This window comes from Rhopalosiphum padi, chromosome 3, assembly GCF_020882245.1.
Source record: "Rhopalosiphum padi isolate XX-2018 chromosome 3, ASM2088224v1, whole genome shotgun sequence".
NCBI lineage: Eukaryota > Metazoa > Arthropoda > Insecta > Hemiptera > Aphididae > Rhopalosiphum > Rhopalosiphum padi.
Window position 1 is genome coordinate 45,211,176 of NC_083599.1, and position 72,089 is coordinate 45,283,264.

Here is a 72,089-nt window from a genome sequence, read left to right on the forward strand (position 1 = left end):
TACCAGATGGATACAATTTTCTGACTTCCTTAATCAGTTTGCCACGGTACACATTTTTATGACTAGACAAATAATAGCGATGAGGACACCTCCCTGGGGGCCGCAGATTTCAGGTTAAGAACCGCTGGTCTATAGGCTAAGAGACATTAATGTTATATCTAATAGGCGTTTTAACAATCCTGACTAAGTACTCTGATTATATGTATTTCATTTTAACATATGTAGTATATGTATACATTATAAAAATACGAAAATACTTGGAGAAGTAAGATTTCAGTCACAGTTGGTATTGTTTCACTCATAGTAAATATTCCGTGAAAACATTGAAGTTTGTACGTTAGAAAAAATTTACCACTAAACTGTTGAATACTAATTAAACAAACGTTGATCAATAGCGGTCGACGAAATCTTTTTTTGGTAAAAAACAAAAACAAATATTGGTTGTCGTCGCTTTCAAAAATCTGTGAAAAATAAATTGAAATTTAATAATATAACAGTATGACATTAAGTACCTTACATACTTTGTAATAATTATTATTTAATAATTTAGAATTGCAATTATCTTGAATCTGTAGATTATAATCAAGATTATACACACTAGTCCACTTTTCATAAAACTTCATTCGATAGTAAGGAGGATCGTTGATAGCTAACAATGCTAAAAGATTCACAACAACCATAGCTACAATTCCCATATTCACATTTGAATAATTGTAGAACTCGTTTATGACGTGTGAAAAAATCATACCAATTAGCATGTGTATATAATGGAAACCGATTAACAGACCTAAACAATATTAAAATAAAAACGAAGACTATTAGAATGGTATTTAGTTATAGGATTGATTTTTTGTTTAATTTTGTATTTTGAGTAAAATTGATCCTAATATACACAATTAGAATCGTTAAACATCAAATTATAATTAGTTTAACTTGTATACCAGGCATTAAAATTTTTTGAATATATATTTATTCCTCAAGTGTCGGGTGTAAAAATGTTATTTTGCACTTTTGCGGCCTTTCCTAGATCCCACCAAAATGCGTGGAAGGAGGATAAAAGAGCCATTCTATGCTTTTTTATGCTACAATGATTTCATTTTCTTTTAAATCGCTAAACATCTATAAAATTGATTCCGTCATCGCTGTAAATCATTGAACATTTTCCTTTCTAGGAACATAAAACCGTGAAATATAGCTAGAAATAGGGTGACCATATTAAGAAAATAAAAAAAGGGACATTATTTGTAACTCCCCTGGCCCTCACATAAGTAAAACTTAATAAAAACTATATATTATATACATTCACACTTATGCACACAACTGTAGAGAGTAAAAATATAAATCTGAATCATATCACAAACAATTATTATCTTATTACTTTACCATTTTTGAGTAAATAACCTAAATAATAAGTGTTTAAATATTTAGGAATATTTTCTTTTTTATTAAACAACAGAATGTTAAATTTCATAACTATTATAATTCTTTAAACAATTAAAAAATGTACTTTTAAGTTTTAAATATTAAAATTAAAGTATTAAGCAATTAAACAATACATTGTACATACCAATACTGTTATATATTTTTTTAACAAGAATTTAGAAATTTACAACATCAGCTTATTTAATTATTCAGGAATTTGATAATTCTTCTTCCACACTTTCTACTATTTTTTCGTATTTTTCTGAAGAACTTATTGAATTTAACAATTTTGGGTGCTCCAAAAGAAATTCATACAATTGTGAACAAGTTATGTTTTTAAAGTGCTGTTTTGCAATAATTATTGATCTAATAGTTTCGACATTAAAACGATTTTTTTCATTGACAATGTAAAAACGATAACGAATAGAATACAATAGAATAATAATATTCATAAGACTGCAGGGTTGTCGATACTCGATATTCTTAATCGTAATAATTGAAAAAGAAAAATAGCGGACAACCGTCGACGGGTCCTTTCACGTACACATACTTTTACAATTGTGTAGTGTGTGCGTTCATAGATTAAATATACTTATTATATTTAATCTATGGTGCGTTGTTTGGTCGGTCGGTGCGATAAGACGACGACAACCGAAACAGTCGCGCAGCTGTACTATCTGTTATTTATAAATTTGGTCTCTAATTTTAAATATATATATACGAATAAAACTGTTTTATATTTGTATTTTGTTTCATAAGTCGATATTTTTTTCACTAACATAATATAATAATATTGAAATAACGGGATTAAAACAGGACTATCTTCTAAAAACGGGATAAAAAGTGTCCCGTACGAAGTTTGTCGGGACAATGGGACTTGATGACCAAAAAAGGGACAATCCTGTTTTAAACGGGACGTCTGGTCACCCTAGCTAGAAAGGTTCCACTAGTAAAGCTAGTTCAACTAGTTATATATGTATTGCCCGTGTTGACATATACACAAATACCGCGATCAATGCTTTAATACTAATAACACGCTGTATGCATCTTCTAATTGACAATGGTTCAGCGAAATCTACGTCTGTGGTAGTTAATGGTTTAAGTGGGAGGATCCATGCTTTTGGAAACGTTGCTATGTTTGGATTATTAAATTTTGGATTACTACAAACACACCGTAATGTGGTGGAACGAGCTCCTATCATTAAATTCGTAAAAAAATGTATAGTCTTACACTTGATGCTCCAAGAGTATGCTGTTAAAAAATCACTATTTTTTCTTACGATGTCATAATTAGCTTCTCTTATCGGAATCACTTTTAATTATCCAATGCAGAATCGGAGTATGGAGCATAAGTAAGAAAACTTTTGATCTAAAAGATAGGTGTCTTTATTCCAAGGTATCAGACCTTGAGTAATCAAAATAGGATTCCTATTCCTGAATGTCGCCATGAAATGTTGAGAGAGTAATAGGTCGCAGTCGAACGCCATTGTAATTGTGTATCATTTCTACACAATGGTCGCTTGCTAATGACGTTTTTGGGATTTTTCTGCGTTCATAATTTCTTGTATTTGGGATCTGCTACCGTAACAATCTGTCTCAAATATATGTCTTTTTTAATTCTCTTGAGATTGCTTATCCAAAAAATTTAATTTTGAGATTGAACATCATCATATTTTTAATAATTCGAGGTAGTTTGTTTTCACGAAATTCTAATGATATTTGGATTGCTCCTTTGAGTCAAAGTCATTGATACAATTTAAAAATCGTATAAGCGATCGTTTAATTACCCCTTTTCTCCATATAAAGTTGTGAGATATTTTGAAGATCCTTCAAAGAAATATTTATTTATTTGATTTTGAAACAAGGAATAAGGCCTTCAGTTCATGAATTTAACGTGATAAAAAATACAAAATTAAAATATCTATAAAATAATTTAGCGGTAAGTAATAATAATAATAACAAATGTGAAACATAAGCGTCAGCTATAATAATATATAATAATTAAACAATAAATAATAATATTTTGCTTAATTACTGAGTTCCTAAAGCATCTGCATGTAATCTTAACAATATTAAAATTACGTAAATAATATTTATAGTATTACGTCGAAGTCAAGTGGCTTGTTTGGGCCAGTTACGAAACATAATAGGCCGTGAGCCTGGTCACCAAAATACAGTCGTACGCATCACTACCTATCGACCAATCATTATGTATTGTCATTTGTCAAATTTGTGTATAATTTATTTGATGATAATATTAACAAAAATCAGACGAATGTAATTTACTATATTTAACTGTGTTTCATGAATATTAGAAAAGTCGTAAAAAATCAGTTACAATAAATATGATTCCAAGGACACATAGTGAGCTATGAAGAGGAATCGATTAATAAATAATAATGCGATTGATGATATAATGAATAAAAAAAATAACTATAATATTGCCTCAGATATAAAGATTGAACATTTTATACATTTTTAATTACAAAATAATTTAAACATTTTAACGAATTTGGTCAACATTTTAATCTCAAATACTTATAAAAATAATTGTGACTATGTTTATGTATCTTAAATCTTTTAAAACATAAATTACAAGAAACCTTGTATCAAATTTTCACATATTGACAAATTATAAAAAAAAAAACTTAATAAAAAATGTGTATAAATAACTTTATTGTTAAATTAAAAAACATTATTTTTTCGCAAAATGAAGTGTGTAAAATAGTTCCAATTTTAATAGCTTAGACTACATTGTACATTATACACAAATAGTTTTAAAAGTTGGCTATGCAAGATTAAAGAAAAACAAAACTGATTTTTGGATTATGATCTTTGGATATTATGTTTTTGTGCAATATGTAGGTTAATGATGACTAAACTTTAGATTTTAAAGTCTAAATTATAATATACTTATAATAAATTTTTATCGTTTACATTAATAAATTATGCTATGATCAATTAGGTTCATAACCAGATTTTTTCAAACTTTAGGATGGTTAAACTTAGTATGTTTAATGTTTATACTTGGGCATCAATAGATGTTTTCAAATCATTACTCCGTAAATATAAAGTACACTAGGTTACTTAGTTAGATTTAAGAAAAAGTTTTTAAATTTACGACGTTTAGGAACGTATTTCATAAATATCGTAATAAACGTATTTGATTCAATAAAATATTCACTTCTGATTTTCGGATCGGCAATTTCTGCAGCATAATTGGGTACGATAACGCACACAATCCCAGCGCCAAAACCTTGCAGGATTCGACCTATGTACAGTACCATTAAAATACCCATTGAATACACTATTATGACGGATCCACACAAAGTAAAAAGCATTCCGATCACAAGTACTGCTTTAAGACCAACCAATGATGCTACAATTGCCGCAGGTCCAGCGCTAGTAATTGCTCCGAGAAAAAGAAGATCTTTCAACCTTAACGTTTGATACATTTCTATGCTTGTTGTACACCATGTCCATTCCAAACACATACCGATCGTTAAAGAACACGAAGCTACTAAATAACAAAATATATAATATATATTATTAAACTAATAACATTTATACTAAGTAATGTTAAACATGTTAATGTTTAAGAATATCTAACTAATTTTTACCTCACAGGTATTTATACAAGGTGATTTTTTAAGCATACTCACGCCATTATGCTTAAATTATGCTTAATATATTAAAATTATGATTTTTACACAGTTTCGAGTTGTTAAAAAAACGTTTATATTAAAAAACTATATTTTTTTGAATGACAACATAGTTTTAATGCACGGAGTGAAGTGGTATGGGGTTACCCCGCAAAATGTTTGTCCACTACTCCATTTGTCTAAACTTTAAATACGTATAACTCATAAATTACTCGCCCTAAATTCGATTTTTATATATCAAAATACTCAGAAAAATATTCTGATTTGGAATATTAAATTAAAACTCTGTTGTCATTCAAAAAAGTAAAAAACTTAAAAAAATATTTAAAAATATAAGTTTTTAATAATAACGTTGTTTTTAACAACTTGCAATTGTGTAAAAATCATAATTTGAATATACGCATAATCTAAGCATACAAATGGGGTAAGCATGCTTAAAAAATCACCTTGTATAAATATAACAATTTTTTATTTAATTACTAGAACTTTAATGTTGTATGGATGTAAATAAAATATGAAACAGTTGTATGTTATTAAGAATTCATAAGTGATTTATTTGATGCCAATACTAAAGGTTAAAATATAAAGAATAATATTTATAAGTTTGAAAAATGACAAAATAATCTTTAATTTAACTCCAAAAATTCAATCGAAACATAAATACATCTTGTATTATATCGATTGCATTGCTCTATAAACTTAAAATTGGTATTGGTATTCTGTAACTACCTAACTAAGATGCTTAAGCAAATTATATCTTGTATTTTAATACTTTAGACACTAGGCACGTATATAATAAAATACAGTTAAAACTCTTTATAACGAAAAACTCTATATAACGTTAATATTATGTTATAATGGTTGGTTTGCTTTATTATTATTAAACCCTCTCTATTACGAAAACTTTTTATAACGAAAGAAATCTTTTGGTCCCTTCAAATTCGTTATAAAGAGTTTCAGGGGCGTAGCCAAGGGGGGGTTATCAGGTTACAACCCCCCCCCCCATGAGTTTTAGAAAACCCCTAAAAACATTCTTGTAAGAAAATGTCTGCCACATGGAGTAATGCTAAGCTTTTAGGGATTTATATAAATATAGGTAAGTTTACCAACAAATTTTGGCAACCCCCCCCCCATGAGAAAATCCTGGCTACGCCCCTGGAGAGTTTTCACTGCAATACAGAGGGGTCATAATGAATATGTTTTTAAATTATTTAAGATGATGAGTCATCTCCCACAAAACACTCACCATGTTTAAAACTTCGTGTCTCTGTCTATATATCTATATGTATTAAAAAAATCAATAACTTTATCTCACCAATCAATGTATAAATAAACTGTCTTGTTCTGCTCTCTAGTAACACGATAAAGGGTTTTCTTGATAAACATCTTGACATAACTGTGTTGTAACCGTACTTTTAATATATTTATTATATAAATTATAATCAAATAACATTTTTTACAAATCATTTTAATAAATAATAATTATTTAAACACACATGTAAACAATCTATTGATATTAGAATTAAAACATAGATTATCATTAACCAGATATATATTTTCTTTATACAATATACGTATATGATTGTAAATAAAACAAATACATTTATTTTTATATTTAAAAAAAAGTATAATATTATTTTTTTTATTTTGAGGTACATATATAGTACGTGCATTAGGTAATAAATAAAACTAAATAATTGATATATTGCGTAGTAGTGTTACGATTTCGATAAAGCATTTTTACTAGCCAACTCGTTAAAGACTATAATTTCTGATTCAACGTAAGTATGTACAATATAGTATTATTAAATAGATAGTACTGAAACTTATTTTCTTAGGACACCATCTAGGATTAGACAAAATACTCGAAACTATACACCAACTCACTATGAACAGCTTTAGAAAATTCAGAACTTGTGTCTCCAATTCATTCATAAGTTTATATAATATACAAACAATATTACAAAGTTATAGTTATATTTCGTATTAAAATTATAAATTTTATTGTTTTGATAAATTTTACAATTTTTTTCACAACCATGTTCAAGCTAAGTATCAATTATTACACATACATCATTAAATCTAAATTTAAATCCACCCTCATTACCAACTTCGACGGTTCAATACACTGAATAGTGAATATAAATCTTAACCAACCTCTATAAGTACCTAACCTACTAAACTGTTTCTATATTTGAAAGAGATATATTTAATTAAAATGTTTTATTTTTTAAATTATTATTAATATTATTATTATTAGTTTTGTACTTGCTCTTCCTCGATTGGGACTTTTATTCACATTCCTTATTTATCCAAAATCTGTATTATAAGCACTAACTAGAAATTTACTATTGGTATCTTCTTGTCATCACTAACAGTTTTATATGCCGCATAAGAATTTAGAAGACATAAATCTACTATATGCAAGAACATTTTTTTTATATCATTTCATTGTTTTTCGCACACATCAAACATAGTGTAGAAGCATATCACATTTCTTAATATTTCCCATGCATGCATTGTAATTTACAACACATTTAAGTTTTTTTATAAGATAACCACTTGCTTTATTTGTTTTATTTGTGCTGGGTAAACTAGAATCATATAATGATGATGAAATATAGACTTCTCTTCTAACCAACCATTTCAGTACCATTATTTTTTGTGTGTGGTTACTCTGAAAGTCTGAACTTCACCTAGTTCTGATTTTTTCTAAATCAGGCAGTCTATTTTTTTTTTTTGACAGTTCAAGATAGGTTTTTTATTTTATTTATATAGATGTTGACATAGAATAGACAAGATATACCAATTATCTGTGTACAAGTTCTATTCTTTTTTAGATAACATGGTGCAATTAATGTCATAACTACTGCTCCAAAAACGAGTATGCCTATGTTCTTATCAAATTGCAATAGACAAATTTCAGTACCATTATAAATTAAAATATCTAAAATATAATCAGTTTCAACATAACAAAGTGACACAATACGCAACGGTCACCAGTACAAAGTATATGTACCACTGCGGCCGGTCGACCGGTCTACACTGTCACAACTGCTACCACGGGTAAAGTGCGACCCCATCGACCCTTCCACCAACATCGCAAAGGCACAAGATGGGACGGAAAGATAAGTCGCGCCGGACGCGAAATTTTAAATCGTGTCACGGCAGCTCCTGGACATGCCGACTGCCTAACCTGCTGCCATTCAACCATAGAATTATAATGGTTAGACCGTGAATTAGTGAAATATATTAAAGCCAACATACGTTAAGAGAGATAGACTCTGGAGTTACGTTTTCAGGGATACTATAAGCAATTTTATAATATTCCTTGAACAATCAATAAAACCTGTATTAAGAAAGTTTGCTTAATGATAGCACATCAAGGGAATGGTATTCTACTATTAATGGTTTACCTGGATTCTCTTCAGTCAAGTAAAGCTATTGCTATGAAAGTTGAAGAAATGAGAAAATATGGAAAGCAATTATTTAGTTGTATGATAATTGATGAAATTAGTGTTAAACAACATACAAATTAGACAGATACCTGACATCAAGGGTATGTAGATTATGGTCTTGGTGATACGATAAGTCAAACTGATAATCTTCCATTTGCCAGAATGTCTTAGTCATAATTATGGTTGGCATGAACATTGAACATTTATTGGAAAATCCCATGATGGTGCTGCAAATAATCTTGCAATGTCAAATGTCTTGGGAGCAAAGTTACAGTACCCAGATCTGAAGTCATTCTTTAAACTACCATCATATAAAAAAACCATACATATCATTTTAGATCCTTGTCATATGGTAAAAATTAGGAGATTGAGATACTTTGATAGCTGATATTGATACTGTTTTTGTTATATCATAGTTGAAATTTTATTAAATTTAGTAACTATTGTTATGTAGAGATGTGAGTGTTCAAACGCGGCTGACTTCCCGCCGAATTGTCTACTTGACAACTTCGCCAAAGGCTTTACAAGTCTCAGGCGATAGGTGCGGAATGTCCGCGACAGTCATCTCCCCTCTACGTAAGCTCGGCCGTCCGAGGTCCACTGCAACTTTTGCACGGTCATCGCCTTTTTGTCTTTCGCCAACGGCCGAACCTGGCGTGTCCGAGTGCCGGTCCGTTCGTTCCGCTTAGTTTTTTCTTGTTCTTTTGACCACGTGGTCAACCGACTTGAGTTGGAGTCCGTTAAAATTTATTTACCGTTTACCTAGTGTGCGCAATTTTGTCGTAAGCTCTGAGACAGTCGGGGCTTGACGTGTGCGTCACACTTCGTCGCTTATATTATAATTCCGTGCGACATTATAATTATATTATTATACATATACCTCCGTGGCTACGTCTCATTTTTGTCGTAAGCTCTGAGACAGTCGGGGCTTGACGTGTGCGTCACACTTCGTCGCTTATATTATAATTCCGTGCGACATTATAATTATATTATTATACATATACCTCCGTGGCTACGTCTCATACTTCAAAAGGCTGTCGCCTTACCAGCCCGGATTTGTGGTCTTGCCGATTAGCAGCACAGGTGATCGTTTATTTCATTATTGTGTTATTATATTTATATTGTATGATTTGTATGTAAACAAAAATCTTTTTATTTATTACTAATTATTATTATTGTTAGGAATAATACGGGCCCGCATAGTTACTATTATTATTTGTATTATTATTATTAATGTTTTATACACGTTGCTTCTGTGATAAATATTATATTATATCTGGCGCCCAGCGTCCCTTTGTTCTGTTATAACATATTGTTCTGATATTTAATATCATAGGTGATCCTCCTCCCGCTCACAACATTACGCGAGTCGTTACCGCTAACCGCGATAGTTAAAGTAGGAGCGGTACGGCGCACATTTTTGGTAGCAGAGCGTGGTTTCTGGCCTGGGTTTGGGTCCGGTTAGCGTTTTGTGTGTGCCTGGGCATCAGCTTAATATTATTATAGGACAAATTGTATTATATACCTAATTAGTGTGGTTAGTGCGTGATCCCGAGCGTTATCGTAGGCGGTAGGCCGCTACAGTGCAATTGCCCCGATATCACGCCTTATCGGTATTGCCCTTATACATGCGCGTTATATTATTATACTAGCTGCGGGTGTGCCTCGCTCTGAGTGTGCCTCGCTGTGAGTGTGCCTCGCTCTGAGTGAAACTCGCTTTGAGTGAAACTCGCTGTAAGTGAATACCCTAGGACGGATGGAAGAGCTTGAAAGTGGAAAGTTTTCAAAAAAGGAAGACCTATCGCTGATTGGTAGTACTGCGAGTCTTCTATCGGGATGAATGATGATAAGGCGGTTGTTGTCGGGAATTGATAAGACGTTCGTGGCGTCGATAATAATATTGTTTATTAAATTATTATTATTTATTATATATATATGCCTCGATTCCCGGCTTGTGGAAGCCGCCTCCGGCGACTTCGAGGGGGTCGAGTGAAAATCGTTCCAAGGGAAATTCGGTTGGAAATGGTAGACGGGTGTCTAGAAATCGGTCACATATATAGTTCAACTCGAGGCTTGCCCGGTTCTTTTTTGAATGTATAAAAATATATAAGTACGAAAAATGGTAATAGAGTGTCTAGCTATCAGTCCTCAGTCGATGCAAATCGATACCTGTGCTGGGCAATCCGCCTACGGCGGATTGTTATACCTCCTGACGTCGAAAGTCTGATGTTGTATAGTAGGGGACAAAATTTATGTCGAACGTCATATCTTTTGGGAAAATTGATTTATACACAACTAAATAAGTTTGAAAAATGGTAACTAAGTGTCTAGCTATCAGTCGTTAACCGGTGTAATACCGTGTCTTGTCGCATGCCCGGTTCTTTTTTGAATATATATAAAGAATAAATAAGTACGAAAAATGGTAATAGAGTGTCTAGCTATCAGTCCTCATTCGATGCAAATCGATATCTGTGCTGGCAATCCGCCTACGGCGGATTGTTATACCTCCTGACGTCGAAAGTCTGATGTCGTATAGTAGGGGAAAAAGTTTAAGTCGAACGAAGTGTTATAACGTCCCATCTACGTCCTATTTACTGCGTCGAATGGCAGACTATGTGGGCGCAAATTATGAAATCTGAATTTTTTATTTGCTAAAAATTGAATATACTTTAAGTGTTACCAAACCCCTCAGGTAGGCAATCCGACCGCGTCGGATCGCGGACGATGTGAGCATTATGAGTTATTATAAGTGAAATAATCCACAATACATTTATCACATCAGGTTGTAATTAAATATTAGTGTGCATACCCGATCTATATGACTTTAATAAATATTCCATACGTACACACTACACATATTGTGTTTACATATAATATAATATATATACTATAAATAATATAATATAACATACTCGGTGGTAGTCGATAAGTACTATTACAAAAAACACGTATATTTAACACTCGTAATATTCAAAAAAAAAAAAAAATAGTACATAAATGTTGAAATACTGCTTTTTATTAGTCGAGTAATAAAAAAAATATACCGACGTCGCCGGCAAAATCATATAAAAATAAAAAAACATTGGAAAAAAAAATGCAAAAAATGACTCGCAGTGTTAATCAAAGCGCCGCCGGGAACGTCGCCGGGGCGGGATTCGATCTCGGTACACCTGCTTAATGTCTATCCTATCCTAACGCCTAATCCTATCGACTACAGTTTGAGTTGGAAACCGATGTCAAATCCCGAGCACTTAAACCGTTTCCGAACCGTCACCGAATTCGCGTCGTAATCGTTTAATTCGTATTTCATTACACACACACACACACACACAGACATTCTCGTTGATTTTCTTTAAAATATATTTGTAAATATCTGAAATATCCGTTCGATGTGTATTTTATTCATTATTTATATTTATTATATTATTATATATACGTATTAAACGACTTTTTTCTCACGCCCAATCGCTAATATATCGCCAATATAAAATATCGTAAATCACGCGAACACGGGAAAACTCGGAAAACGCTATAAAATCCGTATAAAAGTGAAATATATAATAATAATAATAATAGTAATAGTATAGTTGTCCAACACATTTTTGATAACCGACCGGACGCGATAACGGCGACCGGAGCGCATTCTTTTTTCCGTTTTAGGAACTGCGGCGAGTACAGCAAGCGCACTCAAGTGTTTTTCGGGCGAAACGTCACGCGTTTTATAATATAAGACTAGCTGCGGGTGTGCCTCGGTGTGAGTGTGCCTCGCTGTGAGTGTGCCTCGGTGTGAGTGTGCCTCGCTGTGAGTGAAACTCGCTTTGAGTGAAACTCGCTGTAAGTGAATACCCTAGGACGGATGGAAGAGCTTGAAAGTGGAAAGTTTTCAAAAAAGGAAGACCTGTCGCTGATTGGTAGTACTGCGAGTCTTCTATCGGGATGAATGATGATAAGGCGGTTGTTGTCGGGAATTGATAAGACGTTCGTGGCGTCGATAATAATATTGTTTATTAAATTATTATTATATATATATGCCTCGATTCCCGGCTTGTGGAAGCCGCCTCCGGCGCCTTCGAGGGGGTCGAGTGAAAATCGGTCCTAGGGAAATTCGGTTGGAAATGGTAGTCGGGTGTCTAGAAATCGGTCACATATATAGTTCAACTCGAGGCTTGCCCGGTTCTTTTTTGAAAGTATAAAAAATAAATAAGTACGAAAAATGGTAATAGAGTGTCTAGCTATCAGTCCTCACTCGATGCAAATCGATATCTGTGCTGGGCAATCCGCCTACGGCGGATTGTTATACCTCCTGACGTCGAAAGTCTGATGTTGTATAGTAGGGGACAAAATTTATGTCGAACGTCATATCTTTTGGGAAAATTGATTTATACACAACTAAATAAGTTTGAAAAATGGTAACTAAGTGTCTAGCTATCAGTCGTTAACCGGTGTAATACCGTGTCTTGTCGCATGCCCGGTTCTTTTTTGAATATATATAAAGAATAAATAAGTACGAAAAATGGTAATAGAGTGTCTAGCTATCAGTCCTCATTCGATGCAAATCGATATCTGTGCTGGGCAATCCGCCTACGGCGGATTGTTATACCTCCTGACGTCGAAAGTCTGATGTCGTATAGTAGGGGACAAAATTTATGTCGAACGTCATATCTTTTGGGAAAATTGATTTATACACAACTAAATAAGTTTGAAAAATGGTAACTAAGTGTCTAGCTATCAGTCGTTAACCGGTGTAATACCGTGTCTTGTCGCATGCCCGGTTCTTTTTTGAATATATATAAAAATTAAATAAGTACGAAAAATGGTAATCGAGTGTCTAGCTATCAGTCCTCATTCGATGCAAATCGATATCTGTGCTGGGCAATCCGCCTACGGCGGATTGTTATACCTCCTGACGTCGAAAGTCTGATGTCGTTTAGTAGGGGATAAAGTTTAAGTCGAACGAAGTGTTATAACGTCCTATCTACGTCCTATTTACTGCGTCGAATCGCAGACTATGTGGGCGCAAATTATGAAATCTTAATTTTTTATTTGCTAAAAATTGAATATACTTTAAGTGTTACCAAACCCCTCAGGTAGGCAATCAGACTGCGTCGGATCGCGGACGATGTGAGTATTGTGAGTTATTATAAGTGAAATAATCCACAATACATTTATCACATCAGGTTGTAATTAAATATTAGTGTGCATACCCGATCTATATGACTGTAATAAATATTCCATACGTACACATATTGTGTTTACATATTATATAATATATACTATAAATAATATAATATAACATACTCGGTGGTAGTCGATAAGTACTATTACAAAAAACATAACAACAAAGCTGATACCAAAACACGTATATTTAACACTCGCAATATTAAAAAAAAAAAAAAATAGTACATAAATGTTGAAATACTGCTTTTTATTAGTCGAGTAATAAAAAAAATATACCGACGTCGCCGGCAAAATCATATAAAAATAAAAAAACATTGGAAAAAAAATGCAAAAAATGACTCGCAGTGTTAGTCAAAGCGCCGCCGGGAACGTCGCCGGGGCGGGATTTGATCTCGGTACACCTGCCTAATTCCTATCCTATCCTAACGCCTAATCCTATCGACTACAGTTTGAGTTGAAAATCGACGTCAAATCTCGAGCACTTAAACCGTTTCCGAACCGTCACCGAATTCGCGTCGTGATCGTTGAATTCGTATTTCATTACACACACACACACACACACACACACAGACATTCTCGTTGATTTTCTTTAAAATATATTTGTAAATATCTGAAATATCCGTTCGATGTGTATTTTATTCATTATTTATATTTATTATATTATTATATATACGTATTAAACGACTTTTTTCTCACGCCCAATCGCTAATATATCGCCAATATAAAATATCGTAAATCACGCGAACACGGGAAAACTCGGAAAACGCTATAAAATCCGTATAAAAGTGAAATATATAATAATAATAATAATAGTAATAGTATAGTTGTCCAACACATTTTTGATAACCGACCGGACGCGATAACGGCGACCGGAGCGCATTCTTTTTTCCGTTTTAGGAACTGCGGCGAGTACAGCAAGCGCACTCAAGTGTTTTTCGGGCGAAACGTCACGCGTTTTATAATATAAGATTTAAAGTAGTCTTTTATTATTAATTTCGTTTATCATGGTGAACGAGGAACAGCAGCGGGTACACCGGTTGATGCGATCGAAATTATTCGCCGATGCAAAGCGAAAGACTGCGATATCAGCTATCCGTACAATACATACATTATCTTTACGGGCGTTAGAGGAGCCTGAGATTGTTTCTGAGTTTTTAATAGCAGCCACTGATTTAGAAGGCCATTGGGCTCAATTTAAATTAGAGGACGAGTCTTTCTTAGAACATCTTATTAATCTCGATAAAGCGGAGGATTATTCGGTGGACTTGCCTGCCGAAGTTCGAGCTCTAATTAATGCGTCGCGCTCGGTTGTAGAAAAGTTGACCCCGAAAGGCGTTGATACGATTGATTTATCGTACCTTAAAGGTCAGGTTGCACCGAATAACCAATCGGTTCCGACAAAACAATTTTCGCGACTTCCGGATATTCCGTTGCCCGAATTTGACGGGGATTATCGTTATTGGCCTACTTTCTATGATGCGTTTGAGTCTTTGGTTAATAGTCGACCCAATATATGTGATATCGATAAATTATATTATTTAAAAGGATGTCTAAAGGGCCGTGCGGCGGACGCGGTGAGAGATATACCATTGTCGGCAGAAAATTACGCATTGGTACGTTCTACGCTTTTGGAGCGATTTTATCGTCCACGTCTCGTGGCTACGTCTTTGGTCGACAAGTTGTTAGGTGCTTCGCCCGTTAGACAGGAGTCTCTTTCCGAACTTAATAGTTTCATGTGTTCATTCAGTGAAAGTATGTCTCTCCTCAATGCGTTAAAAATTCCAGACTTACGCTCCTTCATTTTATTTTCGATTGCCTTTCGGTGTTTGCCGGTATCGACGCGTAAATTGTTCGAAACGAGTACGAGATCTGACTATCCAACAATCGATGAGCTCATGAAATTTTTGCGAAACCGCGTAGCCGTGTTGGAGGTCGTAGGCGAACGTCGTGACCAAGTCGCTTTCGGCGCGCATACAAAATCGACGTCACAGCAGGGTCACCTCCAAAAGGAGACAAATCGATCAGGGAAGACGCGGTTTTCATCCCTCCCCACTACGTTAGTTGCGACTAAGCCGTCTAATTCGACGAGTAATAGGTGTCCGTGTTGCTCTGGTGCGCATGGTTTAGGGGTGTGCGCTAGATTTAAAAAGTGGACGGTTGAAGAACGTTCTCGTTGGACACGGGAGCATAAATTATGCTTTAATTGCTTTAGCGCGGATCATTGGGCTCCTAAGTGCACCGCCAGGTCGCGATGTCAAGACTGTTCGCGTAGGCATCATTATTTATTGCATGACGTACCTGTTGGAGAACGACGCGATGAACCGGAAACCCCGCAACCCGTATCCGCACCCGCGTCATGTTGTACAGCGGTACAACGGCCGTCACCGCCACAAGCGCTATCTGTGATGTTAGGCACCGCTCTTGTCCACGTTCGCGATCGGTCCGGCTCTTGGCAGACCATGCGCGCGCTTATCGATTGCGCGTCGCAAATTAGTGCTATCACGGCCGCCTGCGCGGACCGGTTAGGTCTCAAACGATCGCGTTGGACAGCTCCGATTAGCGGGTTGTCGGGAGTCGCGGTAATGAACGTGCAAGGCCGTGTTGAATGTACTGTACATCCGCGATTCGCCTCCGAGCCCGCCTTATCAATACACGCCTGGGTATTGCCTACAATAACCAGTGCGTTACCTACAAAAACGCTATCAGCCGACATAAAGGATAAATATTCTAACCTCGCGCTTGCGGACCCGTCGTTCCATGTGTCGTCTCCTATCGATTTGTTGTTAGGCAGCGACGTTTATGCGTCAATCATGGACGGTCGTAAAATTTCGGTTGACAGCGCGCTACCGTCCGCTTTTAGTTCTGTTTTCGGCTGGATTTTAATTGGTCAAGTGTCCGTTCCCGAAGCCGGCGCGTTACATTCCTTGCCAGTCTCATTGACCGTGTCTATTGAGGGCCTCATGGAGAAATTTTGGCACGTGGAAGAGCCGGACGTAGCTCCCGCCACCTTTACTGAAAACGGGCGGTGTGAACAAGTGTTTATCAATGAAACGGTGCGTTTGCCGACAGGTCGATTTTCCGTCCCACTACCGTTTCGTGTGCCAGTTTCGGACGAATTGTTTGTTGCGTCCCGCGATATTGCGGTACGGCGTTTCGAATCGCTCGAACGCAAATTGTCCGCAGACCCATTATTAAAATCGTTGTATAATCAATTTATGTCGGAATATATCTCGTTGAAACATATGTCAGTTGCCACGTCCCCGGGTTGCTACTTCATTCCGCATCATGCTGTGTACCGCCCGGAGGTCGACATTAATAAAATTCGAGTGGTTTTCGACGCGTCCGCGAAACGTAGCCGCGGGCCGTCATTAAACGACTGTTTGTTTTCCGGGCCTAAGCTGCAGCAAGACATTGTTGATATTTTGACGCGCTTCCGCGTACATAAATATGTTTTTACGACCGACATATGTAAAATGTATCGGCAAGTACTGATTTTGCCAAAATATCGTAAATTTCAACATATTCTGTGGCGAGCGTCGCCGCACGATAAATTGCTCGAATATGAATTAAACACGGTCACGTACGGCGTAAATTGCGCACCATATCTCGCGTTACGGGTGTTACAATCGATTGCTACCGACGATTGCACTGATTTCGATTGTGTGCGTAATGCGTTGACGCGCCAAACTTACGTTGACGACATATGTGACGGGGCCGATACTATTGTTGAGGTATTGAAACTCCAATCCGACTTGACAAGTGTGTTAAGCAATTGTGGTATGGAGCTTAAAAAATGGTCATCAAACACTAAGTCGGTCTTAGATGCTGTGCCGGCCGCGGATCGTGTACAGGCACCTACGCCGTTCGAAACGGTTGACGGTCAGGGTACCAAGGTGTTAGGTCTAGAGTGGCACCCCGACGGTGATTATTTGTGTTGTGCGTTAAGCCTCGAGAAATCGCCGGTATACACTAAACGCGGAATTTTGTCATTAGTAGCCCAAATTTTCGATCCGCTTGGTGTGTTCGGGCCCGTGGTGTTTCGAGCCAAATCCATCATGCAACGTACTTGGCTTATGGGTTTATCGTGGGATGAACCACTCCCTGCGGGCATCCAAGATGAATGGAGCGCATTCGTCTCTGATTTACCGTCATTACTATCGATTCGTGTCCCTCGGTATTTTAATTCGCGCCGGAACGCTCCGTGTTACTTACTAGGATTCTGCGACGCATCACAACAGGGCTATGCGGCTGTGGTGTACTTGCGGGTGGCCGACGGACCCATAGGGGACTCCGTATTTTTGGTAGGTACGAAAACTAAATTAGCGTCAACAAAATCAACAACTATTCCGCGTCTCGAATTAAATGCCGCGTTATTGTTAGCCCGGTGGCTAAATCGCATCCGCAATATTTTAACATCGCAACTTAATATTGTCGATATTAGGGCTTGGTCGGACTCAATGATTGTGCTCTCATGGCTAAAGGTCCCGCATGAGTCGATTAAAGTGTATGTATCTAATAGAGTGCATCAAGTCCGCACGTTATTACCAGATTGCCAGTGGCAATACATCGAATCGGTCAATAACCCCGCCGATTGCGCGTCCCGCGGTGTAATGCCATCCGTGTTATCGCAACTTGATTTGTATTGGCGGGGCCCACAGGTAGTGTACGACGACCCAGCAACATGGGACAAGTCTTGTTCGTTGCTCCCACTTTGTGACCTACCTGAAATACGACCTGTAGTAGTTTGTGCCAACCTCACTGTCGACGAACCTAGTGAATGGTTTATACGATTTTCAAATTACGATCATATGTTGCGCGTAGTCGCGTTTATGCGTCGTTTTATCGCACTTTGTCGACGAAGGATTGCTCGTAGCGACGGTCCCATATATTTGCGCAAATGTGACCTGGACGGTGCCGCGCAAATGTTGATTGCTCAATCACAACGTGTACACTTTGCCACATTAATCCGTGAGTTATCCGGCGGTACGCGAATATCGTCCAAACCGTTGGCGCGCTTGTCGCCGTTCATTGACCCCGACGGTGTGATACGCGTCGGCGGTCGATTACGTCATTCGTTAATCGCGTATGATTGCAAACACCCAGTATTAATGGCTAAAACCTCGCATTTCTCCTTGTTGCTGTGCCGACGATGGCATGTGTTGACGTGTCATGCTGGCCCGCGAGTGTTAACAGCGTTGATATCGCGCCAATTTTGGGTTGTATCACTCCGGTCTGTTTTACATAAAGTACTAACAAATTGTACTATTTGCGTCCGGTTAGACGCGCGACCAGTACAGCCGCTAATGGCAGACTTACCTCGTGATCGGGTGCGCCCGCATCGCCCTTTCGAATGCGTAGGCGTAGACTACGCGGGGCCGTTACAAATGCGTGAATTGCGATTACGCAAGTCACGGATTTTTAAAATTTACATAGCCGTCTTTGTGTGTTTTTCTACTAAAGCGGTTCACTTAGAAGTCGTATCCGATTTGTCAACTGACGCGTTTTTAGCGGCATTTGATCGGTTTGTCGCCCGTCGCGGCTTACCTAGCGATATATATTCGGATTGCGGCACTAATTTTGTAGGGGCTGACAAGCAATTGCGTTCACTTATTAACAGTGCCGAGGGCCAAGCAGCTATCGGTAACGCCCGTGCCACCTGTGACTGGCATTTTAACCCACCTAGCGCCCCTCACTTCGGTGGCTTATGGGAGGCGGCAGTCCGTTCCACCAAGCGGCTCCTAGTGCGGGTCATCGGCAATCATATTTTCACTTATGAGGAGTTCTCGACAATCTTGGTGCGCGTTGAAGCTGTACTCAATTCGCGTCCCCTTACACCCGCTTCTACCGACCCCCATGATCTTGATTGCTTGACGCCGGGTCATTTTTTAATCGGACAACCGTTGTTAGCGGTCCCACCCAGATCAGATCCTGTGTCGACCCGTGATATGTCCAACCGATGGAAATTGCTAGACCAATGCCATCAAACCTTTTGGCGTCGCTGGTCGTCGGAATACCTAACCACCCTCCAGGAACGGTCCAAGTGGACTGCTGATGCCCCGAACCTTAGTGTAAATGACATGGTAATAGTGATAGACAATCAGAGTCCCCCGTTGTCTTGGCGACTAGGCCGGGTAATAAAATTGTTACCGGGAAGCGACGGTCGGGTCCGCGTTGCTCGTGTTTTGACTCAAGCTGGAGAAATTGTTCGGCCCGTGGTTAAATTAGTATTGCTACCCACCAAATGAACCTTGTTCAACGGGGCCTGGTGTTACTGGTCCCTTAATGCGCGCTCGCTATCAATGGTGTGTGCTTTTAGCGGATCGGTTGATGGAACGGGGGGAGTCCGTTCATTGTGTATTTATTTTGTATTTTAGTATTTATACATTTGATTATTTATTATTTATTATTTATAAATTATTACGAACCATACGTTCTTCACTGTATACATTATTTTTATTATGTTATTTTGTAAGTTAATGTACCTTTTTATAAAATATTATTAAAAAAAAAAAAATGTAATATTCTTCGTGCCTGCTCGACAGCAAAATAATCCGGACCTTCATCTTTGTCGCTGGAATTCAACCTTCCAGTTGGACCCACGTTGTGTGAGGCACCGCTCACAGGGGGGAGGATGTTCAAACGCGGCTGACTTCCCGCCGAATTGTCTACTTGACAACTTCGCCAAAGGCTTTACAAGTCTCAGGCGATCGGTGCGGAATGTCCGCGACAGTCATCTCCCCTCTACGTAAGCTCGGCCGTCCGAGGTCCACTGCAACTTTTGCACGGTCATCGCCTTTTTGTCTTTCGCCAACGGCCGAACCTGGCGTGTCCGAGTGCCGGTCCGTTCGTTCCGCTTAGTTTTTTCTTGTTCTTTTGACCACGTGGTCAACCGACTTGAGTTGGAGTCCGTTAAAATTTATTTACCGTTTACCTAGTGTGCGCAATTTTGTCGTAAGCTCTGAGACAGTCGGGGCTTGACGTGTGCGTCACACTTCGTCGCTTATATTATAATTCCGTGCGACATTATAATTATATTATTATACATATACCTCCGTGGCTACGTCTCATACTTCAAAAGGCTGTCGCCTTACCAGCCCGGATTTGTGGTCTTGCCGATTAGCAGCACAGGTGATCGTTTATTTCATTATTGTGTTATTATATTTATATTGTATGATTTGTATGTAAACAAAAATCTTTTTATTTATTACTAATTATTATTATTGTTAGGAATAATACGGGCCCGCATAGTTACTATTATTATTTGTATTATTATTATTAATGTTTTATACACGTTGCTTCTGTGATAAATATTATATTATATCTGGCGCCCAGCGTCCCTTTGTTCTGTTATAACATATTGTTCTGATATTTAATATCATAGGTGATCCTCCTCCCGCTCACAACATTACGCGAGTCGTTACCGCTAACCGCGATAGTTAAAGTAGGAGCGGTACGGCGCACAGTGAGTTTGTATTATACATATAGTAGTATAAAATTGTATTATACTAGGTATTAATATGTTTTTTTGTCTTTTTAAATCTTTTTATTGAGTTCTTCCTTATTTTTAACCTTACCCGTTAGGGTTCTGTGGTAGGTTAGAAGGAGCAGATGTAGCTGCGTGAACTAGTCTAAATTAACATATTCGCTGGCTGCGGGCGTCAGGATGTTTTATCAAAAATGATCCTTAGCAACTAAATTCATATATAAAAGTAGCTTTACTTAATTTCTAGGGTTGTCAATGTAATAGTGCGATTCTATCAGTTGTTCGATTTCTTCGAAGCCTGAGTCATCTTTTTGTGCAATATTGAATGGGCGTTCAGTCCAGTAAGGACCAAAACTGCCTTGATCGACAAGGTTGATATGTGACCATGAATTCATTCCTCAGTAGTGGCATCTTGTGTTGATGGAAGTGTACTGTCCCATTAGTTGGCAGGGTTGAGGGATTGATATCTCATAAGAACGGTGGTCGTACGGGTATAAGTCCGGGAATGCTTCCTTAAGTTGGAAGACTATATTAGCAGCAGCGTTGTTGCTGGTTAGTGTAGTCGCTTTAGAGCCGATCAGTCCTGTTGGGGGACCGAATGGTGTACAATGTCCTAGGTTTCCTGATTCTTTAAAGAATGAGCAGTAGGTTGACATGATAGGTATGACTCTTTCAAGCCATGAAATGTTCGACAGCATAGTGTATTCTGCGAGGGTTGAGACGTCGTTGTCAACGTCGTAAATCGGTATTTCGAGATTGGATCCATACATGTTGAGTATCTAGCTCTCGAGTGGTTTTGGGTCTGGCGTTCAAACCTGGTTGGAGTAAACAATTTCTTTGTTGTTGAGTCCATTCTCCTGGTAAGAAATGATGGCCATTGATGGTGCGTTCTTCGTCTTCGTCAAAGGTGGTAGATTCTGTGTAGTCTGGAATTTCGTCTTCAGCGTCGATGGTTGTATTCATAAAACCTGCTATAAGTGGTAGATTCGGCATGCAGAGCATGTGATCATGAGCTGGTTCGATGTGGTCGGGTTGAGGTCCGGGGTTCTCAGGGATGAGTGGGCATACGAGTGCGAAAGTATCGACGTCCGGCTTGGAAGCACAAAGGCTTTTCAGCATGGGCATAAGTGGCCCTGGAATGGGTAGCTTTTCTGGTGGTATGTCAGCCAAAACTTGTGTAGTAAGTTGTCTTACTTTTAGGTATTAATATGTAATTTATAACACATTGTGTAGGCGCCCAACACAATGGGCTCTTGAAGGACCACTCGGAAAATGCCCGAGAACAATAAGTGCCAAAAAAACGGCCAATCCTAAAACAACAACGCCGACTAATTGGCAGATAGGCAACCAAACATATTTACTCCTTATAAATTGCGAGTAGGTAATTTATGCGCACGACGATGACACGGAGGAACGGGAAGATATATATATATATATATGTAAGGGAAGTAGGATGATGCAAGTTATTTAAATGGGGCCGAGGGGCCCTGTGGTCGATCCGGTCTGGTGCAATAACCACAGGGGGAACTATCAATATTGGGACAACTTAAAACTACTTATAACTAAGGCAGGTGCTGGTGGGCTGGTGGCTGGTGGGCTGATGACTGGTACGACTAGACTACCGGGGCGGCCTCTCACACAACCTACAATGGGTGCTGGCGGACTTACGCGGAAGAACTCTCTCGGTGGTGATGCGGAGTTGAGCACAGCGACACACAGCAATCGGTAGACGCTGGCTATGTTGATCGTAGGTATGAGGTAATATATAAAAAAAAGTGACTTACGAGAGACTGTTGTGTAGTATAAAATAATATTTATCGTCCTTTCACAATATAGGGACTTAGTATAATAATGTGTGAGTAATAAGGCTCACTGCCTTATAATAATATAAACGATTGCGCTCAATGCAATTTAAAAACAGTATAAAAAACAAACCGCTGCAATAGCGGGAACAAAGATGTTCGAAAAAACGACAACAGTAGTGAATAATAATAATAATAAGGGCGTTGGCCGCAAAACAATAATAATAATTTTCAAGTGATATGAAAAAACAGCGAAAAATGATAATAAACATATGTGGCAAATATCGACCAATAATTGTTCGACAGAAAATAATATATATATACAAAGAGAATAAATAACAATATTATAAGTGGTATTAAACTGTTTTATTCATACCGTAAAAAAAAATGAATACGTTATTTTTAGTTATTACTGTAATTAAGGTATACAATTATTATTATTTAATCATCAGGGGAAACAACAATTCATAATAAATTAAAATTGTGTGCAGCTATGACAAAGATATCGATGGACAAAATATAAAATATTAAAAAAAAAAAAATTAACAAACTACACCCTCACAAACCCGACCTTGTCCAACATTTAGGTATAACAAATCTAGAAAGAATATTAAATTGTATTTCTTGGTCTATGGTTACATCTGAAGTTAATCAGTTATTAATTAATAATATTTTATGGACTGATGAAAGTAAATTTACTAACAAAGTATATTAAATAAAGAAAATCATCGTTATTGGTCGGGTGAAAATCCGCATTGGGCTGCTCCTATAAACTCCTAAACATTTATTTAAAGTTTTTTTGTACCATATACCACTCTTCTCTTTATCACATAATATCTTATAATATTAATATTTATTGAGGCAGCATTAGCCATAACTAAATTAAGTTGATGTGCGTAACAGTGTACATAATTAGCATTAGGATAATTTAATTTAATTTTAGCCTAAACTCCATTAATATTTTCACTAGTCGTCGTTCGGATCCACTAACTCCGAGCGGACGAATATTAACTCCAACAAGTTGGTGCCTGGAATATTCGTCACGCTTCAGTGCCAGGAGTGGATCTTATTGGCAGACTAGGTTTACGGAAGTACATCTAGCTGAATACATGCCATGCGGAACATATATTGTGTCACAAATGTGTTTTAAATTATTGGCGTATTAGCTAATAAAGCATCCATATTAAGTTCTTTATTTTTCAATGTTTCTAGTACCAATTTATCTAAAGCAGAAATAAAACTAAATATATTATTATATGCCATTTAACTGATCTTTTTTTCTTTAGAATTGCCAATTGAACAATCAGGGGCATAATAATTTTGACTCATGTTTAACTATTTTTATGTAAAACTTAATTTAATTCCAAACAATGAAGAAAATAACACGTAATTTAGTTCATACCAATATTTATTAAATATAGAACTCTCACACTCATTTTTACATTGTTTTAACCAAACAATCATTTTTTTTCATTTTTTTTTTTGTAGCTATCATCGATGGCACGATTTTGTTTTTTATTTAAACGTACATCAAACTTTCTTTTTTTTTAAAAGACACTCCAACAATCAAATTTACATCAGCTTCAGAAGATAGGACATTTATTCATCAATATCGGAAATATTATTATTATTATTTACAATACCTTTATTAATATTTAAATTAATTTCTGTCCCCTAAATAGTATTTATCAGAGCGTCATTTCAGTTTTTGAGAGGAGGGTGCAAAAGTTTTGATCGGCCCATAATAAAAAAATAAAATAACTCGCTAACAATTACATTTTTAACCCAATATGAATAGCCTTCTTAGTCAGTGCTCGAAATGGACCGGAACGCACCGGAACGCAGTCGGAATCGTAAAAAAAATACGTTTATCGTTCCGGTTCAAACAAATTTTTACTGTACCTACCATATTTCTGTAAAATTTAAACATTTTTCAGAATTGTGCATTGTAAAATATTTAATAAACGACAAACGACCGCAACGCATTAGTAAATTTATTGCTTATCTTTAGATAATCGTTGTCCGTCGATAGTGTAGTTTGTCTATATTCACACGATACGTATCTATGTGTATTTTTAACGTGCGATAAGAAATACTATGGAACGGTGCATACGACGTTTTGACATCCCCACGTGCCTGCAGTTTTGTACATACGTTACCGAAAGTTAGCCGGAAATTCTTTATCAATCGTAAAAGTTTTGATTTTTCTGAGTGGCAGCAAACCATGTGATCATATTGATACTCGTATGTTTTGATTAGCGTTTAGTATCGTTTAAGCTGCAGTAATACATGTATTATATTTTTCCGATCATTAATTACATTAGTTTATAGCGTGTATTATTCCGTGCGAAAAATATGAGTTCTTCTTTACTAAATTGGGTAAATAAACGTTCTAAGTCCAATGATGAATGTGATAATTCGGCAAATAAAAAACTGTGCGTTGAAAGTGAACATACATCATCTAACAAAGAATCAAATAAAAATATGGAACTTCACGAAACTAGTGACTTGCCCGAATGTTGGAATAAAGGTCAGTACGAAAATTTCAAGACTCTAAATAAGTGGCTAGTAGTTAAAAATAAAACATTAGGTTGTTTGATTTGTAAAAATATAACAAATTTAGGATTATCTGTTGTTGATAATCAACAAACCTTGGCAAGACTGTTCTATAATTTTGAATGGAAAGTCAAAAGAAACTTAAATGTCTTGTTTGAGAAAAAAAATATTTGAACACAAAAAATCTAACGCTCATCTTAGAGCAGTAGAATTACATAAACAATCAAAAGAAAAACAAATAGAAAAAAGTTTCGAAAATGCATTGAAATCAAAGTTCTCTACTACTGAAAAAGTTTTTAGAACTGTTTATAAAATTGTAAAAACTCAAAGGCCTTTTGTTGATTTACCAAATGAAATAGATTTACAAGTTTTAAATGGTATAAATATGGGAAACATTTTACATTCCGATAAAACGTATGCGGATATAGCACTCCACATCGCATCAGAGATGAAAAAAATTATTTGCCAAAATATAATTTTAACTAAAACAAAAATATCTATTTTAATCGACGAATCAACTACTCTTAGTAAATTAACAACATTAGTAGTTGTTTGTGCATTTATTGAAGATTTTCCCGGTGAACCTTATACTTTTAATCTTGACTTAATTGAACTCCCTAATACCTCTGCTGAAACTATTATTATTAGTTGATTGTTTGGGTGGACACGGATTTGATTAAATTTTTTTAAATTTATGTTTTATTGCTTTTGCATGTGACGGAGCTTCTGTAATGATCGGAAAAGATTCGGGAGTAGCCACGCGACTTAAAATTCAATTTCCTAAATTATTTGGCATTGTTCAAATCACCGTTTGGAACTGGCAGTAGGTGATGTTGTTGGCGAAGTTTATGATATAAACCATTTTAAAATATTTATGGATAAACTTTATACTATATTCCATCAGTCACCTAAAAACCAAAACGAGTTAAAAAAAGCTGCTAGTTCATTAGAAGTACAAATCTTGAAAATTGGTAGAATTTTGTCAGTTCGATGGGTAGCATCAATCAAACGGACAGTTAATGGAGTCATAAATAATTTTTCTACTTTGTGTGAACATTTCAACTTGGCTTCAATGAACTCTACCAGAGACTCTAAAGAAAGAAGTAAATACTGTGGATTGTTGAAATGATAACAAGTATAGAATTTGTTAGTAATTTAAATACCATGTCTGATGCTTTAGACGAATTAGGAGATTTATCAGAATATTTAAAAAACGTAGTATTACATTGGTAGAAGCTGATAAATCTATAAGAACAACAATACGTGTATTAGATTCTATGGCAACCGATCCAGGTCCAAAATTAACTGACGCATTAAAAGAAATAAAAAACGAAATGTCGTATAAAAATGTAATATTACACAGTGGCAATGTTTTTAAAATAAATTCTGCACAATTTTACAAAAGCCTAGCTAATAATTAAAATCTAGAATGATGACTTCCAGTTCATCAAATGTCAGTCGTAATGAAAAACATCGCCAAGACAATGAAAAATCCTTTAAAAACTTACTTGATAATATTGAAAAATTGAATCAAAAAAATTGGCCACTTTCGAATGATGGGCAAATAGAAAACATACAATTTGGTGACTGTAATATTCGTAATTTATGTCAACAATTTCAAATTGATGAAAAAAGCACTATTCAAAGTTTTAGAATTTATAAAATGGACTTGGGCAAAAAGGAAATTCCAGAAGATTTGAAACCTCTTTATAAATCAATTGCAACGATTCCAACGATTGCCCTAAACACTCCACTTTTCACCAACTTCATCGTGTTGTTGATTTAATTGCGACCTCCCTCGAAACAAAAAAATACTGTTCTGCATTATTTCTAGACGTCGCCCAAGCATTTGACTCGGTCTGGCACTCTGACCTACTGTACAAATTAAAAAAAAATCTTTCCTGCGCCATACTATTTCCTAGTTAAGTCATATATCGAAAACAGGACCTTCAGTGTTAAAATAGATTCCACTCTCTCCGGCTCTTGTGACATACTCGCTGGCGTCCCTCGAGGAAGTGACATCGCACCATTCGTGTACATCCTATTCACAGCGGACATTCCAACCACCGAAAACACCCACATGGTCACTTATGCTGACGACACAGCTATCTTAGCTTCACACCCCGATCCACTCATCTGTACTCACCTTCTCCAAAACCATCTCAACGTGCTATCAAAATGGTGTAACACCTGGAAAATTAAAGTGAACGAACTTAAATCTACTCACATAACTTTCACCCTCCGACCAAAGGACTGCCTTGAAGTCTCATTCAACAACTCACAAATCCCTCACTCCAAGCTAAATACCTCGGTCTGCTACTTGACAGGAGACTCACCTGGGGTCCCCATCTCAAATCTAAAAGAAAACAACTCAACTCTCGCTTACACCTCATCAGACCTCTCCCAAAATCTAATATGAACGTATCTAATCGATTACTTTAATTTATCTATATATTAATAACTTTTATGTTAATTTTTTTGAATATTTGTAACTGAATAATATTTATTATTTTATTTACATATTGGTAATTTTAATTTTGATTTTTAAATATTTCAATGTTAGTATTTATTAAAAAATAATTTCTGTTATAATTATACTGTTCTATATCAAAATGAGTCTGAATTGTTATGTTAAAAGTTTAAGTTTTAAGTTACTGAAATGTTAAATGTTAAAGTTACTTTTATGTTGAATTTACATAATTTTATACTTTAAAATTTTCATTTCAATATTTTTATGCTTGCCAAGTTAAGGGTTAATTTGCTCTGAAAATACATAGGAAGAGTTGTTTAAAACTATAACAAAATATCTAAAAATCATAGAACACTAGCTCATTATAAATAATTGATTTTTAAATTATGAAAAAATTAGTATAATATTACGTTTATGGAAAACAAATACGTTACCAAACAAAAAAGATTTCATACTACATGATAATACTTGTAATACCTACGGGCTACGATATAAATTGCCAATGTCAGAAAATAAATATTATGAATAACTTTAAATATTCGGATATTAAAATGTGCTTAAACAGTCAAACATGAAACGAACAAATTAATTCAATATCAGAAAAAACTAGAAAAATTATTCAAATAATGAAAGAATTTTCAGATAGCTTAAATAGGAAAGACTTAAGATTAATTTACTTAGCACTGATAGATAGGCTGGGGAAGGTCTTATGATAACGCTCTCTCTCGATTATAAACTAGTCAAAATACCCTATTTAAGATCACTTAAAATTATGATAAAACATACATTACAAAACAACTATATAAAGATTTTAATGTTCTAAATATCAAAAAATTAAATTTGAAATCAGCATTCATTTTCTTAAAAAAACATAATAATTCACAGACCACAATCCCCATGACATAGTGTTGGAACCAGGCTCGCTAAAAATATTATGCAATACTGTGGCCTCATAAAACAATATGAATTTGTTGGTACAAAAATTCTAAACTTAATATCAATTCACTTACACACATTACCACTACATAGGTTTAAGATGGACTTTACGAAGTGGCTTCTTTGTGTATTTAACAATAGCTTGTTAACATAAAATACCATATAAACATAATATATAGTATTGTTTTTTGTGAATTTATATTATTTACAATTTATAATTTCTACTAATGTTTTATGTCCTAATTATTAGCATCTCAAGTTTATAAATTATGATTTTTATGGGACAGTAGACATATATTTTTCTTTTTATTATATAATCAATAATTTAAAAAAAAACTATTCAAATATGTTACTAATAATTATTATACTTGAGTACACATAATAACTCCTGGTCCTACACACGAGATTACCTACTCAGTGAATCCCAGTATTATTTTCTGGGGAAATAAACTAAATAATAGTAATATGTAAAACTGGATTATCTGAATGAAACCCGAAGAAGTGGCAACCCTATGTGGCTATGTGTGACCCGAGTTGACAAAAACTACATGTATTAAAACGACATTTAATGTGTTTTTAGTTGTATCGAGTTTATAAGTAGTAAAATTAAAATTTCTTGATATAAGTTATACAATTATAAACTAAAGTGAGGTGTAGGTCGTTTGAGCAGTTTCCAACAGCTTGTCAGTCTTCTTGAAAATTATATTTGTCAGTATTATAAATAAAGAATAGATGAATTTTAAGGGGTTCCCGTATAAATAAATAATAAATGTACATCACTTATATAAGTATAGAAGCATACAATAGTATAGGAGTATTTCATATTAATACAAAAGTATTCACATCGGTATTTGGGAGATACAATTGTGGTGCCCCATATTTTAAAAACCATCCTGAAGTGGCCAAACGTTTTTACTGGATATGAGCATAAAAGACTTACAAAAATACACTAACACTGACATAAACTACAATGTGTACATTATTTTGTAAAATACACAAAGATAAATTCTTTCGACTAACGTGGAATGCGAGTACGGCAGATGTTCTTTTTCTACTCTGATAAGATTAATGGCATTTAGTATTGTTCACATTATAAAATCGGTGGTATTATTATTATTACTATACACACTTTTCCATTATATTAATAACGATAATGCATTTTTGACAGTTTGTACCGTAGAGGGTAGCCTATGGAAATGCTGGTCAGATGTATACATCTATATAAAAGACATACCTAACAATAAATGGTTATACTGCCTATATTTTATTTTAAACAGTTTCAAAGACATCATTGAATTATCAATCCACGACCGGCGCCGTCAAGTCGCCTCGCATTAAATAACCTGCATAACTATTGATCAGATAGGTGGGACATTGAACAAATAATATATGGTTGTACTGGCTGTATTTTATTTTTGAGTTTTAAAGACGTCATTGTATTATCAATACACAACCGGCGCCATCAAGTCGCCTCGCATTAAATAACCTGCATAACTATTGATCAGATAGGTGGGATATTGAACAAATAATATATGGTTGTACTGGCTGTATTTTATTTTTGACAGTTTTATAGACGTTATTGTATTATCAATACTCGACCGGCGCCATCAAGTCGCCTCACATTAAATAACTTGTATGATTACTGACCAGGTAGATGGGACACTGACCAAATAATGTTTGGTTGAATACTGAAATAATATGATTTTTCTGTTGAATAAGAGCAGAAAAATATTTTTACTAATTTAAACGACTTCATGTTTAGTATGATGTTAGAAAAAATTACAAAGCATTGCAGAGTCTGCAATGCAGACACTACTAACACATAGTATGTTTTATGTATTAGATAAACTTGACAGTTATTAACATTATTTCTTTAGAATTTTCTAAAATTATTTATATTATTATATTTTTATTAATTTAACCTTAAAAAAATATAAAACAAAATAATATCTTATTCAAAATTAAGGGTGGTTAAGAAGGGTGAACGGTAATAATGATGGTAAGGATGAATTATTTATAATCGCTCTGGTAATCAAAATACTTCGTACGCCACTCCACGCCGACTGACCAGTGTAAACTATATCATGTATATAGTATATTTGTATATAGTACTCAACAGGAAGTTGCCATGGTCACTGAGCAAATCCTATGAGTGCTAGAGTGTGGGTGGTGTGTGTAAACTTATAAGTGTTATAACTAGTAAACAGATAGGTAACTCGAATAAAAAAAAAGGTAAATAAATGGATATTAATATATTATATAATAAGCCCAACCAAAATGCCGGTTTTGCACAACCAGTGATAGTAATAATAATAATAATAATATGTAAAAATAACAATACAATAAATAACTCACGGCTTTGTCGGTACACTGTTGGACAGCTGCTACCTATGTCTATGTACCAAATAAAATTCACACCTATAAATATAGGTATAATTAGAACGATATAAATGAATACCTAATAATATAGCGACAGATTATGACGCCAAATATATATAATAATAATATAATCTCAACGTAGCGATTCGCGCGTGTATAATAAATAAAGAAAGAAAATGTGGCGATTAGCGTACACACAATAATATGATATAAAAAACAATATAGTGAGTGGTGAACACATTTCTATATGGATTACGAAAATACCAATAATAATAAGGACAAATAAAATTACTCACCAAGTCTCTGGAGCCACCCCTGCGTGCAGGTCGGAGGAAACAATAGAGTAATTATATTAGAATAATAAATATACCAGATGATCGATTTAACGTAAGTTACACATTATTTCAAAAACAATTATTGTTTTTTAATATTTTTTTATTTTCATTTATTTTAAAAGTATAAATGGGCTTTACTGAGCAGGCTCGTGTGGAGACCTATGAGAACTCTTTAACAGTGTTTTTCTCAATATGATGTCTGTTATTTACATAGGTTTTAATTCTATAATATATATAGGTAGGTAATTGTAATAGTAATATGTATTAATTTTAGGAATTTTAATCTAGACTCAAGTCATTTGATGATATTTTGTAGATAGAAAATTGTTTTCCGTGGATATTTTATGGAAAGTGTGATGTTGGCTTGATGATGTACACTATACATGGTCCGGACATCAATATAGGTACTTATTTTTAAGTTGTAATTAATATTTTCTTCAAATAAACTTCGATTTATATTAGGTATATTGTTTCCCCATTTAGAACGTTTTCAGATTTAATTTGGCTTTTATTCATTTCTATTAAAATTAAAACAATTGAATAAGTAAATTCCAGAAAAGTTAAGATTAATTTAAAATAAAACAAATTACTAAATAAATACATTTTATGTAATTATTTTTTCCAATATCTGTATATATATTATATATATATATAAATATATTTTAAAATATTTATAACCAAAAGTTATTGTTATTGAAATAATAATAGTAGTAATATTAAGTTGGTAAGATTTTATCGGAATTTCGTTTTAAATTCCATAAACAGTTTATGGCTTAAATAATAACGACCTGCTGCTGCGTTTTAGAAAATGTATTGTCGTCTGAATTTCGACATCATGCGTATGAGCACCGAACGTGTGCGTGCGGGTACAAATTCTTTTATTATTGTTTGGCGAGCGGTAGGGCTGCAAGCCTGTGATGTTATTTCTAAATGCCGGAGGTGGTGGGAAACAGCTACCACCACTACCGCCATCGAGTTGGCGTATAAAATTATTTTTCGGGTGGTGTATCACAACCAGTGCGCATTCCACACACCACCTTGTTCGCTACTACGCCAGTCTTCCTAGCACGTTTTTTCAACTATCCGGATATTTAATTTTATTCACGCCATTTGTTTTTCTGATATTATTTCTTTGTTTTCTCGACTTGCAGTAACAAAAAGGCAACACTATGATGCCAATAGCTGTTTTTATGATAACAACCATCATCAGTATTATCAGTGGCGGAGCCGACACGCAAACTAATTTGCCAAGAGGTAAATACATATATTAATTTTCTCATTTCATTTTTTGTTACATTATAACTGTAATATTATTCTGGTTATTGTTTATGAAAAACATTTTTACAATTTTGATGAAAGTATTAATTTGCGATGATATGTGTTCCATCACCTTTTGAAGTACTAAAAATAGTTAGATTTTTACACTTCAACATATTTTATGGTAGTAAACTGAATATAATTGTCATTAAAATAATCAAAAAATACCTCTTTTAGAATAGAGTCTAAAACAATGATACAACTAAAATTCGTGTACCTATATATTAAATTCGTGACTATTCGTTCACCGCGGCGGTGCGGATATATGATATTACATAATAGGTACACGATAATATTTTTCCATTATGGTTTGGTTTAACTTAAAATAACTGCTAATAAACTTATTATTTTTCGAATGAACTAATAAAATGTATTTAAGAATACCTCATAATATTTCCATTCGTATAATTATATCACATTTCGGTTTAATCTTTTAGAAAAAAATAACACAAATAAATTATAGGTATTAAGAATTTACCATACATTCACTGCAGCAAACGTGTGTAATATTGTTTTGGTGATGTAATATTGTCCGCGGTAGGCCGATCGCAGTTTGTAGAACATTGAGTTAAACATTTTTTTTTTTTAAATTGAGTTTAAAAAAAAAAAAGAAAAGAACTCAACACATCGGTTACAAATGTGAGCGTTGTCACTTTATTCGAAAAATAATAAAACTAAAATAATTTTTCTCATGATACCCCTATCTAAACCATCATAAAAATCAAACCAACTGATTAACTTTTATTTATTGTGTATTATAGTCACTCCAAAAATCTTAAATGGATGCCCATCACTTGAATCTGCGGTATATCAAGTAAGCGTGACAAATTCGAATACGACGTTGAATGGTGGTTGTGCCTACATCAACTACAATTCTAGTGGCAAAATGAGACAATCATTCAGCCTGTGGTTTACAAGTATAGAAAATGTCGAGCAACGTTGCCAAAAACAGGGTAAGTATATCAAATTATAATTTTGGTGAAATAAAGGATTCTGCTCTGTAGCCGTAATTAGGAGAGCTTTTCATGTTTAATAATAATAATAAAACACATAATAACGTGAATTATTTAATTGAAAATTAATATTATCAAGGCAATATACAATTTTCCAATATTTCACATTTTCCGTAAAATATCATATATATGCCAGTACGAGTATGTAACATCCAGCTAAAAAGTTCAATATCATACTTGATGATGCCGCACTTAATACTTGTTACAAAAATAAAAAATAAATAATCATGTAGGTACCTAATTAAAAATGTTCAGTTTAAAAAAATAATAAATACAAATTGTAAATATAGATCTTTTTATTTTGTATGTTATTTTCTAATGATTTTACAAGACATAAAAAGTACTTATACGATATTATTATTAAATTTATAATATTAACGAAGCTACTCCATTAATTTAAACCAACGAATTAATTAGTTTTTAAACCACATATATTTTTTATCAAACTTTAAAGACATTCAATAGTTTAAATATAATATATTATATTACATTCAAGATCCACAAATTATCCCTGATACTGGTTGACAGTTGTAACTCTCTTCAAATAAGGTAATTAATGTATAAAGTAGAAACCGTTTATAATGACGTTCAAGGGACCAAAGAAAATGGGTCATAATAACCGGTTATCATTATATTATAACCAAAATAACGAGAAAAAAAATTGTAATTTCAATACATATTATTATTATTATTTATTTATGCAATGTATAATATAGAAAAAAAAGTAACGATAAAAAAATTTAATTATATACATATTTAAATTGAATTTTGTAAAAAAATCACGCTCTATTTTTTTTCTAGTTCTTCAAATTTATCTTTGGACTTACGTTATTCAGAGCCATATAATTTGCTAACATTTTTTCTGCATTGATAAATCTTCATCGGGAATATCAGTTTCTTCACCATTATCGTCTTCCTCGGGTTCTCCGGGTTGGTTAATCAATGAAGAAATAATTTCTTGATTACTTAATGGTTCTGAAGTTAGCACATCATTTATTAAAGTTAACATATTCATTTGTGTTTGGGAACTTATTGTTCTCCTTGGACCGCTTATTATAATATTGCATTATTGAAACCAGCGTGATGAAAACAATTTCGAATTGTAATTTCTGATACTTTTTCCCTAGCTTTAAAAATCAGTAATATATACCATCTAATACGCTGATATTCGTTTCAATTTTGTTTTCAATATTATTGATCATATTTAGCACCAAACTTTTTCGAAAATAAGTTTTTATACATTTTATTACGCCTTGATCCGTTGGTCGAAGCACAAAGTACAATCACTGGGTAAAAATACAAGGTTAAAGTAAAGTCATTATAGATAAAATATTGGTCCAATATAACCAAAAATAATCGTCATAACATCCTTATAGTTATTATATAGACGTCATAATAACTGATACAAATTAGTACATACAATATAGAAGTTTTGCCGGGACCTTTAATCTAAGGTCATTACACACAATGTCACTACAACCGGTGTTATTATAAACGGTTTCTACTGTAATTTAATATTATACATTCACACCACACCATATTTATTGAGATCTTATAATTTGTTTTATCGTTGCGGGCACATTATTCAGGGATCGAATATTTGAATTTTTACTGCCTGGAAAAATCACTTTCGCCAACAGAAGACACCAACGATGGACGTATGAAGTACGAGTATATAGCGTTATATGATGGAACACCTAACAAGACGGGAAACCCTGATCACAGGTGTGCTGTAAGTATATTTTATTTAAATTCATTAATAATTTACTTAATAATCAGATCGATTATCCCATTTTTCAATTTAACTGCATAATTAGTCCATTTTTGGCTAAAAATGTAATTTCCTTTAATCTGAGCTTGCTTAAATAATATTGGTTAATTTTTTTTCATTATCTCATCCTCATTCATCGCAGTTGTACAAGACAGGCAATGAAAGCTCCACTACATTGCGGATGGCGGTTAGCGAGAACGATTCGTGTAAAGGCTTGTTAAACATACTTTCCCACCCAAAGATGAAGATTCCCCAGTCTAAAAATGGGTCCATGTTGCTATTTTTTAACAAGACTAGAGTCGATAAGTTTGAAGCAACAACTCTGGCTGATACGACGACTACTACTGAGTCAATAGAATCAATATCCAAGCGGTTCGAGAGACGGGGCTACATCCTTCAAAATTTTGGAAATCGACCCAACCCATTTCATTCCAGAGGAAAAAGGTTAGTCTAGTAACGAAAACGCCTCATCACTTATATATATATATATAGTATTTTAGAATAAATATAGTACCTATATCACAGTGACATGTCTAGTACTATTGCCTATAACAGTAATTTTTAAATTTGAAGTACGCTGTAGAAGTAGTTCAATAGTTGTTTAGTAAAACTCACTACTGCTATAAGCAGTACTATTTATAATGGTTTTATACGGTAGAGAATTTTCTACTGCGCAACAACGACTCAACGGATCATTGGGCACTGTATTTTAAAATCAAATTTCTCTTTTAAGTACTTGCGGTTTATAATAATATATTATCAGTAATATTATTAACAATTAAAGTGACTTTATGAATGGTTTGGTGGAAAAATAATAAAATAGACTGTCCATCAATAATAATGGGCTGAAAAAGTGATGTCGTATATCCAAAGCAGTCTTGTATGTAGTATTCAAATAAATGTATTCGTAGTTATATTAACTTAAAATTAAATAGTTATATTTGAATACTGTTTTTGTATTTGGAAACTATTTTAAATATATTTTTGAAAAAGTATACAAATACGTATTCTAAATACTTTTTTTCAAACCAGAAAAATAGTTTTAAATTTATAACAAGACCTTTTTCTATTATTAATCGGGAAAATTATAAATTATGGATATTAATTTAATTAATTAAACGAAATATAATAGGTCCATGATTTGATTATATTAATTTTAAACACCGTAGTGTTTTATCCCGTATGGCCCGTATCGCATGTGGTTTTTGTCTTGTATTGATGTATTATTATTTTTAACCGTTAATTCCAACCATTCCAAAACTGACTGGCTAGCAGAAAAAATAAGTATTCGAATACCTGCTATAAGAATACTTTTTTAAATATTCGAATATGTATTCTGAATACCTTAATTCTCATTTATTCGAATACATATTCATATAAAATAAAAGTATTTTTTACAAGACTGGTCCAAGGGGTATTATGGATGATATTTAGTAATTGAATAATAAACTATACATATAATACTATTTGATTAGCGGTACTAAAAAAACCATTGAATGCGTTGCTGTTTTAATCAATTTTTTTTTATTTACTCAAAAAGGGAACAACGACATGCCTTATCTTACATAATTGGTGGAGATGGCGGAGATGGCGGACGAGGTTCAGTCATGTTTCTCCATGGTTCACAGTTAGCTATGAATGAAAAAGATGATAGCACAAACACGGCCACAACAACCGAGGATAAAAATAGGTTACGTCAATCATTAGAAATCAAGCACATGCAAATAAGACGCAGGCGCTCGGCATCAAGTGTGAAGTCAACATCTAAAACCGATGTTCCAGTGTTGGCGGGCATTAATCCGTTTTCTTTAATTCTTGTTAATCGTGGGCACAATAATAAAACGGGTTCTATAAAACCACTTGGCTTATGGGACCAAATTACGAAATTATTTATAGATTAATTAACTATTTTATTTGAAGTATTTGTTGCAAATCAGCATAATATTATTTTATATTTTATCTATTATAAAAATATTCTACAGTTCAAAATAAAAATTTTCGACAATAAACAAAATGGGTATTTTATTTATTTTATAGTGAGTATACACGAACATTTATCAACTTTTTTTTAGCTATAATAAAATTAGACTTGTAGATATTATTTTGTTAATTTTGATAATAATATTAAAACAAAATATTATAAAAATAAGATACCTACTGAAAAAAAGAATTATTTATGTTATTAAGAAGTTTTATTGGATCGAATAAAATTAAAAACAAATTTAAAATTTGTATGTGATATTCAATAAATCAGAACTTTATAGAACATATTATTATACTTTGTTACTTTTATTTTCATCCAATGCCAATATAGAGACATTTTAGAATTATTTTTTCTTAATTTACTTTTAGATGTTTTAAACTTAAGCCATAATAAGCATTATGTGAATCAAATACTTAAAAGGTAGTATAATGTATAAAAGGCTTCTTAAGTACTTCACCCCTTCCCTCTTTCAAATAGGACTGATAATTCTATTTTCTTAAGCATTTACTAAATAGTTAGTAATTAAATTAAATTGTATTTCAAAAAGAAGGTTGAAACCGATGCGTATTATTATACGAACTGTTTATTTTTTTTTGTTTGACCGTCGTAATTTTTTTAGTTGTAAATATTTAATATGTAACATTTTAGTTCATTTCTGGTAGACAATTAATGAAATGTAATAATATTGATATATTGGATTATTAGAAATAGAAGTAGGTATATCAAAAGTAAATAAAGGAAAGGTAACCATTACCCTGAATATTCTATACTCGACTCATGTGACATAAACTCAAAGATATAACATTACCAAAAAAGTTCATCCAATATCGCATAGTGTAATTTTTAAATTTTATCATATTTGTGTATTATAGATTTAATGCTTGATGATGTAATATTTACCTATATTATAATTATGTTGTTTTTAAATTACTATAGACTAAACTCACACAAAGATGGCTTGATAAAAACACAAGCTGAAATAGCTTATCAATTTTATTGTACTGCTGTTGTACCTACGACTGTATCGTGTGCACATTACAATTCACTAGACTATGTAGGTATTTCTTTAACAACTGTCGAGAGCGATTAAAATTATTATTCACCTTTAACTGTAATGAGACGTATCAAACATATAATAATTAACTCGCAGCATACTTTTACAATTGCAAAACGATCTCATTACATTTAAATTATATTATAATAAACAAATTAATTTAACATGTAACTGTGCAGCCAATATATTCAACATTCATCAATATAAATTAAAATTGAATTACTTTTTACAAAATATTAATAATTATAAAATAACAAAAAAAATACTAAGGCACAATTTTTTTTACTTATGTTTAAAGTTAGTATTTTGATAAAATTCATTAAAATCTCAAAAATGTACAAGCTATTTTGTTAATAGAAATTCATAAAATTGTTATTTTATTATCTAAGATTTGAAAATGTAATACAAGGTTCTTTGGTTTTTAGCTTTAAAAAAAAAAAAATCTACCATAAAACCGAATTCATTTTTTATGATTATTTGAAGTTTACACATTTTTATAACCTTAGATATTCACCCATGAAATAATTATTTCTCCTCAAACAATTTTTGATATTTTGTAATACTTGTATTTTAAAATAAATAATACTCGTAAATAAATAAAATAACATTATACATCACTTGAAATTTTCACCAAATGATTATATTATTATTTTTATTTTAATACAATTTTCAAAATTCTTTAACTCTTTTTGAGCTACATATAGGTGTTACCGGAAAAGTTGACATTCAGTCAGTGTTGACAATGACTAGTCAATAACGATAAGGCCTGATTTAGTAAGGAATTAACGTCAATATCTAGTCATTTATGACAATTCCTAATGAAAGAAGGCATTGATGATAATATTAAAAATCGAATAATATATTATATTATTTATGAGCTATTTAGGATAAATCATAATCTTAAATTCTTAATCTTTATAATAATAATAATATATTATAAATTATAATACTTATTAGCTATTTATTATAAATCATAATCTTAATCTTTATTGTTACACGGTAGACTGTTATGACACTTAGAGTTACATAATCTAGTAGATGCACGACAAGCACATCTATTGGTTTTACACTGTGTTTTACAGTGGCATATCGTAAAACCTTGGGATCCAGAAATGCTGTTAAAGGCAGCTGCTTCACGGAGAGTTATTTCTCCTCCCTCTTTCAATTTGCTTACAACCGTTTCAAGATCTAGAAGCTTCTCCTTGCATGGGTTGATTTCTGTCCTGGTATATTTATGTTTCAGAAATCCATTTTCTGTACCTATAAAAATAATAATAATAAATAATAAAAAAAAATAATATAATAAAATATTAAATTATATTAAGTTGTTTAAAATAATTATACAATTAATGCTTACATAATTTATATAAATTATCTTTCACATCAGTTATAACTGCCAATACATTTCGTGGAGAGCCACGAGCTCGGTCAACATCAGGAATAGATACGCACAGATGTTCCTACTTCAAATTCAGGGTATTTTGAATTAGATGTTTTTACCATTTTTTTCGCTTGTTTCTCTAAACATTTAACAGATAATGCTCGTTCGTGTTGAATTTTCTGCTGTCGTTGATTAACTATAAAATTATTTATATTAAAATAAAATATACACTATAGTAGACATTAATTTTATTGTTTCGTACTAAGTTCTGAGTTATTTTCAGTTCCTGGTTCATTTTCTTCAACTTGTGTAGTATGACATTGTTCAGAGTCCAGTGAATCTGAACCAAGATGGTCATTCTGAGCTTCACAAACTTGTAAAATATTCTCAATATCTTCTTCAGATTGTAAGCAGTCTATTTCATTCATAGGTAAACCTATTGACGCTACACCTAATCGAGCTGAACATCCAAACATTGCCTCATACGGTGATCTTCCAATACCTAAAAATGTTATCTTATTAAATGTATAAAGGTAATATTATGTTTTTTACGATTGCGCGTGAAATTAGATGCGAAGTTGCCAACTTTTTATTAAAATTTAAAAAAATTATTATCATTGAAAAAATTATAAAAAAATTTGTTATTAATTGTCGTATATGTTGTTATTTTATTTATTTCTAATAACATAATAGACGTGCGTTATACGAAAATTAATCAGTCAAAAATAGTACAAAAAGTTACAAATAGTACAAATATTATAAGAAATATAATTATTTAAATAATTCTTACCTGAATGAAAAGCGCGATTTTTTCGGAACTGTATAAATTTTAATCCAGACGGCCAATCACTACTTTTGTTCTCGGCCATCCATGTAGCCAACATATCCTCCACATCTCGATTGGCGCGTTCGACAGAGCCCTGGCTCTGACTATGTCGAGGTTTTCCATGAACAATTTTTACATCACCCCACATAGCATGAAGTTCGTTTATAGTATTATTAACAAACTCTCTTCCATTGTCTGAGTGCAGTATGGCTGGTGCTCCAAATGTTGTATAAATATCTAGTAAATTATGTGCAACTTCTTCCGCACGTTTTGTTTTTAATGGTTTAAGTACAACGAACTTTGTTAGATGGTCTTGGTAATTCATTATAAATCGGAAATCATTTACACTCTGTGATTGCATATCTAAAAATTGTTGTCGTTACGTTTCGATTCAATTAATAATAGAATTGCATTATCAAATTGTATGCGCATTTCATTTAAATCCATTTTTAAGGAGTTTGTTGAAAAAAATAACAATGTTATTAGTTAATGCACAAACAGTACTGTACAGTGTACAGTCACTTTGGGTTAAAAACGATAACATAAAACAGGATAAGTAATAAGTAATAATATAGATAGCTATGTTCCATAATCAGATCGATTACCGATAAAGCGCGGTGTCGATATTCGACATATTATTTATTTTCGATGTTCGGATTTATAACATTGCCTAATATAATACGGAAATGTTGATAAAACTACGAAATATCCAACATTGTCTAATCTTTTCAGCCATTGTCAACAATGACTAGGATATGCCGACAATTCCTGAATTTTCATCTATTCCGGTAACATAGGCATGACAAATATTCAAGTATTTAGTTTGTTTTTTTTCCATAAATGGTTCAAAATTTTTGAAAATTTAATACAAGATCCTACATAACTTACTTTTTATGTGTATAAAAATATTAAAAATACATAAGCGCAATTTTTTATAAGTGCATTAGAAGTACCTATGAGCTACACTACATTTTAGTCCTCTAAATTGTGTTTATACATATAATCTACTTAAATAATAAATAATACTTAAAACATTTAAAGTTTCCCATGATGAACATGATGGTTAACTATTAGCACCAGTTACTACACACTACACCATTTATTTTTTTTAGCGTATCTAGACAAACATGTATCTTAATAAATAATAATAATTACATAACAAAATATTTTACAAATACAAAAACATCTAATAATATAAAATTCCTAATTAGCAAATTATAAGAGTCAGGATTCTAAATAGTCTAAGCCCTCTAAGCTAATAGAAAGGTTTAATTTACTATAAATTATTATTTATTTAATTAATAATTTTAGAAATTGATATTGTACATTTTCAATCTGATTAATATAAAAAACTTAAGATGGTGATCAAACTTAGAAGTGAAATGTTTAGTAACTTCAGTTAATACATTTTAATTTTACTTTCTTGATTTTTAATCAAGTAAGTATGGTAATTGAAATGAAAAAAGTCTGAATTTTTAAAACTTCAAGAATTTTCAATAAATAGGAAAATGATAAAAATGTAACTCAGTTGTAATGAGTAGCTGGATAATTAAGCTAGCTTTAACATAAAATATTAATGAGAGAGATCCGATATCACACCCAAGCGGTATAACAATTTGAATCCACAAAAACGTTGGCGTAAACAGTCTCAAAATTTCTATTTTTTAACTTTTCTCCAAAACTATTATACCTAAAAGTTGGTTGATAGCTCATTAAAAAGGGATTATCAAGTAGATACAAAATATGAGATTAAACATTTTCAAAAAAAATTAATTAATATTTCAGTTAAAAAAATAGTTATTTTAGATTACCGAAACTTGAGAATGGATTTTGTTATTTGGGGTCTTGTTAAAGTCACGTTGGCTAGGCTTCACATTGGCTGTGAAGATTTTCAGAACTTTATTTTCAATCGTTAACTCACTACAAAGCTATAAAGCTGAAAAACATAAAAAACGCCCAATAAAATGTGTGTAAAAAATGTTTTTTTGAAGCTGTAATGAATTAAATATAAAAGATAAAGTTCTGAAATTCTTCACTGCACTTTTCCTAGCCAATGTGAATATAACAAGACCCCAAACAACAAAATCAGCTCTTCGGTTTCAGAGATCTATCTCACTAAATTAAAATGAAATGAAAATAATTATACATACATATTGCATACAATTTGTCTGCTCGTTTGGTTCTCAAAATCCAAGTTTTTAAACACTTTGATTCAGAGTCTTTGGTAAAGGTGTGATAGGAAATATTTTTTGCCAAACTTTTTATAATTTTTAAACTATTTTTGCAGCATGCAACTGCGCACATAGTACCAGGCATTATAGATACAGCTAGAATATGTACCTACCACCTATGAAACATACATAGGCACAATTTTTTTTTTTAGACACTTGAAGTTAAAATTATGACAAAATTTGATATTAAAACGAAAAATAATGATAATATACTTACTTATATACCTACTAACACTTAACTTGCAAATATAAATTAAAAGTAGGTACGGACGGTCTGTATTATGTAAATACAAAATTAATATTTAACAATACTTACATTAATTATTATTTAATAATTTTTAAGATCGATTATTAATTTATTAATTCACATAGAGTAAATTGCATTCAGAATATCTGTTTACCCTATTTATTTTGACAAATTTCGTCAAAATCGCAAACCATTTGGCTTATACTATCATGATTTTATATTTCATTGAAAATAAACATTTCCAAACATAGCTAATATGAATTTTATTTTATTTAGTCGTGGGGTAGATTCAGCACAAGATCTACGAAGAAGATTCTTAATAGATCTTGGACCCAGGCGACCAGCAATTAACAATTTTAATTTGTATAATAAGTTATTAGTGATAACAATTCGATATTTTGAAGTCTATTGCCTACGTCACAGATATCATTACCCCGCACTACTTTTACGGTTCATTGACAACAACTGGCTAACCTCTTCTTTATAGATCTTGAGCAGCAGCAGCAGTAGCCGCCACCGCCGCTGCTGTAGTTCCAAACACTAAACACTTGGAGTGCTGTTTGCGCTGCTTCAATTATTAACACGGCCGTTGTCCATCTTGACATCTTGTCTATCATGGTATTATGGTCGTTTGTCTTTTACGCATGACAAAATACATGACTTGCTCGTCTCACATTCGGCCGCAGAAAATCTCGTGGTTGATTCGTCGTACGCGGTACACACAGTTGTCGTTAATTTGTGTGCGTTTGATCCACGTTTAGGATTCGAGATGGCTGCTGGCTGCTACTGACCGCGTTTGCGTGTCGCCGCCGATCGATTTTTGAATATTATTATCCGCAATTGCCGATAGCCCGTTCGGCCGGCATACCTCGTGGTTGAGCCGCCGTGTGTGGACTAGAATACTTTGTATAGTATACTGACACATACAAAAATAATATATATGTGTATAAAGATACGTGCAGTGGCGTATTTAAGGTTTTTCCGCCTATAGGCACTTTCCAATTTGCCGCCTCCCCCCTCCATCCTTCCTAAAATTATTTATAAAACATTTGAAGTAGTGTCACTGGATACCCTCTTCATTCAAGTCATCAAGCCTTGTACATAAAAACCATCATAATTACTTATTGTTAATATATTTACAGATTGTACATTTTCTTTTCTAATAAAAAAAATAAAAAAAATACTTGTCTTGTTCTGACGTTGGGATGTATAAAACTACAAAGTAATAACTAACCATAGACAACGAAAATGTTGCCATTTTCGTTTGACATTGATATTATTATATATTATTTTCTTTATCTATGATATAACTAAATAAATGAAAAATTGAAAAAATCGGCAAAACGCCATGAATATAATGTGATAAAAACTGACTACTAGCGCTTTTGTGTTAATCTCCACAACTACTATTTAAGAACGGTGTTCAATAGGTATAAGTTCATAACCCCTGGTGCAGGCGCTGGTGACCGGGACCTAACTGAAACATTGATTAATCAATACATTTTAAGTACCTTTTCATTTGAAATATGAAAATTCTAAAATATATTTAAAATTATTGACTTTTATAATAAGAAAGTTATAAATTCAATGAATAAGTATTAAATGAAATTTGGGAGTTATAGTAGTTTTACACTGTGGTCTATGGATATACATATAATCGTAATTAGAATTAATCATTGATAAATCGTAGTTGTTTTTGCTCAATACTACATTACTGCCTACAGTGTATGACTTTAAAACATTATTTTAATGCTATTGCCTATAAATTAACAAAATTATTTAATATCTACTCGCCATCTGTCCTATTACGCCAGCGCCACCAGCAAATGTTGGCCCTGTGGCCAACTTTAAAATACAGAACATTCTGTAATAAATTATAATTACGTTTTAATCTAGATGAATTATCTAAACTGAAATTTAATAAGCTATTAAACTTACTATATGCAAATTTTTTTTTTCTGAACTGCTGGTGTTGCGACTGTGGCTGCTGCTGCTGTTGCCGTGCACCTGCAAAATTTTGTAAACATTGATGTGGTGGCAATGGTGCAGGCTGCTGGCAGCAAAAATTGTTTGTTAGTGTCATCCACATGTTATAAATTCAATGAATAAGTATTTAATGAAATTAACAACGTCTGTTGTATTACAAGTATAACTTTTTTAGAATACCACAATCATTTTGTCATTAATGATCTAAATATCACTTCTTGGAAATCATTGTCCAAGAATTTAAAAAATAATAGGATACGATGATCTTATGACATAACTAAAAACAATTGTTTTAAGTTTATATTTGATGACTTATATATTATTTTAGGTTATAGCTAGGATTTATGAATATTTTTTTTTTTTTTTTTTTATTAAGAATAAGGCTTCGACATCGGCGGTCATTAGCCTGAAAAGGTTTACAGTGGTAGATTAAAGATTAGAAATAATGATACAGTCTTATGTACATAGTAACATGAAAATTAAACAAAATAAGTAGATAAATAAAGTAAGATAGTAATGTTAGATAAATAGGTAAAACAGTAGTATTTGTAGATTTTTATAATAGGTTGGATACTTTGATGGCATTAAAAAAGTTGAAGATGGCATCGGTGTTGGTTTCCCCGAGTGCTTCTTCGATGTTGGTGAGGAAGTTTAAGATGCTTCGTTCATTGTTGTACTTGGTGCAGCTGAGTGTGAGATGTTCAATTGTCATTGGTAGGTCACAATGATGGCAGGTTGGATGTTCTTCATGGTTAAAAAGGAAAGAATGGGTGAGATGTGTGTGGCCAATTCTGGCTCTAGTTGTGACGATATCTGCTTTACGGGTTGTGTTTATGGGGGATCGCCATTTCTGTATGGTTTTATTTATATTTTTTAATTTGTTATCCGAGATGCGGTCCCATTGTGATTGCCACTGTTTGTTTGAGATTAGGTTGATTATTCTAGATAGGTCTTTATATGGTAGCGAATTTATAACAGTTGATTCAGTGGATAATATAGCTTGGTTCGCTAGTAGGTCGACTTCTTCGTTGCCTTTGATACCAGTATGTGACGGGACCCACATAAACTCTATGGTATTTTTTGAGTTAGCTACAATATTGATTATTATATTGATTATTATTATATTATAATATTCATTATTAAAATATTATTGATAAAACTTCTTACCTATTTATACAGCTTTTTTTTCTCTAAATTTTGATAAAATTTTTGAAGCACCCGGAGTACCAAAACTAACCAGACCACTGTTATATAGGTATATTAATAAGATATGTTATTATTAAATTAAAGATATAAACTAAATAGTTTGATGCTCCTCGGATATGTGGTCTACAGACTACAATCATATAATATTTAGATCGCATATTCGAGCAACTATAAAAAAATAAAAGATATAATTTGCTGTATATGGTATAATGAGATGAATTATGTATAATTATTATTGTTAATAAAACAAATAAAGTTTTTTTTTTTTTAATATATTTGACTTAATTTGAAGAATTACGATCTATACATAGTACAATAAATAATAATAATAAATTTACAGTCAATTAACAGGAATATTAGCGCATGAGGAGGGAATCACACATTTTTGACACCTCTTACATTTATAAGTTTTAACTTAATTATGAAATCACGGCACCATTTTCTATTGAGGCGTCTGGTTGGGTTACCTGGAAGTGTTAGTGAAGCTAACTCATTGATTAATTGGTTAGGAATATCTTGAAGTTTGGCGCGGAAGCGTTTGTAGTAGATAGCAGCTGCATCGTCGATGGAAGGTAATTTGAGGTCGGAGTTTAGGGTCTCATTCGAAACGAACCAGGGTGCACCAGTGATTAAACGAAGAGTGATGTTTTGGAAAGCTTGTATAGTTCTCTTGTTCGAGTTCTTAGCGGAAACCCAGATTACTATACCGTATGTCCATATTGGTTGAAGAAGAGTTTTATAGAGAATAATTTTTATGGGTAGGGTAAGGTTCGAACGAAGCAGTGATCTTAGCAGGTGAAGTTTGGAATTAAGTTTCTTACGCTTGTCTTTAAGATGGGAAGACCAGGTAAGGAGTCTGTCGAATGTAAGATCAAGATATTTTACTTCTGTCGAGTGAGGAATGGTGATGTTGTTGATTGTTACAGCTGAGCAGTTTAGAGGTCTAAGTGAGAAAGTCACAAAAGAGGACTTGGATTCATTGATTTTTATTTTCCAGTTGGTGAACCTACTGTGAGAGAGTATTTAGGTGAGTTTGTAGTTGATAAGATGCGTTGGTATGGTTAGAAGAACTTGAATTCCGATGACGTCAGAGAGGCACCGTTTAACGTCACCTCAGAATTGTAACTTGTGTACATTAATTACACACACATGCGAATGTACGCAACTGTTAAATAAGCTGAATTGCGCATGCGCAATGATCATAGTGAGGCGACTTTTTCATTGCTTCTGATACTAAAAATAGATGTGGTACTATGGTCAGCCCGCAGCCATGTCTGCGGCACGTTCAACAACAACATATAGACATTATTGGATAATCATAAACCGTTATTATTGTCACAGTGCCTGATGAAACCGATTTCATTATTAGTTTATATCTCTCATGTTCGAATCGTCGCTCGTGCAGTCCTGCTAATTCGTTTAAATTTTTTTTCGCGTGTCGTGCTTTTTTGTTTAAATTTGTTTACGCGTGTTGACGTGTTTTTTATTTAACATTATGAATCCAATGACAGACGAAGTAGGTAGGCCTATTTCGGTTTTGTCAGTTTTGACTCCTGACAAAAATCAAGTAAGGTATTTTGTAGATCATTCAATTTAAATTTTTATGAACAACACTCATGGTTATGCGGAAGTCATTATTTACAAAAATTTTTTTGTAGGCCGTTTGTTATTGGGTAAAATTCAGTCTGTTTGGAATACTATTGGTTATTGTGATTTAAAAAAATTATCTAGGAGTATTCAAATACATCAATCATCAAAAGAACATATTCATAACCATTTTGGATTAAATAATTTAGAAAAAAATAGTTTTACTATAGTAAACATTATTAATGAGCATGGTAATTTGTTTAAAAAAAAATTATAATGAAATTGTGAGGTTGAATCGTTTATTTATTGATCACTTAATTAATTTGGTTTGATTTTGAGAAAACGAGCTAGCATTTCGTGGTCATTAAAAAAAGGGAATTTTAAAGATTTGTTTGATATGCATATTGTGTTAGGCGTTCTCAAGAAATACAAAATCATTATAAAAGTATAAAAAACACATTTTCAGGTTTGTCCAAGTCCATATAAAATGATTTAATTTCGTGTATTTCTAAATCAAATAAAAAATGAAATTAGGCAATGTAAATTTTATTCTATTCAAATTGATGATACTACAGATATCAGTAAAAAACACAGTGTTCAATTGTAATTAGATATGTTACAGATAAATCTGAATAAGTTGAACGTTTTTTGGGTTTTCATAATGTTAGTGAAGATCGCACGGCTCAAGGTTTATTTAATTTGGTTTATTCTGTTTTACATGAGTTTGATGTGGAATATAAATTAGTTGGCCAATGTTATGATAGGGCATGTGTAATGTCAGGTCATTTAACAGGATTACAGGCTAGAGTTAAAGAATTTGCTCTTGATGCTTTATTTACACACTGTCTAGCTCATAAATTAAATTTGGTATTGCAACAGAGTTGTATTATAAATGCTAAATGTCGTATATTTTATGCTAATATAACTGGTATCGCTGCTTTTTTTTACAATTTCATCTCGCGTACTAATGTTGTAGATAATATTGTAGGTAAACGAATTACTCAATTCGTTCAAACTAGATAGTCTTCACGTTCAAAAATTTTACATACAGTAGTTATGAGTGGTCAGGGTTTATAAATGTTTTTGATTCTATAAGCAATGATCCAAAATCTTCATCTGAATCTATTTGTGGTGCTATAGGTCATTTAAAAAATTTAAAAACTTGAATTTGCTTTTTTTAGCACTCATATTTAGTAATATATTCATATATACTTCATATTTAAAGCGGTCCATACACGATCAATATTATTGCTCAATATTTAAATCAATAAATGTTTCAATTGAAATAATTTAATATATTGTTCAGTTTCGGTCAAAATGTTTAGCGAAGAGAACGCGATAATTGCTATTGCTCTTGCCTTGTCACTTGATGAAAAAAAAAAAACCAAAAAAGGTAAAAAAAACAACAAAGAACCTGGTCAAAAGAGTGGTTGAAAAATAGACAACAATATACTCACGAGAAGCTATTAACAGAGTTGCGCAATTTTGAAAGAAATGATTTCAAAAATTTTTTAAGAACGGATGATGAATGTTTCGATGAAATTTAACTTTGGTGAATCCATTTATTAAAAAACAAAATACGTCAATGCTTGAAATAGTATTGATTTGAATAGAATCACGGTTCAATGTACCCAATTGTCCTTCAAATAAAATGTCAGCTATCCCTTTTTTGGCAAACATTTGTTGAGATTTATTCATTTTTAATAATTCATTAGCCCATGTTTTAGCTATTTGTAATTCTTCACTTTCCGGTTCGCACAAACGTTTACAGGCTAATGATATAAGTTCATCACGTTGATCTGTACTTCGTTTAGCTGGTTTATTTTTAACAGTTTGAAAATCTGTATCATTATCCTAAAATAACAAATTCAAAAATAAAATAAAATAAAATCTAAACGATGTATGATTTTGTATAAAGCTAATTAAGTATTTTTTATTTGAGAACCTAATTAATTATTATTAATTTTTAGTTGCCAAAAACTTCACATGAATGGAAAACAATCGCTGATGAATTTGAAGAAAAGTGGGATTTCCCACACTGTCTGGGATCTATAGATGGAAAACATGTGACAATAAAAAAACCACCAGACTCTGGATCATTTTATTATAACTACAAACATACATTTAGTATTGTGTTATTAGCTTTAGTAAACGCTAATTATGAGTTTTTGATGGTGGACGTAGGATTAAACGGAAGAATATCTGACGCCGGAGTAATACGTCACTCAGATTTTGGAAAAATTATGGAAAATCAATCACTAAACATTCCTGAACCTCAACAAGTGCGACGCAGTAATAAGATTCTTCCATACGTTTTTGTCGCCGATGATGCTTTTGCTATGACCATAGGCGTGCGCAGACTCCGGTTTCAGGGGCAGCAAGAGATTAATTCGGCCCATTCTTCAAATTCATTATTAAACCCAGCCCATAGTTTTACTATTCTTGCTATTGGGTATCAAAATTAAAGTTGCATTGTTTATTTGGATAAACAGTTGTACAGTAAGGTACTAAGCCACTTAAGGTGTAACTTTTCCACAAGCCTATAGTTAATAATATTATTTATAATATGATAAAATAAACAAACATTAATAATAATATAAAGTATATATTTAAAAAATAATAATTAAAGTAATAACATATGGTTGTAAAGAAAACAATAAAACCTCTTATTAATTTATATATATTTATATTAATATACATTTTTTTCACAAACTTATAATACTAATCTACGCTCTATAGGTAATACATTTTTAAATTCATCAATTACACTCTCAATATTTACAGAAGAAGTTAATTCTTGTTCAACAAATAGAAACAATAATGCATTTAGTCTATCTTGTGTCATGGTAGATCTAAGTTTGCTTTTAACAATGGTAAGTTTAGAAAAACTCGTCTCGCAACCACAACTCGTGACGGGGATAATAACAAACATTTTTAAACACAGAAAAAAATTATTAAAAATATTTGATCGATCACATTTGTTTAACCAATCAAGCCACTTATAAACTGAACCAGAGCAAGTACCTTTAGGAGTATCTTCTAATTGTTTCAAAAGGGTTATCTCAGAAATTAATGATTCTTTAGAAATATGGAAATATTTATTCAATAGGTCAAATTCTGTGTTATAATTTTCCATTTTAATATCCAAATTCACAAGATTACCTATTATATTTATTATGTCTAATGTTTCTTGCTTAAATCTTAAGTCCAGTCCATTTATTAATGTATCTAAAGTTGTATTGTAAACATTCACTCTCATTTCATCAAACTTAGTTTTAAAAATATGCTGTGTTTGGGTAGCATTATCTATTTTTTTTAGATATTTTCCTATTTTTAATAGGAGGTATAATAATATTATGATTAATACAAACATTTTCTGTATTTTTAAAAATTAATTCAAATTCATCATATGAATCTCTGATTGAAATTAGTGAAGACTTAAGAGATTGAATATGTTTAACTGCAGATAAAAGATCTAACTTTGGAGTTTGTAATGAAGAACTCACTTTTAAAACTAGTTGTAAAATAGGTTGCATCATATTCATACAAAAAATAAAATTGAATGATTTGATTTGACTTTTAAGTCCTAAGCCCTTCATTTTTACATCTGGCAGCAAACTCTTTTTTGTTATTTCGTCTAACGCTTTTAATAATGCTCTATAGTTATGTTTAATAGCATTTACTGCCTCTGAGCGACATGCCCACCTTGTTGTTGAGCATGACTTAAACGTTTGAAGATTAGACCCATGTTCTTTAGCTATATTTTCAAAAATAGCATGTCGAGTAGGGCTGCCTTCAATGAAAGAGTATAAAAATTGAACAGATCCTAAAAAGTTAAATACTACTTGATTTTTGTTACTTGTATTACTTGTGATTGAATCAATTAATGACAAATTTAAGCAGTGTGCATAGCAATGTACATACAAAATGTTTGCATTCATCTCTTTGAATTTTCTTTGTACCCCACCTATATTACCAGACATTGTAGAGGCCCCATCAAAACACACAGCAATTATTGATGACCAACCTATACCAAATTTGGAATGTATAATATTACTTATAGCTGTGAATATAGATTCAGCATTAACAGAAACTAACCGTACTAAATCGAGAAAAGTTTCAACAGGTCTATTCATTTGATCATCAAAATATCGTATAACGATTGAAAGTTGCTCATGATGACCAACATCACTAGTTTCATCGGCTAAGATTGAAACATATACATTTTGTAAATCTGCTTTTACTTTTTTAATAAGAACATTATGTATGGAACTAATTAGGTCGTTTTGGATTCTATTACTGGTATATTTTGCATTTTTTGGGCCATTTTCAAAGTGTTCTTTCAAAACTATTTCATATTTAGCAAAAATATTAACTATTTCTTTGAATAAACCCTTTTGATTACTTTTTTCTCCTTCATCATGACCTCTAAAAGGCCTTCCTCCTTTAACAAGACACAAAGTTATATCTATCAAACGCTTCATAATTTTTCTATTGTGCAAACGATCACTTTCACATTTGGAAATATATTCTTTTCTACTTATATCTATTTGTTGATCAATAGAAGTAGTATTTAAGTAATCAGCCATTGCTTGGGTACTAAAAATATGGGATTTAGTAATTTGATGTTTATTAAAACGATTAATACCTCTATACCAACTACAGAAACCAGTTTTAGAAAATGCATCATCTAATTGACTGCTGTTTAAATTATTACCCTTAAAGATCCTACATGGAAAACAAAATGCTAGGTCTTTAGATGGACTATATTCTAACCATACATATTTTTCAAACCAGGATTTTTGAAACGATCTTTCTGATGCTCCTTGCATTGTTTTTGGATAAGATTCCATGATTGGGCGGTATGGACCAGCTCTTATTCGATTTCTGAGTTCAAGACGATTCACTGGAAGTTGGTTTATCGGATCATTATTATGTACGGGTACTAAAATACATAATCAGGTTATTATTGCATAATAGTTTATAATAATATAAATAATATAAAAAAAAGATAAATTATGTTATATGAAATAATTTAATGCCATTTTCGTTGATTTTATCAATTATATCTAATAAAAATAATAAAATGCAGTAATTTCTAAATTTCTAATAAAAAAATAAAAATTGATTTTACTTTTTACATTTAAAAGTTAAGTATAGGAGGTACATAGTACATACTACCTAACAATGTAAGTGTTGTTGTCACATTTTAGAAATTAAATTAACAATTATTTGATCAAGACTATTTTTTAATATTTACTTAATTAACCCTTTCAGTCCTGAATTTTTTTTTTTTTTCCAAAAAATTTTTTTTTTCATTATTTCTTTATATTAGGGTATAAATCACGTGTATTACCAATTTGGTGAACTTTGGACTTGCCATATGGGTAATAAAGTTATGGCTTTCCACGAGGCCACTGGTCGGTAAGGGAGTCAAATAACTTAGTGATTGACAGTTGTTATTATGCACAATTTTATTAAATAAAATTATAGAATAAATAAAAAAAAACATTTCATTCATCTTGAATTTATTTTAATTTTAATTTTATTATAATATATAATTAATCAAATAGGTATTTTGATGGTAAAGTATATGGTTTATAATAACAAAAAAAAAAAAATAACAGAATCTCATCTTGAGTTCAGAATAATAATATTATTATAAAATAAAATAAAAATAAAAATAACATAGAATCTCATCTTGAGTTCATAATAGTCTTTTACAATTACATTTGGTTCATGGTAAATAAAAATAAAATAATAAATAAGCATAAATAAGTAACAAATTTTAGTCTTATAAATTTACATATCACAAATTGGTATGAAATTAGGAACTTTATTTGATGTGGTACAATCTGAAGCATTCATTTCTTTTAGTAAAACATAAATGAACACCACATTTAGTACATTTTACTGGACTTCGTAGCTTGCACCCCTCATTTTTACAGCGAACAGGATAATTACTATTGTCATTTGTTGGTAAATGGTCAATGTGATCAAATCGTACCTCTTCAAATGGTCTTTGATCAATATTCCTGACTCGTTTTCGAACTGGAGTTGATAATGGTGATGGACTATTGCTAGGCCTACCTCTTTTCTTTACCAAAGTCTTACCTACTAAAATTAGGGTTTCACCTAAGCGTTCCTTGAAGTGCAGTAGGTCCATCGTTTTATAAATGCCAATATGTTTACAATATAATTTGTATTCCAACCAACTATTTACACAGGCCATGTCAAAGGCATGTGTGATCATTCTTAGTATCCACTTTCTAGATTTAATGAATGTTCTGAAAAAACTTACAAGTTGATCATGCTTATCTACTCCTCCCATTGACTGGTTGTAACATTTTACAATTTCTGGCCTATTTACAGTAATGTAAGTTTTTTCTTTTTTGTCATACCTTTTTATGTCATCAGGAACCCCAGAGGTTATGAAATTAGACCCTAATACCACTGCCTTATTGTCATACCATTTGATTAATCCAATATTACTATTATGCATGTTAGAACTCACTTCATATGATGATCCACGACCCATTTTTGATAGTTCTTTATCACTGATAAAAGGCGGATTTGCAAACCGATTTACTCTGATTGTGCCTGCAGAATATATGTAATTTTGTTGTAGTGCATGTAATATTTTGAAAGAAGTGAAAAAGTTATCCATATACAAAAAATGACGGTTTTTTTTTAATAGCATGGTAAGTTTTAAAACCACAGCACCACCTAAACCAAATACTTTTTGTATATTACAATTTAGTTTAGTGGTAGATCCTTGGTAAAGAAGAAAATCATATACCAGACCACTCTCACCACACATAAGATATAACTTAATTCCCCAGGGATTTGGCTTACCACGCATATCGTCACTTAAGATGCAACACCAGGTATCTCACATTTTGGTCAAATTGAGTTAGCAACACTGTCTTATTCAAAATTTTACGCCGAATCGACTGGTGGTATCAGATGTAGGATAAAAATAATAGATAACGCGCTAATCGAAAAAACGACAACAGTTGCTATCTAAAATGTTTTGGCAACAGTGGCTATCTCAGTGTTTATCAGGTCTACGCCAGCTGTAAAAATGAGTTCTGGTGAAGGTAAGCGTATTTCCGTTATTATTTCATGTTGGTATTGACATTTGAACTAAATTAGCACATCTATTTTAGAATAAGATATCATACTATTAATTTTGTAAAATAATATTTTAGTTTAACACACGGAAAAATGACTTGCCAAAAACGTGGTTTAGATAGCCAGTGTTGTAAATTTAAGTTAATTGAGATAGCCACTGTTTTTATATATATTAGACTGTACATTCTAAACATGACTACACAATAATCATAGGCGTGCGTACGGGGCGAGCTGTAGGGGCATGGTAAAATGTGTGTATATATTTTATTATAATGCTTATATTATAGGTAATAATAATATTATGTTTGTTGAAATCATGGAAATTTTGTTTGTCGTGAAAGTATAATAAAATCAAAAATATTTGCTTGTACCTACCAACTACCACTACATACATTTTATTAATCTAACAAAAACAATCTACAAAATATACAATAACTAAAGTACTATAGACATTAATAGGTTAATACATCAACATACATGTTGACGTGTTAAAAAAAAATAGAGGCGTTGTCTAAATATTATGGTACTATAATTGCCTAGGCTCGACCAGAAATTTAAGTCTGCGCACGCCTATGACAATAATATACATACATTAATATTATTTTTTTAACTCGTTTCGAATTAGTATTGATTAATATAATATAATATTTTTATTGTTTATACAAGCAGTGTAGAAAAATTGGTAATTACTATAACGAAAATAAATAAATATTATATTATATTATTAGTTTTATGTTTCCCTCAATTGTAATATTTTTCTTATAGACATGGTGAGTGATAGTGACTCATATGGTACAGATAATCAGTTTACTGTAGACGAAATATTTGGTTGTTTGAATGAAGTAGGAGGCAGAAACTCGGTAGTAAAAAACAATTTACACGTGAAATCAAAAAATGACAACAAAAATAAAATGAATATCATAGATAATGATAATAATATATTATCCAATAATTCTGTTGAACCTCAAGCATCTAACAAATTGGTTACTTCTGATGACCTAAATTTGGAAAATCTGGACATTCTTTATTTGGAAGATGGAATTCTTAAAGAATTTAATGACCTAAGTAATATTAATTTATCAATTAATCAAGACTGCCAAACTAGTTTTTATTCTCATATTCCTATAACCAACGACAATTTTTCTAATCCTGAAGTTCCTATAGTTGAAGAAAATCCACCAGTTGATGAAACGCACATTGAGGATAACACAATTAATGTAGAATCTAATAATATCCTCAGAGAAAGGAAGAGAGTTGCAAAACCAGAAACATGGACTCGTAGTAAAGCACAAACGAATAGAATGCGAGGAGAATCCTACATAGGTTTTAGGAGGGCAGATGCAAAGAGTACAAATAAAATACTTCAAGATGTTCAACGAGCCGCTCGGGTTATGGGGCCTCCTTGTCAATCACCAGTCTGCAAAAAATGGATTACTAGGCTTTGTGATTCTGTAAGCGAAGAAGATCGCCAATTTCTATTCAACGACTTTTGGAAGAATATGTCTTGGGATTCCAAGAGAATGTACGTTTGTTCGACGGTTGAAATTAAAGAAACAAAATAAAAAACTACAGGAAACAATAATTCAAAAAGAAATTCTAGCTACTTCTATTATCTAAAAGTTCATGACAAAAGAGTACCAGTTTGCCAACTAATGTACCTTCAGACATTGGGTTTGAAAAAATCTGAAGTTCATTATTGGCTCGCAAACTTCTATAAAAATAATATGCCAGTGAAAAAAACCTCAACCCATTTTCTGCAAGAAAATGAAGAAGATAGTGATGAGGCCGATTTATTTGTTGATGAAGATCTCACGTTAACAACTAAACCTCCAATGAAAAAAAAAAGATCGGACCAACAGCTTCTAACGTTGACCAGCTTTTTCGATAATTTACCAACACTACCATCCCATTATTGCAGAAAAAATTCAAAGAAGCTTTTCTTGCAAACAGACATAAAATCTTGGAGTCAATTGTATGAAATGTACAAAACTAAATGCTTAGAAAATGTTGAAGCACCCATGTCAAGATTTTCATTTGATAAAATAAAGAGAGAGAAGAATATTGAAATATAAATATTATATTATATTTATATTATATTTTTATTTATATTCATCCCTAAAAAGAACAAGTGTGATATTTGTTTCAGTTACGAGAATAAGCAGGTTTCTGAAGAGGTCTATTCAAAGCATTTGGCCAAGAAAGAAGCTGCACGTAATGAAAAACATAACGACAAAGTTGCTGCTCAAAATGAACAATGTCACACTATATGTTGCGATTTAATGGCCGTTCAAACGGTGCCCTATATTAAAGCTAGTGCAGCATACTATAAATTGAAATTAACAGCCCACAACTACACAGTTTATGACTTAACAACACACGATGCAATGGCATATTGGTTTGATGAAACACAGACCTCACTTAGTGGTACCACATTTGCATCGTGCCTATGTGATTATATCAATGAGTTATTGAACAAGTCCTTAAAAACGGTAATTATATATTCAGACGGGTGCTGTTATCAGAACCGAAATTCAGTGCTCTCAAATGCACTACTACATTTGAGTATGTCCAAAAAGGTAACGATCATCCAAAAGTATCTGGAAAAAGGGCACACTCAAATGGAGTGTGATAGTGTACACAATTTTCAACTTCAAAATTCCTCGCAAATATTCATGAGGAAAATTGCAGGAATGCAGGTAGATAATAGATAATGGGTCATTTATGCACCAGACAAATTATGCATGTAGCATAATTGATATATTTAATTTGTTAGACGCAAAGGAGTTGTCAATACCGATTGATAAATCGCATACACTTGATCAACAGGAAGAAATGGAAGTATTAAATTACGAGATACCTTATCGACAAGCAGTGGGGAGTTTATTGTTTTTGTCTCAAGTATCAAGACCAGATATTGCATATGCAGTAAACTTTGGTAGTCGTTTTTAACAAATCCAAAAAGGGTGCATTGGAATTAAATTAAGCGTGTTCACTCAGGCTTCAATTTCAACAGTTTTTAGGAGTATCTTTTGAATTGGTTAGCAATGAGGAGATGATTACCACGGCAAGTTGTATTTATAGCCATTTTAATTCAACGATATGATATATTATAACTTACTAAATTTATCGTATTTAAAAACAACGATACAGCTTATCCGTTGGAAGAAAATTATAATAACTTCTTTCAAGGATTATGACAATCTTATTAATAATGAGAAATAATTCAATAAAAATCATTCGAAGACTAGAGTTCTTATTGAAAATACTTTTGGTTTATTAAAAGGACGTTTTTACCAATTGTTAAAATTAGATTTTTCATTACCGAGCTGAAAGATTCAAATTTTATATTAGCTTGTTGTGTGCTACATAATTTGTGTACAGAAAATGATGATTTCGTTCCTGAACAATTACTTGTAGAAGAATTACCAGAAAAATGTAACTATTAACATATACCCAAGAACTCTACAATTTCGTGAAAAAGGATTCCAAAAACGAAAGTTATGATGTACTTTCTCTCTTTAGTCTACCTTCTTATTTTTCTTTGTGCAAGGTAATCATCTAGAGAAGTCTTGACCTTTTTAGAAACTTGTGGCTCAACATCTTTGGTTATTCTTTTCAGTCCAGAACTAGATGTTTCTAAAAATGTAATGTATTCTGTGATTGTATTTTCATCTTCGATATATTTTCTGGTAGGAAAGTGAATCTAGTTGGAGATTGAAATTTAAAATGGACAGTAATAAATAATACAATTTCAATTTGTATTAGATTTTATTAAAATTATTATCAATACAAATTGTTTGCCGTGATAAACATATTATTACTGTATTTATTTTGTATCTTAATGTAACTATTTTATCTATCAGTTCTTCATTTTAATGTATTGAACTCTCTCTATTTAACTTGATAAAACATGATATGATTTTATAAGGTTAAAATGTCAATTCAAGGTTTTTCATAAGTTGTCCTTCAAGTAACTGAAAAAAAATCTAGCGTCAATAAAAAAATAATTTTATGAGCGTATGAAATTTAATTTTTTATGAAAACGCGTTAAATTACGATATATTACAATTTAAATATAAGTAATAATATAATTATATCCTACTAATTATCCTAGACTGATTATCCGGTCAGAATCGTTTATTGTATACAATGATAACTGTTATTGTATTTAAAGTTAACACATTCATTATAGTGACCTACTCCCCATCTCTACTATACAGCAGAGCGACACCCACTTGCCCACCTTTTTGTTTTTTAATATTTAATTGATATTTATTTTAAATCTTATTCAATATGTACCTATTGTATTGACTTTTTGAAATACCTGCATTACAAATGTTTCTCTAATATTATCATCAACGGTCACATCAATAAAAAATATTTATTTAAAACTGAATTTGGCACCTAGGTAATTGTTGTTTGAAATTTTGAATGTTATATATTATAGAAATATTATTAAATAAAAATAAAAAGTGTTATAAAATTATATAGTGGTCATGGAGTGGTAAACCACTCAATTAACTTTGTTAAACCCCCAAAAATGAGCCACCAATTTGGGTGACGACTGGAAGGTTTAGCCAGGAATACTTAGATAAGCAGTGGGAAGGAGCTGTACCACCAAATCGACAACCGATTCGCTACCACACGCAGCATATTGAAAGGTCGTGGAGAGAATTGAAACGCATATTAACAAGATGCAATTGCAAGAGGGTAGCGGATTCGTACATTGGCGAATGGATGTACAGGACCAACATATTAAATCGCCTCCCTACAACTAGCGATCAATTTAAACGGTTTATGTCCGATATTGCGAGAGCTTATCCTGGGATCGGATTCAATACAATGACCAGAGATAGATATTGACGATTGCCAATGCCCGGAGTGCTGAAATGCAGAGTAAGTATTTAAAGTACTAACCCTAATTGAGTGACCAAATTTTTATCGTACACATAGAACATATTAAAAAAAAATCATATTGTATTTTATTTTTAGAAATCATATACGCGTCGGCAGTTAATAAAAACGGTTCTTTTAAGAACCACCCTTTTAAAAAGGCCCTTTTCAGGGCCACCAGATTTTTAAGCTGATAAATACATATTATTATATATACTAAAAATAAATAATATATTAATATAAGATTATTAGCTAGCTTTTTATATATATTGTCTCAATGAATAAACGACTTTCAACTTAAACTTATAAACGTGTTGTTTATTTACTACAAACTTCCTACGCTTACTGAAGAAGACCTACGAAAAAGTGGACTTCGTCGTTAAATCGTGCTGAGCCATCTTCACCGAGACATGCTCACTACAGATGCGACAGAATATCTGGCTGGTTGGGTTTCCAAAAAATATAAACTTCAATTTCTAAAACTTGGTTCAACCACCACAACCACCATTCATTCCATCCAAAACACAAAATGCCATGATTATTCAGTACCATCATGGAAAAATCGTTTATCCTATGGTGGTTATAATAATTACCTAGTAACGATTTCAAATTAAAAATGTATTGAATTGAAAAGCTTTATAGAAAAATTACTAAGCAAAAAAATCCTAAAGGCCCAGGAGTTGTCAAAAATTTAACAACAAAAAATTCATCTCGGATGGAAATTGAAGAAAAATATAATCCTGTTGTGCAAACTTTTATTAAACAATGACTTCTCATCCAGATGAAATATTTTAATGAGCATGCCAACAAATTACTCAAAAAATAAGAGCAAAATCTCAACCTCTCAAGCTTCAAAAACTTAGAAAACTGATGACTTAATACATAATTGTAGCCATTTAATCATTATTTATTTTATATTTTTGTACAATAATAAATTATACCTTTAACTATATTTGTACACTTAATTTTATTTAAGTTTCTACAATCTGCAAAAAAAAAAATATATAGTAAAAACTATATTTTGGTACATATTATAAGGAGGTGAAAGGTGTAATACTTACAAATGTTTTTTTTATGTATTCCGTGTAATTATAGTCAATAGTGTGGATACCAAAGTATTTCTTAGGTAACGTTAAGTAAACAATAAATTTTATTTTTATTTAATTTAAAGTTTATTTTGTATCACAAATAACAGAAAATATAGTGAAAATGGACTCGACAAATAAATCTTACACTGAAAATCCGTGTATAGTTCCTCAGGTAATAATATTAATGTATTTTTAAATTATTTTATATTGGTGGTATTGTTCATATAATAAAAACCAATCTATATAAAAAATAATGTAAATTTAAATATATATGTGTGTGTGTGTGCGTGTTTAGGAATATTGTTATAGCAATGAGATGAAAAAGAAAGCATCTTTTAAGGATAACTATCTGGATCATTTGAGCAATTTAAAAATTGGATCAAATCCGTCACAAAATACATTAACCACTATTGCTTGTGGCGTCCGTACGTAATACAATAGCGTGATCACTGTTTTAAGTAATACTAAATATTTTAGGAGGGTGAATTTGTATTGAAATAAGTTTTTGAGCAAACTTAAGAGGTACAGAAATATACATTTTGTGAAATACCGTGTACGTTAGCCTGCACATTATTATATTATAAGCACCAAGTTAAATTAATTTATTTTTAAATACAAAATAATAGGCTTAAAAATAGGCGATACCATCTAAAAACTCATGTTGTATTATGTATACGCACTAGGGTGGTCCTTAATGTATAAATGATGATTTTTTTTTTTAAATTTTTGATCGGGCTACCCATGGAATTTGTTAAAAACCATAAAAAAATGAATTGTGTAAAGTTTCGTAATAATTGGTTTACCCTAAGGCGTGCCTCAAGAGGGTTGAATTTAAAATAAGGGTGCTTTTTGATTTTTTTTAAATTTTAGCCTAAAATATTTAAGATAGGCAAAAAAATACAATAACAAAATATTTTTTAAATTCCATATCCTATAAAAGTTGTTACTTGTACTTTTTTCAATCAACTACTCATTCGCCCACAAAATAACAAATACTCGTTTTTATTATATAATAATGTATAATTTAATAATAAAAATAACGCGTTGCCTATATTTAACATTTTTTACATACATATCGTAAATACAATACATAATGAATTAATGAATAATAATTTATAATTTAATATAATATTTGAATTTATGTAAATCAAGTTAAACATCGCAATTAAATATAAAACATACTTACAAAATACCAGACATAAATTACATAATTAAATATCATTTTTTAGTGTATTTTTTTTAGCATCAGGAAATCTTTTCCGGTAATCATATATGGTCTGAATTAAAAATTGTTTTTGGTCCTCGTTTTTAGTGATTAAATTATTAAAATCACTGATCAATTTTACTCCTCGTTCTGCTGCGTCGTTTACAACTTTTAAGTTGGTAAATTTATTAAGACCTTGTATGAAATGCTGATTGTTATTCAGGATCTTTATTTAAAAAATCGGTTTTAATATTAAACCGATAAAATAATTTTATTGATGAGTTGTTGATAAAATCACTAATACATTTAAATTTCAACGAGTTCAAGTTTTTGATATCAATGATGAAACGATTAACTTTATTTTCACCGGTGTCAATTATTGTATTTAGTGCTTTTACCATTTTTTTCTTTTCTAATAAAGGAACATTTATATCGAAAAAAGCAAGTGCTGCTGTTTCAGGACTTAAGTACCACAGATGTCCACACATTTTTTTTAATGCAACAAAGGAAACTTTTTGATCAATATTTTCATATTCAATTAAACTCTGAACAAACATGAGATCTTGATATGGCGCTTGAATTGCTATATGAGCTCCAAACCAACTTTTTATGTAAATAGAAATAATAAAAATGCATGTTTCTTGACATGCCTTTTGTTGACGTGTTGACATTTTAAATTGGTTTCGAAATATGAATATTTTTAGGCAATATATTGCCTTGGCCATCCACCTAGCATGATGGGAAGCACCTGGAATACGAAATGATATTCCACGATGTGGAGTTCCTCCGAGAAAAATAATCGTAAGTTCTAGTAGTTCCCTGTAGTCTTCACGAAATTGTTTTTTTTTTTGAATGATCAAGAGCAAACTGAAGTATATCATTTTTTGTGTGTGATAAAGCCGTACAAACACTATTATCTTCAATGCCCGGATTATAATTATTAGTATTTAATTTGCTCCAGTATTCTTGAAATTTTTTAAAAAGTGGAATATTAGGCCCTGATGTAATGCCAAATTTTTCTTCAAATACACACCTCAATACTAATTCATAGATATGATGACGGCACATAAGATATAACATATCTTTTTTGAGACGTTGCTCTAATAAGACACACGCACCATTCAAACGACCAGTATTAGATGCTGTAGTATCACAACAAACTGCAACAACTGAATCACTAATCCCCCAATCAATTAATAACTGAAAAACGTTTTCAGCCTGTTCTTCTCCAGTTCCAGCCGATAACTTAGGAACCCCTAGAAGTTTCTCGCGTCCTTCACATGAAATTAGCACTGGCAGTCTTTCCACTAAATCTTTACCAGTTAATGAAGGTAACATTTTTTCATCCCAATGTACAACAGATTCTTTAAATAAATCATTATTAAAACTTGAGCGTAGTTGTTCTGCTCGCAGTTTTCGTACTTTTTCACGAACCCGGTGAATCGACGAACGATTTATTACTAAATCATCAACATTATGTCCTAATGCCTGAGCCGTGGCCATTAATATATGAGTTGCATCTCTGTCACTTACCTTGCATCTATCTAATACAGTTACAAGTTTATCGTTGATAAATTGTGTTCTTCCTCGTTTATTAGTTGTAGTTGTTTCATAAGATTCTTCACAAATTTCCATAACAATAGAGTTGGTTGTATCTTGTATATTTTGGCTCCACGTACAGTCTTCAGACAAACTTTCTTCCGTATCACTTGTAGAATATAGTTCCACAGATTTAACTAAAACAGTATTTGTTTATTATATTAGCTATAATTGAAAGTACCTATCTTCAACAAATTACAAAAATAGTAAAATAAAAAATACTTACAAATAGATTTCATTTTGCTTTCATTAAGTTTTCTTTTTTTTTCAGATTCTTCCAATTTTTTAGAGTGTTTAAATTCTCTTTTTTGACTTATCCAATCGACACCCATCAATGCTCCTGGACGACCTTTTTGTCTCTGATTCATTAAAAACTGTTTGTCTATATCAGTAGTCATTATATCTAATGCATCTGCATGAGCAATATCAAAAAGGTCATCAAAACATTGTATAAACTCATTTTCATTTTTAATCTGAGTGTTTGTTCGGCGACTCGATTTTTTCTGCAAACTCCGCCATGTATTATACAACTCTTCTAGCTGTGGTACACAATTACGAATCTCGTAGGTATTCGAGCTTTTTGCCAAAAAATTAATGTTTCGTCTATCACTAACCGCGCACTTTCACGTACACTTAACTTGACTTCTCGAATGTTAAAAAATAAGAGCGATAAAACTTGTTTGTTTGATGGTAACTTACATCCAACAAGTTGATGAGAGCTATTACCAATTAAATAAATACGTTTACGAATATTAACTTTACTTTCCATTTTTAAAATTAAAATTAAAATCAAAGCGACTGTTTGTTAAAGGTGCATTGACAATTATAAACTGATCCATAACAATATAAATGTTATTTATATATAGTAAAAAAAAAATAATATAAATATACAAATAATGTAGCTAAAACCTGTAATGACGTGTCTAATAGACCTGTTAAGACTAGAGATCAGCACGGGCCGGGCCAGTCCGACCCAGCCCGTGCCCGGCCCGACCTATACCGGGCTTGGTTCCGGCCGGGCCATAATTTAAATATTACGGGTTGGTTATAGGTGGGATCGTAATATTATTCATTGGGCCGGGTCGGTCAAAAATAAAACTTATTAATTTAATTCGTAACACTATGTGATCTAGGTTATCTAAATTAATAATAATAATTGTATTCCCAGACTGTATGATATTTATAAATAGATCACTGGTAAAAACCAATAATACTATATACTAATACTTATCGCTATTGTTGTGCGATTATGTTTTTCATTTAATCTTTATTATTTCGTCGACTGGCAAGACATAACATTCAAATTCAATTAATACACAATTACACGCTGAACAGTGAACACGGTCCAGTCGAAAATTGATACTTCACAGTTTTAATTTTATTATTGTGCGATTGTGTTTTACATTTAAATATTTAATCATTTTATTTTTTTGAATGATTTTTTGAATTTTTTTTTTAAATGAAAACTGGGAACTTAATTCAAATGTTTTGCACGTTGGACAGTTCCCTTATGACCAAAAAAAAACTGGAGATAATATACGAAATAATTTAAAACAATTTTTTAATCAGTGGCTAGATAATGAAGAAAGCGGAGACAATTTTCTTTCAAAAATTACATGGGTAACTGATAAAGGTTCTAACATAATTAAAGCATTGGATAGAAACAACCGACTTAATTGCTCTGCACACATTTTACATAATATTCTACAAACAACATTTGATTTCACAAAAACCAATTCAAAGGATCAATTAATTAATGAATTGTTAAGTATGGCTGTTGATTTTAGTCCTATAGAAAAACTAATATCTGCTTCTAAGTCTCTCGTTAGGTATATGAAAAAAAATGGTGACAACAATTTGCTTTCTAGACTTTTAGTTCAACATGTAGAAACCAGATGGAATTCCAATTTGGCTATGTTGCGTGCTGTACATGATATGTATGATGAACTTATAAAAATATATGGTGTGGAAAATAGAAAAATGAATGACATAAACAAATCATTATTATCCAAATTGATCTTCTTTTTAACTCCATTCAAAGAAGCATCTGTTCAGTTTGAAGGTACAATAAGACCTACTATACAACTTGTGCTACTTCATCGGGCTAAGTTATTAAAACATCTTAATAGTATAGTCTCTGAGGAAAAATATGACGATATATTTAAAAATTTAGCACATCGAACTCTAATTATTTTTAAAGAGAAATTTAAAACTAATATTTATCATGGTATGGCTTTATTTTTGTGCCCACCATTCAAAAAGCTGAGAATGGTCGAAAATATAGACGAAAGACAAGGTATTATTGAAAAAGTTAAAATAGAGTTATCAAAATTGCAATCCAACCTCATTTCTAACTGCAGTCAGTCTGAACCTGTACCGATTGAAGAAACGATTCAATCAGAAGAGGATAATATTTTCTCTGAGTGGAAGGATGATTGCTTGCCATCAGACAATTATAATGATTTTAACAATGAACTGAACATTTATCAAATTGAATCATATAATCAAAATCAAGATATTTTACAATGGTGGAAGGAACACAGTGATAAACTTCCTCTAATGGCTAAACTTGCATCAAGAATTTTAGCGATCCCTGCTAGTAGTGCTGCAAGTGAGAGGTCTTTCAGCACATCAGGAAGAGTTATTGAAGAAAGAAGAACACGACTTAAAGGTGATACTGTTGACTCCCTTTTATTTTTAAATGATTTCTTCAAAAAGAAAATGTAATTATTATAATATATTATAATATATTTAAATTTTAATAAAAATTAATATCTTTTCCTTTATAATAAATGTATTGTCTTTATGAAATGTTTTTGTCTACTATGTCAATACTGAAAGGAAATGAAAGTTTATGTATATTTTTATTTACAAACGAGCGTGGTCGGGTTGGACTTGAAAAAATTACAAACGGGCCTGGTCGGGTTGGAATTTGAAAAAATTACAAACGGACCGGGCCTGGACGTCAACAATTTATATGTTTAACCTTTGGGCCGGATCGGGCCGAAAAAAAACGGCCCGTGCTGATCTCTAGTTAAGACACATATATATTTGAAAAATACATGTCAACCGTGGTATCCGGCGTGGATGTAATAAAAAAAAAAACGCGTGATCAATGTTGATAATGCGAGTAGGTACGAATAGGCGCAAGTATAGACGTGTTAAAACATGTATACTTAATCACACAGTTTTGCATTAATTAATTAATGTATATTAATATGAAGCATTTGCATTAACCAGTTTAACATTGGACTATATTTTAAAAGCTATTAAAAAATTTTATGTGGTTATGACGTGGTTAAATTTGTGAACACGAAGTACATTTGTATGAACTAAACATATGAAATATACTAAAAACGATTTTTGTTATTTTGTGGGCGAATGAGTAGTTGATTGAAAAAAGTACAAGTAACAACTCTTATAGGATATAGAATTTAAAAAATATTTTGTTATTGTATTTTTTTGCCTATCTTAAATATTTTAGGCTAAAATTTAAAAAAAATCAAAAAGCACCCTTATTTTAAATTCAACCCTCTTGAGGCACGCCTTAGGGTTAACCAATTATTACGAAACTTTACACAGTTCATTTTTTTATGGTCTTGAACAAATTCCATTGGTAGCTCGACTAAATTTAAAAAAAAAAATAAGGACCACCCTAATACGCACGCTAAGTATTAAAAATATGAATATTTCACAAATTTATTTCAGTACTTTCTAGGTTTTCGAAAACTCATATCAATACAAATTCCTTTTAACCGAAATATTTAATGTTATCTATAAGAAATCTAAATAATAATTATGGTACTATTTATTTTAATATCAATATTTCAGAACCCAACGTGACTAAAAGTCTAATTGAAGAATATTGTCAAAGTGGTGCATCCATGGTTATATTTGATTTTAACGGTTTATCATTTGAACAGAGTCGAAAAATGCTCTTAGAAATTCGCCAAGGGGTTTTTAATTACAGTCATAAAAAGAACAACCAAGTACCGTATTCAATGACTTTAGTACTCGATCTTGGTGGATCTTGCATTACGACTGGAAGAATATTCCATACAACAGTGATAAATATTGATATCATATAATAATAACGGTTTTGAATTTTTTGATTTCTAAGAATTATGATTGAGGTACAGTAGTAATCTTAGGAGTTTATCACTACGCTTTTAAGTTTCTAAGACGTTAGGTGGTCAGTCGTTTCAATATGATCAGTGTAAACTATTGAGGATAGAGAAAAGATGTTGTAGAGCAGGGGTAGCCAACATTTGCTGAATGTGCTATAAAAAATAATACTTGTTATTTATTTCTTTTATAAATTTAAATTTAGATTTATTTTTATACTAGGTATTTTTATGACAATTTAATTACAGTAATTTTCCTTTAATGAGAATGTTGAATTTATTTGATAGATATTATTTCTTCATAATCTGGTTGAAGTTTAGTTGAAGCATTAAATTTAGCAGTACTTTTTTTAAATGAGTATTTGTTAGTGTGGTTCAATACTTATTTTAGATAAAGGTTATCCGAGAAAAACTTTTTTACATATATATATATATTGAGAAAAATCTACAAACCAATTTCAACGCTAGACTATGTAGTCATGGAAAACCTTCTTTGGGTACGCATTTCAAAAATTCTATAATCTCAGACAACCCTTTATAAAAAAGATGTAGGTTGTTTAGTCTGATGTTAGCGTACCATTCAATAACGTCAAATATGCCACAAAAGATTGTCACAGGTTACTACTGAGTGTAGAGTGAAAAGTTGGTAAATATTTAAATGTTTTTTTTTAATATAAAATATGACGCTTGTATTTCAATTTGTGAACAGAGTGAATAGCTCTACCCGAGAAATTAGTTACATGTTGGGATTTGAATTTTAAGTACGAGCGACGATGTTAATGTACTATCAATAACTCAAACTAAATCCTGGGATTGGGATAATTCTAAATGTATAGTTAGTTAGGATTCATATTTTCGACTATTAATTGATACACAGTCAAACATAATAGGCGAATATGAAAGAAGCCGAATAAGTGTTGTTCTACAATATCCTTTGATTTCTTTGAGACTTAATAATTAATAACGAGTATGATAATTCTAAGAATCAGTCGGCGTGTTTCGTACTCCTACGTTAAATAGTATGCGTCAGTTGGTAGGAATCGACTGGAGGTTTTCTACGCATATGTTTACTAATGTGATATATATAAATAAACTATATAGAGGGTGATTCTATTATAGATAATCGATTAATAATCATTATTTAAAAATTCATGGACGGTTTTGAAAAACAAATTTTCTAAACAGTTTATAGATTTTGAAACAATAAGTGTTATTTGATAAAGAAAATATAAAATAGAATGCCTACAACACCCAGTATGTTTTAAATTATACGACGAAAAATACGGAATGAATAAACATAATAATTATAACAAACAAAAAATACAAAACTATTTATAATGATTAAGTCATGTCCTCATAGTTTAATAAGACTTAATTTTTATTGAATAGCCCACACAACATTTGATAGAATTATCGACGAACGCTCATGTGTACGTCACCAATAACGTTGAATACAAATTTAAATGTACGGTGGACCGTATTTATGTAAACAGTGATATGATTCTTCGGCTCAAAACTAACGATCGAATCTACTTGGATTACGGGAAAATCGAACTTGCCGTAATCAGAGTCGGTAAATTAATTATTTTTCATTTTATTATAATCACAATCGAGTAACATCGTCGACGCGAACATGTTCTCGTGAAAGAGGCGTTTAAAAAAATTACAGTATTTTTTCTTCTTTACAGAAAATAATGAGGCGTATTGTGTTGTAAAGCGAGGAGAATGTTTGGGTTCTGAGAAAAAAGTGCATATGCAGGGAATTCCGATTGGCTCAACAGCACTTTCAAAACTAGACGAGGAAAAAATCCGTACAGGAATACTGCTTAAAGTGGACGTAATTCTAGTGCCCGGTGTCAGGAATTCTTTGTTTTTCGATCACGTTCGCAAGTTTGTTGGTAAGTCAAGCATTGAATGATCAGTGAACGATATTGCTGCTCTTATTTTTCTTTTTTTCTGTATCTAGTCTTGAATTTACAATAGTTTCCATTCCATATTTCGACCGTTAAATTTTCGTATTATACCCGAACTCGATAAACTTCGTGTTTCTACATGTTATCTTAATCTAATGACGTTTCTCCAAAGTTCTAGTGAAACAATTACCATTTATATAGCTCCATATTATAATTATTATAATTATTTTTAGGCACAGAGCGAGGTGGAGATATCAGCCTATACGCGAAAATCGATAATTCTGTTGGACTGGAAAACATTGATGATATCTTACCATGTGTGGATGGCGTATTCCTTAACAGACCGAACTTGTCCATGGAAGTTGGCCACGATAAAATATTTTTAGTCCAAAAGATTATATTGTCCAAATGCAACATAGTGAGTTTCTAGGATTTTCTGTAATTATTCGAACCTAGAAAGTGGCAAAATACTATTAAATACTATTAAATGCAAGAACTCGAAATATCAACATTAAGTAAAAATAAGTCGAATTCTTTTAAAGACGAAATCTTACGAGTTACACTTACATTTTACACAAGCGTTTGATCATGTTTGGCACGATGGACTTCTATACAAAATTTGATGGTTTTCTGCTCCCCTATACTTAACCCTTAAGTCCTTCTTATCACTCCGAACTTCCCAAGTGAGATGCGAGGACGAACTGTTCGCTGTTTATCTAATTAAAGCAGGTGTCCCTTAAGGTAGTATTCTCGCCCCCACACTGTACAACCTAAATACCGCTGACATCCCACATTCTAACCTCACCCATATAGCCTTCGCTGACGATACATGCATAAGTTCCTCCGACACGGATATTGATATTGCCATCAAGAACCTTAAAAGCCATTTAAATGAACTACAAATCTGGTTAGACCTATGGCGAATAAAAATAAATGACAATAAATCAATAATCATCACACATCACCTTCACCTTGCATCCTAAAGACAGTCCTCCACTATCAATGAACAATACAATAATCCCCATGATCAACTCAGTTAAATACTTAGGCATTCATCTCGACAAACTTCTAATCTGGGCTACCCACATCAAAACCAAGAAAAGATCCCTACAATTAAAACTACATACTTTAAGACATCTTCTTTATCCAACATCATCTCACTCAGTAATAAGATTCTTCTCTACAAACAGCTAATTCGACCTGCAATGACTTATGGCATCCAAATCTGGGGATCGACCAATGTCTCAAATCTAAAATTGTTCCAATCTTTTCTGTCTATAATTTTACATTTATTAACCAAAGCTCCCTGGTACATTAGCAATAAAGCTCCCCATAATGATCTTAAAATGCCTACTCTTTTTAAACTTTCTTCCACTCACTATATAAAATTCCACTCCAACACGTTGGATCACTCAAATCCTCTAATATCAAATCTATCCTCTCTCACTATCCCAGATAATCCTCCCCAACGCTTAAAGCATAATATGGCCACGCGATCTCCTAAACGCATAGTTTTCGGTGTAAAGTACTAAAAAAAAATATCTAATTTAAACTAATTTTTAAAAAACTTATTCAAGTTAAAGTAGCGTCACTGGACGCCCCCTTTCATTAAAGCCGTCAAGCCCCGTGTAAATTTATTATATGTATTACTTGTATTTTTGTTATGTATAGATTGTAAATTAAAAACATATATATGTTAGCGGTAATGTATGTAGTACGTTATTTAATTAAATAACTAGTTATTCTATAAAATTCCTAAATATGCTCGTTAATATATTATAAATAACACAGTTTCACTAGTTAATATATAAAATACCGATTGGGTTTTCGTTAATATATGAAATTTATAT

The 72,089-nt window shown here is 32.2% G+C and overlaps 8 protein-coding genes across 8 annotated transcripts in view; 3 read left to right on the forward strand and 5 right to left on the reverse strand.

Moving 5' to 3' along the window:
* LOC132925116 (facilitated trehalose transporter Tret1-like) overlaps nucleotides 1-695 on the reverse strand; it is a 2,664-nt gene extending 1,969 nt beyond the window's left edge. The window contains exons 1-2 of the mRNA XM_060989538.1: nucleotides 522-695; nucleotides 258-461 (exon numbers count right to left, since the gene is read on the reverse strand). Of these exons, the coding sequence (XP_060845521.1) occupies nucleotides 258-461; nucleotides 522-695 (378 nt within the window). The remainder of the gene's footprint in view (nucleotides 1-257; nucleotides 462-521) is intronic.
* A 14,029-nt stretch (nucleotides 696-14,724) lies between these two features.
* On the forward strand, nucleotides 14,725-19,965 carry LOC132925117 (uncharacterized). Its single transcript, XM_060989539.1, has one exon. It carries the CDS (start codon nucleotides 14,725-14,727, stop codon nucleotides 19,963-19,965), a length of 5,241 nt encoding a protein of 1,746 aa, XP_060845522.1.
* A 12,759-nt stretch (nucleotides 19,966-32,724) lies between these two features.
* Nucleotides 32,725-37,683, forward strand: LOC132925118 (uncharacterized). The gene is made up of 6 exons (XM_060989540.1): nucleotides 32,725-32,935; nucleotides 33,760-33,951; nucleotides 35,601-35,743; nucleotides 35,925-36,235; nucleotides 36,952-37,002; nucleotides 37,323-37,683. The coding sequence occupies exons 1-6, from the start codon at nucleotides 32,851-32,853 to the stop codon at nucleotides 37,681-37,683; spliced, it is 1,143 nt and encodes a 380-aa protein (XP_060845523.1). The 5' UTR covers nucleotides 32,725-32,850.
* Nucleotides 37,684-39,799: 2,116 nt separating this feature from the next.
* On the reverse strand, nucleotides 39,800-40,696 carry LOC132925119 (uncharacterized). The gene is given in 4 exon segments (XM_060989541.1): nucleotides 39,800-40,080; nucleotides 40,178-40,266; nucleotides 40,268-40,397; nucleotides 40,464-40,696. Coding segments are annotated over 4 exon segments (714 nt in total). The 5' UTR covers nucleotides 40,678-40,696.
* Nucleotides 40,697-40,712: 16 nt separating this feature from the next.
* Nucleotides 40,713-41,559, reverse strand: LOC132925120 (KRAB-A domain-containing protein 2-like). The gene is made up of 2 exons (XM_060989542.1): nucleotides 40,992-41,559; nucleotides 40,713-40,786 (listed from the first exon to the last, which is right to left on the reverse strand). Exons 1-2 carry the CDS (start codon nucleotides 41,386-41,388, stop codon nucleotides 40,713-40,715), a joined length of 471 nt encoding a protein of 156 aa, XP_060845525.1. The 5' UTR covers nucleotides 41,389-41,559.
* An 8,225-nt stretch (nucleotides 41,560-49,784) lies between these two features.
* On the reverse strand, nucleotides 49,785-53,137 carry LOC132925121 (zinc finger MYM-type protein 1-like). The gene is made up of 2 exons (XM_060989543.1): nucleotides 51,791-53,137; nucleotides 49,785-50,138 (listed from the first exon to the last, which is right to left on the reverse strand). Exons 1-2 carry the CDS (start codon nucleotides 53,135-53,137, stop codon nucleotides 49,785-49,787), a joined length of 1,701 nt encoding a protein of 566 aa, XP_060845526.1.
* Nucleotides 53,138-54,120: 983 nt separating this feature from the next.
* Nucleotides 54,121-55,146, reverse strand: LOC132925123 (piggyBac transposable element-derived protein 3-like). Its single transcript, XM_060989544.1, has one exon. It carries the CDS (start codon nucleotides 55,144-55,146, stop codon nucleotides 54,121-54,123), a length of 1,026 nt encoding a protein of 341 aa, XP_060845527.1.
* A 6,374-nt stretch (nucleotides 55,147-61,520) lies between these two features.
* The window catches only part of LOC132924095 (pyruvate kinase-like), a 15,386-nt gene continuing 4,817 nt past the window's right edge, over nucleotides 61,521-72,089 (forward strand). The window contains exons 1-6 of the mRNA XM_060988195.1: nucleotides 61,521-61,571; nucleotides 61,695-61,824; nucleotides 68,034-68,266; nucleotides 69,716-69,899; nucleotides 70,015-70,224; nucleotides 70,473-70,657. Of these exons, the coding sequence (XP_060844178.1) occupies nucleotides 61,521-61,571; nucleotides 61,695-61,824; nucleotides 68,034-68,266; nucleotides 69,716-69,899; nucleotides 70,015-70,224; nucleotides 70,473-70,657 (993 nt within the window). The remainder of the gene's footprint in view (nucleotides 61,572-61,694; nucleotides 61,825-68,033; nucleotides 68,267-69,715; nucleotides 69,900-70,014; nucleotides 70,225-70,472; nucleotides 70,658-72,089) is intronic.

Bases quoted from the DNA above. Each gene is read 5' to 3' on its own strand.
- LOC132925117 (XM_060989539.1), top strand. From the start codon at position 14,725: ATGGTGAACGAGGAACAGCAGCGGGTACACCGGTTGATGCGATCGAAA.
- LOC132925118 (XM_060989540.1), top strand. From the start codon at position 32,851: ATGATGCCAATAGCTGTTTTTATGATAACAACCATCATCAGTATTATC. The intron at 33,952-35,600 runs GTAAGTATATCA...CACATTATTCAG, and splicing joins GCAACGTTGCCAAAAACAGG to GGATCGAATATTTGAATTTT. The intron at 35,744-35,924 runs GTAAGTATATTT...CATTCATCGCAG, and splicing joins ACCCTGATCACAGGTGTGCT to TTGTACAAGACAGGCAATGA.
- LOC132925120 (XM_060989542.1), bottom strand. From the start codon at position 41,388: ATGCAATCACAGAGTGTAAATGATTTCCGATTTATAATGAATTACCAA. The intron at 40,787-40,991 runs GTAAGAATTATT...TTTAATAAAAAG, and splicing joins AAATCGCGCTTTTCATTCAG to TTGGCAACTTCGCATCTAAT.
- LOC132925121 (XM_060989543.1), bottom strand. From the start codon at position 53,137: ATGGAATCTTATCCAAAAACAATGCAAGGAGCATCAGAAAGATCGTTT. The intron at 50,139-51,790 runs GTGAGTTCTTCA...TTGTTATTTTAG, and splicing joins TTTTACAACTAGTTTTAAAA to GATAATGATACAGATTTTCA.
- LOC132925123 (XM_060989544.1), bottom strand. From the start codon at position 55,146: ATGCGTGGTAAGCCAAATCCCTGGGGAATTAAGTTATATCTTATGTGT.